Source organism: Rhipicephalus sanguineus, chromosome 4 (genome assembly GCF_013339695.2).
Source record: "Rhipicephalus sanguineus isolate Rsan-2018 chromosome 4, BIME_Rsan_1.4, whole genome shotgun sequence".
Classification (NCBI taxonomy): domain Eukaryota; kingdom Metazoa; phylum Arthropoda; class Arachnida; order Ixodida; family Ixodidae; genus Rhipicephalus; species Rhipicephalus sanguineus.
The window spans coordinates 162,186,242-162,258,330 of NC_051179.1; the positions used below are offsets into that span (position 1 = coordinate 162,186,242).

The 72,089-nt window shown below is 47.0% G+C and overlaps 1 protein-coding gene across 1 annotated transcript; it reads right to left on the reverse strand.

Moving 5' to 3' along the window:
• Nucleotides 1–17,891: 17,891 nt before the first annotated feature.
• On the reverse strand, nucleotides 17,892–57,117 carry LOC119390867 (pancreatic alpha-amylase). The gene is made up of 7 exons (XM_037658576.2): nucleotides 56,923–57,117; nucleotides 52,798–52,955; nucleotides 44,779–44,968; nucleotides 37,532–37,853; nucleotides 23,961–24,336; nucleotides 20,260–20,578; nucleotides 17,892–17,953 (listed from the first exon to the last, which is right to left on the reverse strand). Exons 1-7 carry the CDS (start codon nucleotides 57,115–57,117, stop codon nucleotides 17,933–17,935), a joined length of 1,581 nt encoding a protein of 526 aa, XP_037514504.2. The 3' UTR covers nucleotides 17,892–17,932.
• Nucleotides 57,118–72,089: the final 14,972 nt, after the last annotated feature.

The window sequence follows — 72,089 nt, forward strand, 5'->3', positions numbered from 1 at the left end:
ATTACCAACACCAGAAGCGGTAAGCTGATATATAGTGCTTATACTTGTCCGTTATCTTGGAGAAAGCACGCACGTTTCACGAACCCGTGTGCATGTGTGAAAGGGGTTCCTAACAGTTCTTGAACAAGGTCATCATCACCGTGATCAGTGAGCATTGGACGCTGGTCATGACTTGTTATCGGATCCGGTCGCGATCGCGGTGGCGAGGGGCCCATGTCTGGTGAAGTATGAGTAATCGTATGAGAAATCGTGGATGCCTCGGATATTTCGTCGACAAATTGCCTTTATACAGAGCCAGTGACATGTCGGAATCTGAAGTCACCCAACGCGTTGGTGTGGTTTAGGCCGTTGAGGCTGGTAGGCCTGGATAGTGCTACGTAGACCAACATCAGTGGATGGCGCTTGTCGTATTCGTAGGCTACCTGGGCGTATGTGACCTACGTAGCCTAGTCTACAAAGCGGCTGTCAATCAATCTGGCATCATCCTCGGTCAGCATGAGGCCATCGCCCAGCCTCGTAAGAAATGAGGAGGACTCTGCGTCGTTCTGGCGGACTAAGTGCACTTTACACTGCCATGATGTGAATATCATACGTAACTTTCGTTAATGTATTCCTCCGGGGTCGAGCAATGCTTCAATATACCTTGCTGAATCCTAGGAATACAAATGTAATGCTTATTAGACTGCTCTAAAAGCGGAGACAACGCTGGAATCACGGACGTTCATCTGATATAAGGCCTGTATTGTAGGACTACCATATGTAGTGTTTATTGCTTTCTTGTAAAATTGGATACCCAGCACCAGAACCACAACTGACGTTGCACCAACAAAAACAGCCTACATAGGCTGTTTTTCCAAACCACTTTGTAGAGCTGGCGTGGCTTTGTGGTAGAATACCTGATTGCCACGCAGAATGCTTGGGTTCGATTCCTGCTTGGATCCTGATTTTTCTTCTTTCCATTCGTCCGGTCAACGCTGCCGATGTCGGTTTTTCTTAACGCTCTCGCATTTAAATTACTAATGTCTGTTCTCGCCGTTCCTGGGCAGATATAAACTGTCAATCAATCACCTGTGGCGCATACCCGTACACCGCGGCCGGTGGTAAACGGGTATATGCCACACGTGTCTGGAGGAAAGTGTTTGACGACGCACGCGACAGGATTTCCACGTTATTCATGTCACGACCCCACAGTCATAATCGTCAAGTCCTCTTACCCTCCCATGCTAATTTTGGTCTCCACCAAGTTAGGGAGGCAATCTTGAGAGCACCCAAACGTAGGCGGCTAGATAGATAGATAGATAGATAGATAGATAGATAGATAAAAACGCTCAAAGTGCCAGAGGTTCGCTAAGAAATGCTTCGCATTTAAAAATAGAGTACCAATGCGAGACGAAAGCTACGAGCACAAAAGGCGCATAATGAGGGTCAATAGAATGGAATGTGTAGTGAACAATACAGCCAAGTTAGAAAAGGTGATGACATCTCGCTCTCCGCACTAAAGCTACGGCCAGCTCAGTACATAGCACCTTCTGCTGTGAGCACCACACGTGTGATTATTCAAGGTGAACTCTACGTCATCGAGTTTTTCGGGCTAGCGTCATTCTCTCACGACGTTATTCTCGGCTGGAACTTGCTTTCGCGTCATCGTGCCCTCATAGACTGCTTCCGTGCAGAAGTCGCCCTTACGCCGCGGCAGACTGCTCATTCGGTGGATCCCCTTCCCGATGCTTACGAACTTGTCGTTGCTGCGGACACAGATATAGCCCCGAAAACGTCCACCCTGGTAGCCCTGACCTGCAAGGCCGCTCCAGACAGAACTGTTCTCTTCGTCCCGTCCGAGGTATTTCTCCGTTGCCGCGGCTTGCGATTGCCGTTTGCCGTCCTCACCGTTGAATCTGGTGCTACAATTATGCTGGCTGCGAAATCATTGACACCCTCAGTTACATTACTTCGCGGGGAATGTTTGGGCAACGTACAAGACATTGACCTACTGCGCTCTCTGGAGTTTGCTGCAAACCAACCCGACCTCTAGCTGAATGCCATGACACCACCTATTGCCACTCCTTCCGCTCCAGACTTTTTCCACCCCTCTGTTACCGCTGATCTATCGCCGACACATCGACGTGAACTCTTAGCCGTTCTTTGAGAGTTCCGCTCTTCCTTTGATTGTGCCCAACCATCTTAGGGTCGTACAACTGAGCACCATGCACCACACTGACACCGGTTGCAATGCTTCCTTACGCCAACGACCATATCGAGTTTCCGCGGATGAGTCGACGATATCCTCAGGCGCGGTGTTATCCAGCCATCCAAAAGCCCCTGGTCGTTCCCTGTTGTGCTTGTGCGCAAAACGGATGGATCAATCGGATTCTGTGTCGACTACCGCCGCCTGAATAAAATAACTCGGAAGGATGTATACCAGTTTCCACGAATCGACGGTGCCCTCGACTTCTTGCAAGGAGCAGAATATTTCTCGACTTTCGATTTAAGCTCGGGTTAAGGGCAAGTTCCAATGGCCGAACCTGACCGATCGAAGAGTGTATTCGTCATTCCTGACGGGCTGTACGAGTTTAACGTCATGCCGTTGGGACTCGTAACGCCCCAGCTACCTTCGAACGGCTGATGGAGAACATCCTACGCGGCTACAAGTGGAATACCTGCCTTTGCTAGCTTGACGACATCGTCGTTTTTCTCGCGATTTCCGGCTCACCTTACTCGCCCTCGTGCAATTCTCACGTGTCGCACCTCTGCTAGCCTTCAACTTAACATTAAGAAGTGCCATTTTGCTGCGCGCCAGATCTCTGTACTGGGCCACGTCGTCTGCAAGGAAAGCGTTCTTCCGGACCCCGTGAAACTCCGCGCCGTGGCCGAATATCCGAAGCCCAATTCCATGAAGATGCTTCGAAGTTTTTTGGGCTGCAGTCTAATGACAGCCTCTGTCACAAACGAGCGCGTTATAAAGCGCGCGCGCGGCCGCTTTCAAACAGCAGCAAGGTAGAATGGCGCGAGCCGCTCGCCCAAGAAGCGCGTACGACGAAAAAACAAGTATCAAAAAACGCCGACGCTCCGCATCTTCCTCACCCACTCGAGCCAGACGCCGACAACCCGTTCAAACGCTCGGCAAAGCCTGTAAACATCTGGAAGAGAATCATGACGCATCACCGAGCGACGCCGCCGCGATTCGAACCTACGAGAAAGCTCTCGCCCTTTCCCTAGCGTTGGCTGTACTACACGCCGGAGAACGCTCTCGACGCTTCTAGAACCCTGGGGAGAGGAGATAAAAGCGTGCGACGACGATCAGTCAGGAGTGAAGCAAGTCAGTGAGTGAGTGAGGCAGTCGGCCCGGAGATGGTGAAGTTATGCTGAGTGTGGCTCCTTCAGCCAGAGAAGACGTGTTTATGATGGTGTGTGGCCAGTCGATCGTCGATCTGGAAGAGTCGGATGGCGACGCCGTGTGAGCCGTGAGAAGTTACGACGACGGTTGAGCAACGACAGACACCGCTGGAGTTGACGTATTTCCTGAAGAGAAGCATTCAAGTACCGTCCAAGAATTGTGGACTGGATACGCCATTGTATATTCAGGACTTTAACTGTCGTTGAGTAGTTGTAATGCATGCGATTGCATTTGTAGCGTGTGATCTGTTTGTTTAGTTCCCGTTGTGTTAACACCGTCTGAGTTATATTGAGAAGCCGTAACTGGTACCATCCGAGTGTGCATGTGTTTGCGATATTTCTATTGCCTTAAATGAGAATATATTTTGTTTTCGTTTGAGTTATCGAAGCTCGGCTCTGACTCGGTCTTTGGACCACAACCGGCGTTCGCTGGCGCACCAAAAGGACCAATTCTCAATTGTCCGCGCTTTCGTGGTGCGTTTTCGGAGGGCCGAGACGCCAGCCCATGGAATCCGCCCGGCGATTGGCAACCCGATTAACGGGACAAGTGACAGCCTCCAACGTCCCGTCTGCTTGGTCACAAGAGTGTGACGAGTCTTTTATGACGCTACGGCGCTTAATAATACCAACGCCAGCGGTGCAGTGCTGGCTCAACGAAAACCAGGATATGAAGACTACATCGTTGCTTACGCGAGTCGAACCCTCAAGAAAGCCGAGTGTAATTATTCCGTCACGGAGAAAGAGTGCTTCGCTATTATCTGGGCTTTGACCAAGTTTCGCCCGTACCTTTATGACCGCCCTCTCGAAGTAGTGACGGACCACCATGCTCTGTGTTGGGTGTCGTCGCTGAAAGATCCGTCGGGACGCCTCGGTCGTTGGGCGCTTCGCCTACAGAAATACGACATTCGTATTTGAAGAAAATCAGCGCAGAGTAGAACGAAGACAAAGAAGAGATGAAACGCACACAGCGCTGTGTGTGTTTCATCTCTTCTTTCTCTTCGTTTTTCTGTGCGCTGATTTTCTTCAAATATGAATACGCAACAACTCGCCCAACTAGCTATCTTGTTGCGACATTCGTGTTGAATACCGATCCGGCCGCAAACACACGGACGCTGATGCACTATCCCGCTCGCCGCTACCGGCTGACACAGCTTCGTCGTCAGCTTCTTCAGCTGTCTTCACGCCAATTGACTTCGCAGGCATGCCGTCGGAGCAACGCAAGGATGCGTAGATTTCCCATCTCCTCGACTTTCTGACTGACCCATTAGCTCATCCAGCCTCAAGAACTATCCGTCGTAAAGCCAACGCATTTGACTATTCGAGACCACCTCCTCTACCGGCGGAATTACGCGTCTGACGGTCTGAGCTTCCTCCTAGTGATACCACGCCACATGCGCAGGGAAATCTGTACTGCTTTCCACAACGACCCGCAAAGTGCTCACGCCGGCGCTCTCAAGACCTACAACCACCTGCGTCAGTGATAATACTGGCGCGGCAGGTATACATTTGTGTGCAAGTACGTACATGCTTGTACTGCTTGTCAGCGCCGTAAAGCTCAACCTGACTGCCCAGCCGGTACACTTCAGCCTCTGCCTTGTCCGGCGCTTCCATTTGATCGCCTCGGTATCGACTTATACGGACCGCTTCCCTCGACTTCTTCTAGAAATAGGTGGATAATTGTCGGTGTAGACCACCTCACACGTTACGCGGAAACTGCAGCTCTGCCCACAGCAACCGCAAGAGAAATTGCGTTTTTCATCTTACGCAACTTTGTCCTTCGCCATGGTGTTCCCTGAAATTTTGAGCGACAGAGGGCGTGTTTTCCTGTCTGACGCTGTTCAAGCCTTCCTCACTCAGTGCAACATCATTCATCGCATGACGACCGCATATCACCCGCAAACGAATGGCCTCACTGAATGATTTAATCGCACTCTCGGCGATATGCTGACAATGTAGACCGCATCAGACCAGACCATTTGGGACACCATCCTTGCGTTTGTCACGTACGCGTACAACACCGCTACGCATGCGACCACAGGTTTTTCGCCTTTCTTTCTCTTTTACGGGCGCGATCCACCAAGCGCGCTTGATACTATGCTTCCCTACACGCCTGACTCATCTGAATACGCTGCAATTTCTGATGTTGCCAGGTGCCCCGAAGATTGCTGACAATTCGGCCGGTCGCTGACAACCGAGGACCAAGGCCATCAGAAGCAAAGGCAGGATACCGACCGACCTCTCCCTACTTTCACGACAGCTGCCCTGGTTTGGCTTTGGATCCCACCGAGCACTCCTGGCCTTTCGTCGAAAAAACTGGCCCGATATCGCGGGTCCTACCGCATTCTCACTCGTTCGTCCCAAGTGAATTATAAGGTTGAGCCTTTGACAGTGTCCCAAGACTTACGTCGTCGTGGTAGGGAAATCGTCCACGTGAGTCGCCTCAAGCTCTATTATGACCCCGCCATAGTGACTACGCCTTAGGTTGCCAGGATGGCTACGCTATTCACCGGGGCCAAATGTAGTGAACAATACAGACGACGAAGCAGCCAAGACAGCAAGCCACAGCGTTAGTGGTAGCCACCCGAACCGAGCTTGCACTGGCTCGGATTTTGGCCCCTCTACGTTCCTCGTCGTTCATTCACGTTTGTGCGTGAATAAACCACGTGACAAATGCAACAAAGCAACATATGTAAGGAAATCGAATCGCGAACACATACGTGTGCGTGAAGACGTCTTTCCGCTGCTCTTGCAAAACTTTCTCCTTACATTTTTTTACCGAATCTCTAATTAAACCTGTGTGTGCGTTATTGGTGGCGATTTCCATAAGTGGATATATCTTCACAATGCATGACAGTGCAATAGATCCTCTTTTTTTACCTACAGTCCAGTGCTAAGCATTTTGCGATTATGCCGGAGACAATCAGTTTAACTGCATTTGAAGCATGGTAACAGAAGTATCACGAATGCCATTTTGTGAGTGAATGCTTTAGAAGATTATCAGTCTTTTTCTTATCTATCGCAGGCACAAAACTTGTTTCAGTCCAATGTTGTGAGCCAGAGCTATGAACTGGAGATGCAACGTGGTGCGCTACATTTTTTAGACGCTCTCGTATATCAGCCTGCCAAACGCATGCGAATAAAAAAAATAAGGAAAACACAAAGATATAACATAATGGAACGATAACATACACTCTTTATTAAGCCTTAATTCTTTATCCTATACTATGTGAATACGGCTAACTAAAAGCGACGCAGCGCAGATGGCTCTCTTACCTTGATGTTGGTCTTTGCTCGGGTGTGTGGTGAACCAGGAATCTGTAGCAAATAAACATTGCTAATCAGAAGGTTTCATGACCTGCGGAATTGATAAATATCGCAGTCAGTCACGGTCACCTTGTCGCCGGGGCTTGTCATGTTGCGGAAGATCTTAGGGCTTGTTGCCCTTCATTCACCTAAGTCGCTCATGCCAGTCCAGGGCTGTGGCGATGGCAGTGTCTGCAGCAATGCAATCAGGGTTAAGCAGCAAGGTGTATTGCTTGTGATGCGTGCAAGTGCTAATATCTCACCGTGGTTTTTACCTTGTTCGCGTGGCTTATGGGCTTCAGCCTGTACGACGGGCTCGTTAAATATTCTTGTGATATCTCGCTCATCGTGCCTTTTCCACTCTTTTGGCCAGTCTTCAGGAACGATAATAAAAAGTGGCTTCTGTGTTGATGATGATGATGATGATGTGCCTCTACACATGGCTCATACCCACACTGGGGGATTGGCTAAGAATTGTAGATATGAAGATTTAAAACTACTAAGTTAACACAAAAGACAAGCAAACATAAAAAAGAACTAGTGCAATAATTATTTCTACATTCAGCGTCTCCCGTCTTCTTCTTCTTTTCGAATGTGTGCCGCTTACAAGCGCGTGTCTTGAGACAGTGGAGCGCTGAATGACTGGTATTCTCGTGGATTTCGACTGGTCATAAAAAATATACCCTGCACGCTGCGGAATTCCGGAAATGGTCCGCGTTTAATATATTGTCCGCAGTTGTGCTTACTGACCCCGCACGGATAAAACCGTGCGGGGTCAGTTATTTTCACCGCAAAGATAGTTCTTTTCATCACGCCCAGGATCGTTAATTACTCAATCAAAACAGGACTCAAAAGGTTTAACTTTATTTAGTATTTGCTTATATTTTTCCTGCTATATCACGGGCCGTTGCGCTTGTTGGACACTCGGTAGTTTTGCCTGCCAAAGAGATGTAAGACGACCAGGTAAATACGTTGATGCTATAACGCCAGTTTGTGAAGCAGAATGATTCAAGTGGTCCTGAATCACTCCCCGCGCATAGCGATACAAACATATATAAAAGACAGCTTTTCACTAGTGGTAACAAACCAGAAGGAAGTGTGGAGGTTTGTTTGTTTGTAGCCTACCAATTTTGGCACATAACCACTCTTGGGGATTGGCCAAGAAGAATTATTGTAGCCTATGGATGATAATTACATTAATGTTTACCTCCGTATCACTAAAGTACAAAAAAAATTACGAAGATAAGGAACAAGTGTGGAGGTGGGTCGCCTTCTTCGTTTCTCTTCATTTTTCTTTTCTTTCTTCCTCTCTTGTTTCTTTTTGTCTCATCTCTCTATTTCTTCTATGTATTATTGCGATAGCAATTATATGGACAGTCGCGACTGGTTTTGTCCGTCCCCGTCGCCGCCGCCGTCACGCACCGTATATGTATAAGTGTATATATATGTATATATATATATATATATATATATATATATATATATATATATATATATATATATATATATATATATATATATATATAAAAGCCCCAAGAGAAAATCAATTCAGAAAAAATTGGCCGCGTATCTGCGTGCTTCGCTGCAAATGTCGTGTAAAGACGATAGAAGAGGCGCTGTGTTAGATATGGACGCCATCTGGCAATACGTCGGGAAACATGAGTGCTGTGTTGCGTGCTGGTAGTCCCGGCACAGCAGCAGGCGAAGACCGGCGGTGACCAACGCGACCGGCAGGGACGCCAGCCAGCCCGAAAACGCGGTTTGGCGCGAAGCGCTGAAGCAGAGAAACGTCCGCACTCAACGAGTGCTCTCCACACACTCCTTTATTTACACGTCGCCTGGGTAAAACAGGAACGCCAGAGCGGCGCCCACAACCGGCAGCCTGAAGGCCGCCCACAACGCTGCTTTTTCATTTTTTAAATATCTTTTTTCACCTTCTTGGCCTTCTCAAAACTAAAGTTTTTCAACACCAACCCATGGCATTCGTACAGTGCAATACAGAACCGAAACCGAAACACAACAATGAGCTCGTGCGAAGGGCACGGAGGAAGGGAAATTTCAGCGCAGTCGCATTTTCAGCTTTGTTGAAACAGCGCTCACTAGACGACGACGAAGTAAAAGAAGGCACAGGATAGGCAGCGCCTGTCCTGTGCCTTCTTTTACTTCGTCGTCGTCTAGTGAGCGCTGTTTCAACAAAGATGAACGCATACCAACTCGCTCAAGCTTCCATTCTTATGCATTTTCAGCGCAGCTTAAGAAACTAGGGTCCTTAAAATTACGTATGTATGCATTTTCTACTAAAGGAACACGCCACCTAATACTTACCTAGTGATATTGCACCTCAGATATGCATGATATTTACTTTTTGATCGACAACGTTCACAAGTATGAACAGCTGTACCAGTTCAAGACGGCTGGCCCTTGGGCAAGTGGTTCAACTTTGGCCAAGTGGCTGAATCGAGGGACGTGCCGACAAACAGAAAGACAGACAGAAGGACAGACCAAAATTTCTGCGTTTAAGTTCCCCAAGAAAGACTATCGTCTTTAAAATGCTTCCGAAGCGCGGAATCGAACCAGGGAGCTCTCGCTCGGCAGCGCGTGGCGCTAGCCACTACGCCACAAAACGCAGATCCTCCACGTAGCTAACGGCAAGCGTTATATACACACCCTTTACCGCTGGCCGGACTCAGAGACGGCAGGCGCTTATAAGCGTTTCTTCATTACCAGCGAGATGGCGCGAGGAGTGCGCTGGGCAGTGGGCTTTAAAGGTCGCCGCTCCGCTCCTGCGAACGCCGTTCCTCTTTGGCCTACAGGGTGTGGTCGCCTTCGTGCGCTTATCTCAAGGAAAGAAGGGGGGCGGGCGCGGGATAGAGCGGGCGGTTGTATGTTTTGTGCTTTCCCGCGATGTCCGCGCCGAAGTGCAGAGCGTATGAAGGTCACTTCGCTCGCTGCAGCGGCCGCGTTGGCGAATGGAGCGTGCTGTTCAAACAAAAATAAGTAGCAACTACGACGTTTAGTTCGCGCTTGTCCTGTGTATACCTGTTCGTCCGTTTCGTGCGTCCTGCTTTATGTTTCAGCAGTGCGCTTCAAGTATCGACCTGTGAAGCATCATAGTTCGCGCTCGTCCTGTGTGCGTTCTTTTCGTGCGTCCTTTGGGCTCGAGCGACGCGCTGGCAATTTCGAGCTGCTTTCCGTTCTTCGCGTTACATTCCACTTTGTTGCTATCGCATTCATTGCTTCGCCGTTGCGGCGAAACTGTGACTTTTTTGCGTATGTCTTTGCTTATATTTCTATCTTTCTCACTTTATGTATTACTTTTTCTTTCTCACTCTTTCTATCTTTTTTCCTCTTGCTTTATATCTCTTTCTCTCTCTCTCTCTATTTCGCACTTCCTCTTTCTCTCTGTCCCTTCATTTCGTTCTCTTTCTTTAATACTCTTTCTTTATTCCCTTTTTCTCTCTATTTCTCTCCCCTTCATTTCTAAGCCATCCTATGGTCTCTCCCCTAATCCTTTCCCTCCTCCTCACCCTCACTTCCTTTTCGCACCCCCTTGCTATACTATAGAGCACAAGTCTATGCTATGCTCTGCTCGCGTACCTGGATAGCCGAGAGGTTACGACGTTCGCCTTCGCATCACCGGTACGCGGGTTCGAATCTCGCCTCGCCAAGAATTTCGCTCTTTTTTCTTTCTTTCTACCTCTTTTCACTAATTCTGTGCTCGTTCTCTCGCCGATCTGATTTATTCTATCAGAGGCCGGACAAATCCGCTTACGTTTTCTAGGACCAAAGCAGAAGATCAAGAAGAGGACGAAGAGAACGCGCGCCGGTTCATCATGATGATAGTTTTCCGTTCGCTCTGTACCGTCCGCCCCCTGTGGTGAGCTAATAGGAATAAAATGATTGTGACTTTGCTAAGTGGCACTCGCATTATTTACTCGCCTATTTAGGTTCCAACGGCAAGACGAGATGACCGCGGCCTACTTCGAGGCAAAAGGAGTTCGGGTCCCGACAGTGGCCGAGGGACTATGGGCGGCGCTTGTGGTTCGACAGACGGTCTCGCCGGCACAGGTTCAAGGACAGCGCGAGGCCGAGGTTTTCGGCGAAAGCAATGATGAAGATGCCAGAGGTCAGACCAAGGAGGCCTTGGTCGTGGAGGCCGCAGAGAACGAGAACGCCTCGGACCTTTTGGCCGTCCCTACTGCAGAATGCGGGCTGGCGCTAGGTGACGACGAAGAAACACATCCGCCCCCATCCCCTTCGGTGGCGTTTGTTTCCCTGGGATGCGTCAGTGGAAAGCCAAGTGACCGGAACGACTGTGATCAAGATTCTGCGCCGCGGGAACGCAAGAGGCTGCAGCTCGGTACCCGTGGAAACGAATGAGGAGGGCGCTGCTGTGCCGAAGGCCGCCAAGCTTGCACCTAATGCCCCGTCGTCCATTTCCGGCGGAGCGCGACCCGTTGACACGGCTGCCCGAGAGCGGGAGATTGAAGCACGTCCGGCTCGGCAGCATGAGGAAGAAGAGTGCCTACGAATCCGAAACCGGGAGCCCTTTCAGGACAGTCGCAAGGGCGACCGGGTGCGGCGCTGCAGTTTCGTCTCGGGTTCACGAAGACAACGGCGTTCCTCGGAGCCTGGCAGTGATCCCTACTATGGAGGACGGCAACCGCTCTCGCAGTTGTGTAGCTACGACAGCCGTCACCGTTCGAAAAGTAGCCGGCATGGCTCCCAGGCGGGCCTTGATACAGCTGTACGTGACGACCCGGGAGGCTCTTCAATACAATCAGCAGCTGACCGCATCCGACGACGTAGCATCGGCACTGCAGTTGACGAACACGGCCGCCGAGTCCTACCCGAAGCGAACGACCCTTGAACACCTGCCACGAACGCTTTCATCACGGGGGGGGGGGGGGGCAATGTGTGGGAATCTCGCCCATCGCGAGGCTGGCGTGACACGTGCTGCGCACCAGTGCTGCGCGTGGCCCTCTCACTGGCTATAAAAGCGGCAGCCGTGGCGCGGGCGCGGCCCGAACAGTCGGTGACGGAATGCTGTGTGCGCCGGAGGGGTGTGCCCCAACAAGGCCAAGGTGAGTGCGTGTGTCCACGTTATTGTACCGTGTAGCTTTCGCAAGTTTTGTTAGTGTTATTAAACGTTTATTTTTTAGTTCAACCAGCCAGCATCATTTCCTTGACAGCACGACGGCGCGAACCCTTCAGCTGTTACCACTGCCGTTCCTTCGTTAACGTAACGAGTTACCGTTACAGTTCCACCGGTTCTTAACGGAACGGTGGCGTTCTCCCGTTCCTCACAAAAACAACTAGTTCCTGGAACGTTGTTCCTTAATACGCCGTTCCGTACAACACTGGTGAGAAGTAGGTGTAGTGCCGATTATCGGCGCGCGATACCTAGCTCACAACCACACTGCTGTGCTAGCACACGTCGTTGCAGAATTGCAGCGCCGGCACGAACGCTGGTGATAACTTGCTTAAATTACGAGTATAGTGGGCTGGCAGATTAGAGGGCTACATGTTTACTAAACCGGAATGCGAAGCCACCGATGCACTACAGACGTTCGCTTTCCGCTCGCATATACAAGTGACAGCAATGCTCGCCGCGCACAAGCGGCCGTGGAAACGCAGGTGTGATGTTTAGGAGCGCTGGGAGTGTTTCAATGCGTGTGAACATAATCGCGTGCATTTACAATCTCGGATTCTTCGCGCATGTCAGTGGCTTTTTTTGCGACAAGCTGACAAAGCATATTTCATCGTCACTTCATCGATTACCCAGATCGCTACGCAAACTCTTGCCCGGGCTGTGGGAGTTCCCCAACGGCATTCCATGTCACGGTGGAGTGCGCTGTAAACTTATTAAGGCGAAAGCCTTTATTGTCCTATACTCGCGGTGTCCGTCCGACCGCCGCCGTCCGTCCGTGCCCTGGAACGGTGCCAGCTGTGGCCTGTCCCCCTCGCTGAGCTCTCAGCAATCACATCATGGCACAGCGGCATCCGTCGGCGGAGTCGAATGGCCACAAGCTCTCGCCGAAGACTTTTGAACTTACGAAGTGTCCTTCAATTTTCCCTCCTCTCCCACTCATCCTGTGTGCCTTCTGCACCAAAGAGCTGTGGGGCAATGCCCTCTGCGATGGGCATTCCGAGGTCCGCCAGGCCTTAATTCAACGGGCCCGTGTCGCCTGGACTCCGGACTAGGGTGTCTTCCCGCAGGCTTCTTTTATATAGTTTATAATTTTTCAAAAATAAAACGTTTTCTCTCTCTCGATTGAGTGACAGTCCAAGATGCAAGACTGGGCGGAGTTATCTTTACAGCTCCTACAATTCGGAGAGGTCGACGAGTAAAACAAGCGCTGAAAGAAGCTCTGACATGGTGAAGGAGTACACAGGCTCTGAACTCTCTCGTGCTATGCAGGAACACAGGCGCTTTACTCTTTTCGGCCAGGAGGCGTAAACAGGCCCTTTCACTCATCCTCGTCTGTAGACAGAGTAGAGTGAGATCTTCAGGAGTAACGAAGCTCTTCATCTCTTGCTGCAGGAGTTCCAGTTTTTAGAAGTATTGCCGTGGAATCCACCTCCATCTCCCTCTTTCCACTGATGCAATTTTCTTATTTTAATCGGCGTGACCAAAATATGCGCATTTTAAATCCGTTATTGACGGCTCAGTATGTTGCCTGTGGTCTGGAAAGTCATCTCTCTCGATCTCTCTCGATGAGGAACTGGCAGTAAAGTGAACGTTTTTTCCCGAGCCGCCATGCGAATCGTACTGCGGCGCACGCCTGCCATGCGGCTACCGCTTTAGACAACGCGCGCTTAAAAGGCGTCTTCACCCAAGGAAAAATGTTCATTGTCGATCGCGCTGCGCAAGGTTTTCGGTATGTCAACCCTAACGGTAAGCATAAATGCCCGTTTAGCACGCGTCTGGCGCGCAGTGCTGCCGCTGCCACTCACGTGCATTGAATCGATGCTCGCGCGTCTTGACTGCAAAATCGGCATGACGCGATAGCAAACCAGCGCGCATAGAAACTGAGTCATGCGGACATCACGCGGTGAGCCGCAGTTATACGAGGCTGTACTCACGTTTCTGTTATAAAACGTCGCTGAAGCGTCCACTATCGTCGACAATCGCCAAAACAGGCCAGACAAATTGCTCTCAGCCTGCAAAACTTCCAAACTCATTCCGACCTCCTTGCCCCTTTGTTACAAATTACGCTTACCAGCATGCTCAGCGCGGTGCCTACGTGCCCGAATATTGAGCAATAATAAGTCTGGACGGCAGCTGCCGCGCGGGTTCCTCGCTGCTCACCGACTACAGAAATGCGGATTTGGCTTGTGGCGAGTACGTTAAATCTCAACTGCAATGCGAAATTGTTTCTCTAAATTTATAAACGCCAACTTACGTTTCTTTTTTAAACAGCCGGAGTTGCTTTCCTATATTCTTTATGGTCCTTTTAAGGATAGACGCTGCTTGTTTGAGCATGAGAGCACACCAATTTATGGTGCTCGCAACATCACATTCCTTCTTCGCCACCTTGCAATTTGTTCACTGGAGTTTCCAACTGTTACAGCGGACCTTAACCCCACAGAAAACGTCTGGGGTCTCGTGAAACGCCAACTGACGCTGATGAATCTAGGGAGTGCTACAAAACAGACCCTCTGGACTGCAGTGCGGGAGGAGGCGAAAGGCTTCGTGCACACCCAGAACACTCTACAAATCCATGCCACGTGGTGCGGAGCAATTGATTGCCGCCGATGATAATCTGATCAGCCATCGAAACCACTGGCCAAACTTGCTCCCAAGTCCTGATTTTTCTTTATTTTCGCAAAAAAATCGCATTTATTATCCCTTCTCTCTCCTTGTTCCTTTTTCCAGATGATCGATATTCGTTTATTTAACGCATATCAATACCAGAAATTACTTCGGTCGAATTTCAAATGTTGGAGAAAGTCGCTATGATAGGAGCAACTGGAATGCACCGGTTTCTTGCACAAAGCTACAAGTAAATCCGTATGAATTAGCCTGAAAAAAAGGTTTTCAATTTAACTAAAACTTCGCCGTGATCTGGGGTCAAGAGCAAATTTTTTGCCATCTTGCACGCTTTTATATATTTTTTTAAATTCATGGGGATTTTCTGGCAGGTATGTGCAAAAAACCGGTGAATCCTAACTTTGATCTTTCATAGCGCATATGAATGGACGCATGATACCTCCACCGAGGTCCACAAGAAATTGCAGCATGCACGAGTTCCATGAAGGAAAGCTGCAGGCTAATCTTATCACATATGTCGGCTACAGGAGAGCAGACGGAGTGGAGTGGAGTGTCTTCCGCGCAGTGGAGTGTCTGGGAACAAAGCGTAGAGCGCGGCACGCACCGACCACTGCCGGTACAAGTTGCGTATTTTCGTCACGGTATCATCGCTCGGTGTTTCCGCGTCGATTGCACAAGGGGCGTCTTGCACTTTCTTAAGCGTTCCGGTGCGTCCGCACATGAAGGGAGCGAACGAGCAGGCTGACAGGTAAAAGACGATGCGCGTTCTCAGCTCGTGCTCTCCAGCATTGCAAGCAACCGCTTGTTAAGGCTGTCGTTAGGGAAGTGGACAAACGGAAGCATAGCATAAAAAAACAGTTGATGTTGATGCGGCCCAACGTTTCTGAATACCCTACTGAAACGTTCCGTAAGCCATTCCAATAATTCCATATGCTTCCATACGGAATCCATATGTTTTCCGCATATTTTCCGTATGTTTTCCATATATTTCCGTAAAATTCTTACGGATACATAAGGAATTATTGGAATGGCATACGGAACGTTTCAGTAGGGTAAGATGCCGCAGAACGCTGCCTGCGTTACAACTTCGACGAATAACGCAATAAGAGACATTGAACGACGCGTCCTCACCTAGATAATTGGATTGGAGAAGGCTGCTATCTAATCTAACTAATCGTGCAGAACAAGCATCTCTAATAGATTGCCCTGAGGCCTAAGAGGTACCATGCTAAATTTACCACGGTGCATTTATTCATATGTATACCGTTTAGAGCAGTGGATCTGAAATTAGGGTCAGCGGACCCCAGGGGGTTTCGGGAAGCCATTTTGGTGAGTCCGTGAAACCCATCCTGGAAAAAAGCGAAGTTTTTGGAGGGGGGAATTATGACCCATAACAGCGGGCCCTTCGAATTTTTGCTATGTTTCACCACTAAGCACAATGGCGTTGCGGCGGAGCTGACTTATGTTTCCCCTTGTCCATGAGATGGCTGTGAACCATGTGTTGCAGTTTTCCACGACATATGCACGCCAACGTACATTTTCTAGCATATTTGAAGAGCAAACATAGCTAGAAAGAGGTTGAACGTGGCGGCAGACCCACAACTAAGTTTATTGAGAAGCTGTTGAGATCGAATAGGTGCTGCCCTTTAGTTTGACCATTCTTTGTCAGGGAGAAATAAAAGGCACCTATTTCACGCTGCAAGTTGTTTTAATTTATGACACCATTTTCTCCAACCTAAAGAGTTCCTTATCACTTCCACCGGTGCACAATGGGTCCCGCAACATCCATAACTTAGAACCACTGGTGTAGAGAATATTCGCATATATCTGTAATGAATATTTCATCATGTCGCTGCCTGTTGTTCACTGGGCGGTGGGGCTAGTCAAGCTGCCGTTATGTATCTTCTATCCTGCTACCCTCGTCAATCACCTCCACTAATGTACTTATGTGGTAAAAGAAATTCAAATTCAAAAGCCCACCGCCCCTCTGCTGTCTGCACTCAGCACTGTCGTCCAGGAAGGGTCGTCCCTCTGTGTCCTGGAACACCGTGGCTATTACAAACTATGGAGCACGGCCACAAATCAGCCTATATACGTCGTATGTAGGGAAACTGGAATGAGGTGCACTTGTCACAAAGAATTGCCGATACAGCGTAGAAGCACTGAATTATGATTGACGTGGGGCACATCAATGAGTACCGTGCGCAAAGAGCTATCCTTGGAGTGCCGGAAACAGAGACTGGTCGCCCTCTCTGCGTCACCAGCTACTCTCCCGTATGCTGGAGGGTACTTATCTGGCCAATATGAAAACGAGACTTTGCAGTTGCCGAGCTAAGCGTTGCGTTTGTCCTCATTGTTCACTTAATGTTATTTGCCACAGCCATTCTCGGGAAGAATGTGAAACGGTGAAGACTGCGAGACTGTGAAGTCCACAAAAATTCTCTATGTTTCAGATGAGGCATCTCCTACGGCAGTCACTGAACGCAGACCGCTCGCCACTCCTTACCAAACATCTGGAAATGCCTTCGGTTGAATAAACGCAGAGGTTTAGACACTTTCGGAACAATCACAACTTGCTGCACTTCTACAGTATTTCCGCACATTTGTCGACTTCATAAATGCATTCTAATGTCATCCATCAACAGTCGAACGTCATATGGACTCTGACTCTCACTCAAAGCTGCCCCAATTGTTCTATCATGTCCTCAATGCTGCGACAATCGTTTTATTGGCTGCGTAACACCTCGTCCCTGCAGAACCGGTCGACGACGTGTTCCGTCCACGTGTGATTAAGTGTGCACAGAACTCATCATATTCTATAGCCACGCACTGCGCATGCTGAAGTTAAAAGCCTCTGCTTGGCCACACTCACTAGCCTCCTGTAAAACCAGATACGCTCATTAGGGAAACAAAAGAAACTTTAGATTATTCTAAGAAGGCAACGTTTTGCGTTGTCTGTCAGGTTCCAATGGGAAAGTGAAACACTTCTGTTGTCGAAATAGCCGCTTTTGTATCTGAACTCCTTGTGTTCTTGTGCTCTTTTCAATGCTGAGATGATATGCAGTCGCGCTCAATATGACTTGCAACATGGTAGTGCGTGGCCTCACTAGCTCAAAAGTTGCGCATAGTTTCAACTTGCCATCATTTCCACAACTAAATGACATTCTTACTTGTCACATTCCTGAGGTGTGGAAACAGTATTTAGTGGTGGAAATAAGGGCTAGTGGAAGCTATGGTTGGCCTTTGCGCTCGTGAGGCCACGCGCTCCCATGTTGCAAGTCATATTGAGCGCGACTGTACATTTCAATCCACATGCAATATTACCTCGATTCTTTCGCGTGTTCAACATTACTTATTTTCATCACGATGTGGATCCCTAATTAGTAAAACAAAAAGGGTACTCAAAAGTTGCGACAATTTTATTTATCATTTGTGTACGTATATGATGGACCGCTGCTCTTGTTAGGCCCTCGGTAGCTTTGCCTGTAAAAGAGATGCAAGAAAGGTAAATCCGTTGATGCTATAACGCCATTTTTTGAAGCAGAATGATTAAAAGGGTCCAGAGCCAACCATCGTGCACGGCGAACAAACACATACAGCAGAAAGCAGATACAGCAGGTGCTGTGAGCAGCTCGGCCAAATCTTGCAGTCGTGCTCGGCAGGAAGAGTTTAAAAGCAGCGTGCGAAGTTGTCACTTTCTAAAGCGCCCTCTCGTCATACACAGGCCGCTCTTCACTCACTTCGGAACTGCCGGTGCCAGGCCTGTTTCGTCATACAGCAGACTCTTGTGGGTGCACGATAAACGCATACCAACATGAATGGTGCACATGGATAAAGAGTGGCGTTTGGATCGGTGGCGATCCAAACGCCACGTCACGTGCCGGCGCCGCGTCCTATAACGTGGTTATATTCCGCAGTAGTACGAGTAGCCCGTAATCTCACCGGCAGAGAACGATCACGTCTCATGACGCGCACGGACATATCTTCTCTCCCCCGTGTCGTCCCTCCCTGCGTAGATTTCAGCACGCTCGTCGGAAGGAAAGGAGAGAAAAAGCACTAAGAGCATGCGACAAATTCTTGCGACTCCACTTGCACTTGTCAAATTCAAGAAATTTCTTGCGGCAATAGATTCTCAGGGCAATAAACAGGGATACTCAGGATATTCGATTATTACTTCAAATAGTTTTACAGGAACCCTTTAGCACACATCTGTTTCTAGCATGAAGCAATAAAAAAAACGCATAGTAGTTTCTCGGTGAGAGAACTTCGCGGTTGAAGGGTAATCTGTTGTACAGTTATTTCGTTCTACATTTAAGCAGGTTACTCTTTACTGCTTGTCTGTACGCATATATTGAATGCGAAGCATTTCTTAGCGAACCAAAAGCACTTCGAGCGTTTCTATCTATCTATCTATCTATCTATCTATCTATCTATCTATCTATCTATCTATCTATCTATCTATCTATCTATCTATCCACCTACACCTGGGCGCTCTCGTGGTGGTCTTTTTAAATTGGTATATATCAAAATTGGCATAGCAGGACAAAAGTATGTGACGAACACCATTCAGAGGTCATGAAAAGAAAACTTGAACCTTCTGTCGCGTACTTCATAAAACTACTTCCACCAGTAACGCGTGGTACTTACCTCCTTGGGACGTCCTTAATATGTAGGTATGCGCCATAGGTGATTCACAGCCTATACCTGGGACTGCGCGAATATATTTTGGAAACCTTAACTCGACAGCTTTAAAGAGCTCGTCTCACAAAAAATGCTGTGCCTACGTCGGCGGACTTAGTCAATGAGCGAAGAATCCCCGCGGAAGAATAGAAAATTCAGTATTAGAGCGGGAATCGAACCCGAGCCTTCTGCATGGCAGTCAAGTGTTCTACCACAAAGCTATGCCAGTGCTTCAAACTGCTTTCGAGAAGGACCCCAGAGAAGAGGCTTGTCTGGGCCACTCCATTTGGTTGCAGTGCTGGCTGTCCGCTTTTATAACAAAGCGATAAGCATTGCATATGTACCCATGTGACCCAGCAAGGTAAGCGTTGCTCGAATATGCGGAGAAACGCTACTAACGCTAATTCCAATAAGCAATTCATCGCAACGCAGCGTGCACTTAAGTGAAGTCTTTGCTGTAACGTGAGTGACATTGTTATGTCAGACGATGAGCCACCCTCTGCGCGCCAGTGTAGTCGACGTGTCTGGCATGCCCACGGTATCCGCAAAACTACTCAAAGACGTCGACCCACCTCGTAACGCTTAGCTCAAAGCAAAAAATACCGCATAAGCTGCTACTCGCTGACTGCTTCGCATGAAATCGATTCCCAATGCGTGGGATCTGCCGATTTTTTTCAGATAATATTTGTCTTGTTTTCTTTTTTAATCAGAAATTTCGTTAGCTGTTTGGTTTCGGCTCTTTATTGTGCACTTAAGTTTTGTTTTTACTTCGCAATTCCTTTTCTCTAAATACCACTATTCTTAGATTCGATAGCATTATATAACCATATAATTCTTGGTAAATACCCGAACGAGGGTGCGAACGACGTTAATAATGGTAACAACATGGAGAAAAATCTGAAAAAAATTGTAGCGCAGGAAACACACACACAAAAGACAGGAGACGACATGCAATGCTCGGAAGTCGTATGCTCTTTTTTGTATATATGTTGCCAGCGCTACAAATAGTTTCTGATGTACAACGAACAGGTCCAAATCGCCACAATTCAGGCGAAAAAATTTCTCGGTGCTTCTGCATGCATACACTCGTGCATGCATAATAGACTTACACGAACGTGTAGTGCGATCACAGGATCCTCCCACGAGTTGTCCACGGTAATATTGACCTTGCCATCTGGTCTCACAACAAACGACCTTCCAGTGCAGCGGTTTGATGTCATAACACCAGATATGACGTCGCAGTATCTTCCCGGTGGCAAAGAAGTCTGAAGAACTGCTTCCAACCGGCGGTCCTCGTTGTTCATGGCGACGAACGTCGCGTTTCCACGACCGAATGCGATTGCATGATACCCGTTGTCCCACCACTTCGTGACAGGAGACAACCCCGCCACATTGTGCAGCTCGACGAGGTTGTAGATCTGTCGCCACCTAGACGAAAAACGAAATTGCAAGTAACTGCAGTACGTATACGCACTCATAATTGAAAATTTTGTTGAAGCGCACTAAAAAACAGACGGACAGAAGAGACTGACAAGGACAGCGCTTGCTCTCACAACTGAAGTTTTATTAATCAGAAAAAGGTATTTAAAGCGGTTACATGGCTCATCGCGCATGTGCAACAGAACAGGGTGCAACAGGATACGCACTACATATCTATCGTAATCCATCGTGTGGAGTATGTACACTGGTGCAGCTGGCGCTCTAAAATCGACTGCTACTGCTTACTCAGAGTAAGCAATAACACGATAGTGTCCAAAATTCGCATGCCTACTTGTTTTTCTGTTCATTGGCGTGGCCTGCGCTGAGGCATTGCGCCAGAATGTATGGGGGCTTTCGCGACTGTTTCAGAATGATCTCAGGTGGCACGCACGGCACGAGTAACTGAGCTTATTCTCGACCATACGCGAGTATTATAATCGTGTGCCACCTAAGAAAAAATGTAGGCTGCGCCCACAAAACTTCCACAGGCCTATTATTCAATTGGGCAAGACAGTTTAACTAGCTCGTTTCCGTACGAAGCTTAAGTATGTGTTCTTTTTTAAAGTACATACATACTACGAATATACTGAACTGAAGTTTCGTTCTTTCTGCCTAAAATTTCAGCCTGATACCAGTGGTACGAACATGTTTCTGGATGACAACGTCATCTACCTAAATCACCCTATCAGTGCTTCGCCTCACGAGATTAAGCAAGCGCATTTGCATGGTACATCTATGCAAACTTTCAGTTGGATATACAGCCATAGCTGTGGGCCGAATTTGTATTTATTTATTAGGTTGCAGCCGAATATAGCGAATGTTCGAATGAACGTTGCCGCATGTAAAAATGCTGACGCCTGCAACCTGGTGTTTAGATTATCGGCGACCTACGATCGTGTTCGCCGCCTTCTTTGTATTATGGGTGTCGCTCACTTGTACAGTGATTGTTGCTAGGTTTTCTGGGCACATGTTCCCCCGATAAAGAGTATAGTCTTCACCAGCTATATTCCCGTTTTATTTCCCGTCACAACCATGTGCCAATAGCAAACATTTTTTGTACCGCACTATATTACGTTTCATACATCAGGTTCAAGGCAGTGGAAGCTATGCGATAAGTTTGGTCAGCGCAACATATAAGTCCGCGCTTCTGTTCGGTCACCTAATGAAACGTATACTCCGGTATATAAAATGCATTACCTCTCATTTATGTTCGTCATCCACTCATGTCATGCCATACCAATTTTGGCATATATCCAGTTAACAAAACTGCCGGAAGCGCAGCAAGGCAGCGTCATATAAATCACGAAGTACATGGCATGCATGTAATTGTTTTGACCTTACCACCTGTCATTTATATTGGTCCATACCGTCACGTCAAACATTACCAAATTTGGTACATGCCAAGCTAGAGAAACGGCCGCAAGCGCACCATGGGTGTGGCAGGTAAGTCATGCCGTACATGACATGCATGTCATGATTTTCATCTTACCACCTATTTTTATGTTTGTCATACAGAAATGTCCCGTCATGGCAATTTTGGTATATATCCATTTACTTAAACGGCCACGAATGCTCCGAGACCATGTCGTGTAAATCATGCTGCACATAACATGCGTGTTATGATTTGCGCGTTAGGACCTGTTATTCATGTTCGTCATACACTCTTGTCATGTCATACCAAATTTGGTATATATCAAGTACACGAAACGGCCGCAAGAGCACCAAGACTATGACATATAAATCATGTCGTTCATGACATTGGTGTCACGATTTTCATGTTATGACCGGGCATTTACGTTCGTCACACAGTCACGTTATGGCATACCGATTTCGGCATACATTCCATGAACGAAACGGCCAGGAGAGCACAAGGTCGTAGGCGGATAGATAGATAGATAGATAGATAGATAGATAGATAGATAGATAGATAGATAGATAGATAGATAGATAGATAGATAGATAGATAGATAGATAGATAGATAGATAGATAGATAGATAGATACGCTCAAAGTCGCAGAAGTTCGCTAATAAATGCTTCGCATCCAAACGTCTCCCAAGCCCCATAGTGTTGCGCCTGAAGTATGAAACGGAGTACAGGTAAAATAATCTTTGTTGCTTCGACTGCAAGACTACATTAAATTTCATGCTATTCATAACTGCAAGCACATCGCTTTGATCCTTAGTAGTAGTACTATTTGACAAATTTGCTTGTTTCGTTTGCCTGTGCAGACCCAGAGCATGGGACGGGAACCTCGTCCAGGGCACCAGTTTCTGCAATCCAGCTGACCGGGACGAAGAGTCTTCGCCGCTCGTCCAGGACTGTCCTATAAAGTACGCCTCAACCCCGCTTATTTGTCGATCTGTCCTACCGTTCTACCCGGTGACCTGAGAATACACGCTACTTCGATATCAGTTGGTGCAAGTGCTGGTGTGCTAAAATACATATCGATTAGAATGCGGCTCATACGCAAAGCCTTGGGAATTTAGCTTTATATCTGATCTCTACGACTCGACACATTACTTGTGCACTCAAATTTTCGCGACACTCAAAGATGCTGCATCGTCTAGTAATCTTTCCTGCACAAAGGATGTGCTGAGAGCTATAGAAATGTTCACGCATGGACATACGAACGCATTTGCCGGTTTGCCTTGTGGCTTCTTATGTCCCTCAATGTGCCACCTTTGTGTGTCCTGGCGCAACTTAAGCCCGAAATCGAGCCAGCACGAGGCATCAATGAATGTAACAGGTCAAGACGCCGGTTGCTTTCTCTCCTGCTTCGTAAATGGTATGCGTGCCATCATTTTTGTCGTCTTAGCGTGCGTTTGTCTATATATAGACAGGATGTTCATGTAACAAGAACGAAATATTTTTTGAAAAAAGGTCGCTAACCGCAACGGTAATAAACGAACCGCTTGTGGTTCGCATCATGCAGCGCTCATTAGGAATTTTTTATATTACCTTCAACTATTTATTTCATTTTATCAATATGCAATTTTTTATTTGATGGAGCCTGCGTTAGACCTGCGCTGGGCCTCTGCCGTGGAGCATGTAGTATATCATAGGTATATATGTAGTATATCGTAGGTATTTATGCGAGCATTACCTGGGAAATCCAGGATTCGAAGGAAACCCGTCTGATCGAGAATATTCATGGTGGGAACTAGCAAACTCCGACCAATCGGTAAAGCAAAAAAAATTGACGTTTTGGCCCCACTACGGGGGCCTTGTTCACAGAGAATGAAAATATTTTGGGGGAGTTGGTTAATGGGTTTGATGTGACGTTATCATCGAGTTTTTATCGGGGGCAGAGTGATATCGGGGCAGCATTACCTGTGCTCACATATCCGTCCATCTCCACAGGTGTTGTCTCTGTGTCGAACAACACGTCGGATGTTCCACGAGGCATCGGACGGCGGTCCGATCCAGGCATTCTGGTCAACACCGTCGCGGAAGTTACGGGACCAGCGGTAGCTGCTCATAACGCGAGGCAGTCCATACGGCCACGCTAGGAGGAAAGCGACGGCCATCTTATACAGCCGAGGTTCGAAGAACGTGAGCACGTCCGCGCCGCCGGCTCCGTGGCCCCGCTGGTTGTCGTGGTTGTCCACAAAAGTCAGCGCGTCTCCACCCGGAAGGAAGCCCCAGTCCTCGCCGAAGTTTCGAAGGTACTTGAGCAGCTGATTTGGTCGTTTCCTCAGCACGGCTCCTTGACATAAGCGAAAACGTAAAAGTACAGTCAAGATTATGCCAGTCGTGTGTGATATCGTTCATTTAGCAAACTAGGTAGCAGCACCACCGCCACTCTCTAAAAGTTTCATTAAACATACCTATCTATCCATGGTCTGAGCTTTTACTAATCACTTGGAAATGATAGCGCATGGTTGATTTTATCGTCACAGTCAAAGATAAAACCTAGCCGTTCATTTAATACAGGCAGATGAGCGACCAGAATAATTTTTAAAGGCCAGTCGTCAGTGACAATAAAAGAATAAGTGAGCCCACCTCGTCTGAAAATTGCCTGTTTTTTTCAGTTCCATGCGGAGTCTACAAGAAAACTGTTTTTCTTTCCGTCAACGTAAGGCGATCGCCGCTATAAAGAAATAAACTGCATAAAATCGAATAAATTTTCTTGTCTGTATTGCGGGCTTAAACCCAAGCCCGGACGTTCCTAAGGCTAGTGTCTTAACCATTGGGTTATATGCCTTTTTTTTCTCGAACATTCGTGCTATTTATTAGAATTCACATGAGAGTGCAGATTCAAGAAAAGCACGAATAGTATGACACAGATTTAGAATCACATAGCGACAATGAGCGCACAAGCATTAGTAAAAAAATAATTGGACAGCAAATCTGAAATGCAGCATTCCAGGGAGAATTCTTTATACACACCCATGCGTGCAGAATGGGAACATATGTGAATCATACGAATATGTCGTACCTGCGGCACACACGCATACACACAAATGTAATAGCAGAACGCTTGCTATGAAGGCTTTCTTGAATTATTTCTTAATGGCTGAATAAATGTCCTCCGTAGGCAACGTGTAATGTCGACATCGAGCGTTGCACACGTCCTATGTTCGGAATTTGCGAAAATTTAATGACAACCACGCTTTCAATAATTTCGTGCTCGGCCTGTCAATGGAAAGTTCCAGGCGCCGACGAACGCTATACAAAGATGACAGACGCCATGCCTATGTAGCTCTAAGAGAAATGCCGCGACTTCACAGAATCCCTACACTAAACTGTGTCTAAACGTCACTTAGAGAGCTCCCGAATGGCGCACGCATTTCTGTTATGAGATCAGAGCGCAGCACTGTTCATGAACGTGTCGAAAAGTCACATCAAGAACTTCACCTGTCTTTGTTCATAACCATGATCACGTGGTGTGCTTCAGGTGTAAGTGCGGTGACTTCCACTTGAGTGGCTCTCTCTGCAAGCGTTTCTGGTGCTGACGGCGCTGATATGGCACATTAATACGCGTAAGCACAACAATACGCTTTATCGTTTTTGCGTATTTCAATAACCGGCGTTAAGCGCTAAGCACACTTACAACGCTATCGATTCGGAAATTGATAACGTTGTGAACGTTCCGTTTCAGTGTATATGTGCGCGTTTTTACAATAAACCAGCAGTTGGCAGTTAGCGCTAGTCCTGTTTGCATTCTTGTCTTTGTCTACTCCGTGCTGATTTTAACTATGGATACGTACCAACGCATTCACTCGCTTTTAAGATTGGGAAAAGGCGTGCCTGGATGTATCACAAATTTCGCGAATGTTGAGTCATTTCCTATATTGCATGTGCGACGTCAACAGCGACGGCCTTCTAGGACGCATGGAAAGATCAGCGATTGCTCTGTATAACGTTGCAGGCGTGTGCAAACATCCGACGCTCTTGACGCGCTAATCCGACAACGACGATAGACGATTGCACTCAGCTTTATCGCCCTTCTTAGAGAGCAGCACTTTTTCTACACGCGCATGATCTGCCGTTAAAGGGATTGACTCATAGTTTTGGCGTTCAATTTTTATTGACGGACGAAAGACTCGGGCAGTATAGTAGAGCCTAAGAAGTCAACACGGCCCCTTATGGCTCGGCCTAACACGAGCCGAAGGCGAGAGCCACCTTATTCTTTTTCTTGGACAATCGCATTGAACCCCCATCCCCCCTCCTCGTCCTCGAAAGCTTTCTGCACCAAATATGGTTTCGCGGTGCCTCAGGGATCGGAGGCACTGAAAGCTTTCTCATGTGGTTTTGCAGTGCCTCCGTGATCGGCCCGCTTTCGGCCAAGCGGCGATGTCATGCGATGACTTGATCAGGTGACGCCACGTTCCGTAATGTCACGATGATACGAAGACATAAAAGCACGTAGTCATACCACAGTTACATTGTACAGTACCCACGGATCAGGGGCGTAGCCACGTTAGGGCACACCCGGGTCCGTGCCCCCCCCCCTCCCCCAAAATTTTTTTTTGCCATAGCATACAGAGCAGAAAATGACACTCGACCACATCTGCCTGCTCGTCCCCACTACAGATCAAGGAGGTGCCCCCCCCCGAAAAAAATTTCTGCCTACGCCCCTGCCACGGATGGAACCGCGACATTTTAGGGTTAAGCAATGTACGTATTTTCGTTTCCACCGTATTCAGTTCATATCGTATCGGCGTAATTTTTACTCGTACAATTACATCAGAGCCAATGTTTCCTTTAGCGGCCAGATTCGTTGCGATAAAATGCGGTTATATCTAGAGATTGCGAATACCAATCGTTTTGACAGCGAGTGTCAATCCGTGAGTACTGTACGTGTCATCAGTGCCAATTTATTTCTTCCAGAACCATTGTCCACCGGTTCTCTAAAACGCTTGGCGAAGCTGATCCTCCTTAGCTTTCCCTTTATTGCGAGACGTAACACCCGATGCTTTAACCTAACCGCTTCATTTTAAATAATGAAGATTCCAAAATATAATGCAGTCGAACAAAAGTAGCATGCATCTTTTATTAGCCTGCCCTTGTGTATTTTTGCTATAATCGAAGTATACACGAACTTAAAGGGGCCCTCAAACACTTTTGAAAGCAACCATCGAATGGCTTCATTAAACTAGTTTATTTTCTCATGAATCGACTGCCGCAATTTTTTTAAGAAACCGTCGAGTACGAGCGGAGTTACAGGGATTTGTTGCACGCTGTAATGGCTTTCTCTCTTCTCTCGTCCTGTTCAGCGCGCTGGAAGCTAATCAGGGAGGGATGGCACGGGGGGGGGGGGGGGAGAAGATGTGTCATGTGCAAATCATGGCCTTGAGCACTTTTTTTTTATTCGAACGCGCGACTTCTTGTGTGAACGCGAGCCCTCGCTCGGGCAAGTGGCGACCTCCCGCGGCAATCGTTGTAGCTATGCAGCTCGCGATGCTCAAATCAGCCAATGGCCGTTAATTTGAGTATATGGCGCGGTCATTTGGGTATATAGCATCATTTGTAAAAAAAAAAGAGGGAACGATTTCTAGCTCCCTTTGAGAAATATTTGTAAATTCAAAGCCGCGTGCTGTGCTGTAACTAGGGCTCCGTGTTTTCGGTGTTTATATTTCTTGATAATCGGCGGATGTTTGTCACAGCTTATATTTTTGGCGGAAATTCGGCGTTTATAGGAGTTTATTTCTCGTAAATGCCGAATTTTTGGAAATTCGGAGTTTCGCATTAGTCTGAAAACCCCAGAGTTTTAGATCAAATGAAAACACATGAAGCACATTTTATTTTTTCTAGAAGGTGAAATACTTGAACACAAAACACCTGTACTTGTGCGTACAACAACCTTAGCTTAAAGCTTATTGTAAAACACGCAAGTATACTTTGCGAGGTTGCTGTCAGCGATCGAAGCGCGCTTCTTTCGATTGATGACTCCAAGCTTTGAAAATGTCCTTTTAACGTTAGCGCTAGAAACAGGCAACGCCAAAAGACGCAGCGCGCAGCGAGAAAGCACTGGTCACTGGACTGTGTGACGTCTCCAAAACGACAGGGGTTTAACAACGTCACATATTTCATAGCACTGATAGTTCGCAAAAACGCTCAGGAACTGGCTCTTGTCGTCAGTTTCAATAGGCGCATAGGTTGGGAACGCGCAGGGCAGGTCGTGCTTCACATTTGGATTCAGAATTTGAACACAGTACCATAACTATTCTTTGCTGTATTGGAGTTGATCGCACAGGCTCCTCTCAGATGTCTGTCTCCACTCTTCGGCGACAGCAGCGTAGTATCGTGGATGTCTGCGACAGTCGTTAAGACGTCATTCTCATCAAGGAGGTCGAACAGACTTGTGACATCTGATGCGAATACCTCGAATAGATCACGCCACTGACTGATGAGTGCGGGCAAACGAACCCCGAGTATGGGATAAACTTGGTGTGCCAGGGTACTCTCTGCCTCAAGTTCCTTAATGACTGAGAGCACGGCACACGAATTGGTCTTCAGAAACCTCATTTTAACGAGCAAGTAGTGTACAGCTTCAGGCGATGAAATAAGACTCTTGAGCTTCTCAAACTTTGTTCCCTTGGTTTTGTCGCTTCCCAAGAAATACAAAATGGCGCGCCATTAGTCCAAAATATTTTCTAGAGCTTATAAACAGAGAACCACCTCGAAGGACACATGGTTTTCAGTGACTTCAAGGACATTCCCATGGCCAAGCACACAAAACCAAACTTACGTCGCAGCCCCCACGCCTACTTCAACAAGGCAGGCAAGTGCACAACAAAATCTTGAACTACTACGTTAAATGAGCTCGTCCTGATTCCATCCTCCAGAGCAATGTTGAGTAGGTGGCACGAATCTTTGAAGTGAAGCGCCTAGAATTTGGGGTTGGAGAGTTGCAAGTCCTTGTGAAGCTTCTGCATGTAGGAAGCTGAGTCGGAGCACAGTACAGCTACGTCGCCTAATACAGCTACGCGCGGTAAACTTTCAATCGGTCAAACCACAAGATATATCAATGAGCGCTTAGAACTTGCCCTTTCGTTAAAGAACGGAACCAGTACAATAAAAAGTTGGGCGAGTTGGTGTTGGTCCAGGTCATATTGGCCCTTGAAATCGGAGTTTATCGGATAAATCCGAATTGTCAAAATTTCTACCTGCGAGTGTTTATCGGATTTTTTTTGGATAAAACCGAAAACACGGAGCACTAGCTATAACGTCCGATTCGCGTGTTCTCAGGAGCCTCGACTACCGATCTGTGGAGTTTTCTGACGCTGCTGAAGAAGTGTTACAGGGCCCCTTGAAGCATACTCTCATAGAGAGTAGGTTAGGTGTACAAAAATGTTAGCCAAGCGACAAGGATCGCATGTTATTCGCGGTTAGTCAATCAGAGCTGCAAAAGAGCCCATAAATGAAATAGATCAACATACGAACATCCATAAAAGAACTTGTAGTTTACGCCACTGAATCGGTCAGGACAATAAGTATCTAGGTAATTTTTTTTTCCAAATCGCAGCAGTCAGTGACGATGGTGAAACTACGTATACATGCACTCACCTCAGTCCTGCAGTACACGAGCATTCCCCTTTTAAAACAATGCCAAAGCGCGATTCAAAACAGGATTTCAATACTAATGAAATAACATTTCTATTTTATTCCAGTTTTCGCAAGACAAACAAATGTGGCAGCTGTTTATACTGTGCTGCTCGGAGCAACTGGACTACGCGGCTGTCACATTAATAAACGGTGGACAGGGTACATACATAAATTTTATAGATTTGGCCAAGCTGCAGTAAAACACGTCGCATCATAGAGAAAAGATACACTAGACAGCCGCAGCCTTTGGAAAAATTGAAAACAAAAATCACCGATGATTAGGATGCTGCCTAATGTGAATTCACAGCACAGCTGTTTAGGTGTTTTGATTTTGCAATAAGTTGAAGCAAATGCTTCTGCTTCTGCGGCGCACAAATCTGGACTCTGGCGACGGTGGCCCTGAGCCTCCGCTCGGGCAGCTCGTTTATCAGCAGCGGCAGGCGACGCACTTCCATCATCTGCGTCGCTATTTTTTTTCAGAAAGAACTAGTTGATACTACTCTGTATATAGGCACACGGTTTACATTGAGAAGGAAACGCCGTGAGTAGCGTGCATGGCGCGGACAATTTCGTGCAACCCATTTCACATCAACCGCCGCAGACGGTGCGTGGCGCGACTGCCTCGCTAACCGGGAGTCCGCGGAAGGCAGCGCGTGGGCGCGTTCCACAACAGCGGACGCAGGACGGCGCGCACTGCTGTGGCGCCGCGGGTCGTCGCCGCGAAACCTGTCGTCGCGCAGCTCGCCTTCTCTCCTCCTCGCACTCTCCTCGGTACCGGTCTTTCATCCTCCGCTGCGCGCGCTCTGCGTTCGCTCTCTTTCGTCCTGGTTCGCTCTATCGGTTACGCCGACGCCGCTCAACGCAGGAACGGCCGCCTAAGAGCTGTACTCAAAAAGAACTACTCAGGAAGCACACGTAACGAACAATTATGGGAAATGTTGATGTATTCATTAGTTCAACCAAAGAATTCCTGGGCACCTAAGTGATTCACATGTTAACGTTAAATGCTTGCATAATTTTAGCGCACATGCGCAAGTATACTCCGCTGTGCTACTCGATTCGTTGAGAATTAGGCCCTCTACTTGATATTGCCACGCCCACTTCTTGTCTTGTTTTGATGTATTCGGGTTTGACCGGCAGGGACGGTTATCAACGCTCGACGCTGTCCGCGAAGTAGTGTTCTAGAAGCGTCGCGATTGTAGTAGATCGGTTTGTTAAGATTGCGCCCCGCACGCGAATGTTCCAGTTTTGTCTAGAGATAACGCCGCCACCAGCGATATTGCAGGAAAGTTCGATAGCGCCTGTATAAAAAGCCGACGCGCTTGATCGCTTGTCAGTTGATCGACGGACGACGCCCTGTTCGCCACTATCTTTGTACAGCGTGTATTGCTGTAGTACTAGTTCTCATTTTCCGGCCACATGTTCGGCCAAATAAACAGTTTCAACTTGCAAACGCCGACTGCTGTCTTCGTCGACGTCACGACCACGTGACATCTGGTGGAGGTGCTGCTCCTTCCATGATCCGGACGCCCCCGCGAAGCGCTGACCCAAGCCGCGAGGAGGACGACGGCAAAGGAAACCCGGATCGTAGAACAAGCCGCAGGCAGAAGGGAGTGCAGCCAGAGTACGGGCTCCTTCCCGAAAACACCAGGCAGCCCCAGGTCCCAACACCGACCGCAGCGACGATGACCGACCCCGTGCAGCCTGCGCCGATACTTCTCCGGCAGCCAAAGGAGCCGCCAACTTTCCGCGGGTCGTCATTCGAAGACCCGGAAACCTGGCTCGAGACCTTCGAAAGGGTCTCAGCGTTCAACAACTGGGACTCCGAGGACAAGCTGCGCCACGTCTACTTTTACCTGGAAGATGCAGCAAGGACCTGGTTCGAGAATCGGGAGTCCACTCTTCGAACCTGGGACGCCTTTCGCAGCGTTTCCTGGAGACGTTCACAAGCGTCGTCCGAAAGGAAAGGGCCGCAGCCTTGCTGGAGACACGGGTCCAACTTCCAAATGAAAGCGTGGCCATCTTTGCAGAGGAAATGACCCGGCTATTTCGCCACGCTGACCCTGCCATGCCCGAGGACAAGAAAGTCCGCTTCCTCATGCGAGGAGTAAAGGAACAGCTCTTCGCTGGACTTATGAGGAATCCGCCGAATACCGTCGAAGAATTTGTCTCCGAAGCAACAACAATCGAGAAAACGCTTGAGATGCGAACACGGCAATACAACCGCAGCTTCTTGACCACAAGCTACGCCGACGTTCAAGCTCTAGGATCGGCCGACCTGCGTGAGACGATTCGAGCAATCGTGCAAGAGGAGCTGCGAAAAATTCTACCTTCGTCGCAACCTCAAGTGGATTCCATCGCCGACGTCGTGCGCCAGGAGATCCAGCATTCACTCGGTGCTCCTCAGCTAGCAGAGCCGCAGCCGCAAGCTATGATCTATGCTGCTGCAGCCCGCCGTCATGCTCCTCCTCCACGCCCACGCCAAGACGACACACCGCCGCAGTACCGTCGCCAGACGCTGCCAGCGACGCCCTACCGTCCACCTGTCGGCCAGACGCCGCCGCCGCCACCGACGCCCTACCGCCCACCTGTCGGCCAGCGCTACACCCCGAGGAAGACCGATGTCTGGCGTGCCCCTGACAACCGCCCGCTCGGCTGCCACTGCGGGGAGGCCGGCCACACGTACCGCCGCTGCCAGTACCGTCAGATGGGGCTACGCGGATTCCCCGTCAACGCCCCGCGCCCGCAGCCAGGCGAACGGCCTCGCGACATCGACGACTACCTCACAGGCTCACAGTGGCAAGAACGACGACCTTCCCGCTCACCGTCGCCCGGCCGCTACATGTCACCGCACCGCCGGCAGTACACTGGCCCGAACCGGGGCCGGTCGCCTAGCCCGTATCCGGAAAACTAAGGGCAGCAACCGATGGGGGTGCGGTTGCTGAACGACGAAATGCTGAAGATCCTCCGCCGTCGACGACGACACCGCGACGAAGTTCCGAGCCCCCGCCGCACGCCGAACGACGTCGACGTCCCGAAGACGAAACTTTGCGACCGGAAGCAGACCTGACGACACAACGCGGAAGCAGCGGTGCAAACCGACGTAGCCGTGACCCGACGTCGCGACGTAACCGCAACGCAAGACGGCGGACTAGCGACCTCGACGTTCTGATCGACGGCCACAACGTCACCGCTCTCGTCGATACTGGAGCCGACTATTCCGTCATCAGTGGGCCGTTCGCAGCAAAGTTGAAGAAAGTTAGGACTGCTTGGGAAGGCCCCGAGATCCGTACCGCTGGAGGCCATCTAATAACGCCGATTGGTGTCTGCACGACGAGAGTCACTATCAACAACCGGACTTATCCTGCGAGATTTGTAATCCTACAAAACTGCTCCAGGGATGTGATACTTGGAATGAACTTCCTAAGTGACCACGGCGCCGTCATCGACTTAAGAACCAAGTCGATAACCCTATCGTCGGAGAAAGCGACACCACCAGATACGAACCCATGTCAACATGCCCTGAACGTGCTCGAGGATCAAGTCAGCATTCCTCCTAGATCTAGCATCATAATTCCCGTCGGCACCGAAACGGCTGAATGCATCGAAGGTGTCATCGAGAGCGATCAGGGTTTGCTGCTAGACCGTGGCATTTGCGTCGCAAGAGGCATTGCTCGGTTGCATGAAGGAAAAGGAAGCGTGATGCTAACGAACTTCAGCCAGGAATACAGACACCTGAGCAGGGGCACGACGATTGCATGCATCGAAGAAATCTTGGCCGTAAGCGATGTGTTTGCCTTTTCAGATTCTGACGAAGCTACGACGACGATCCCTGAGCCACCCTTCGACGTAAACCCAAGTCTTCCCGCTCGCCAACAGCAACAGCTTCGACGCCTTCTGCAGGGATACAGGGACTTTCTCGTCGTCGTCGCGGGTCCGACAAACGCCCCTTGCTAAGCACCGCATCATAACAGAAGAAAATGCTCGACCACTCCGTCAGAGTCCCTACCGGGTTTCGACGCGGGAACGGGAGGTCGTTAAGAAACAAGTCGATGAAATGCTACGCGACGACATCATCCAGCCCTCCAACAGCCCGTGGGCGTCTCCCGTGGTGTTAGTGAAGAAGAAGGATGGCACCCTACGTTTCTGCGTCGTCGCCTGAACAAAATCACAAAGAAGGACGTATACCCTCTCCCACGGATAGACGACACCCTGGATCGACTCCACAACGCGAATTACTTTTCGTCGATGGACCTCAAGACCGGCTACTGGCAAATTGAAGTCGACGAGTGAGACCGAGAAAAGAGCGCCTTTATAACGCCGGACGGCCTGTTCGAGTTCAAGGACATGCCCTTCGGTCTTTGCTCGGCACCTGCGACTTTCCAACGAGTCATGGATACTGTATTAGCTGGCTTGAAGTGGCAGACTTGCCTTGTTTACTTGGACGACGTCGTTGTGTATTCCTCGAACTTCGACGAACACCTCCAGCGACTTCAATCCGTACTTCAAGCAATCAAGAACTCCGGGCTCACCCTGAAGCCAGAAAAGTGCCGCTTCGCGTACGAGGAGCTCTTGTTTCTGGGTCACGTGATCAGCAAGACTGGAGTGCTCCCAGACCCGCAGAAAACAGCTGCCATCGCCGCTTTCCCGCCACCCACCGACAAGAAGGCCGTGCGCCGATTTCTCGGCTTGTGCGCCTATTACAGACGCTTTGTCAAAGACTTTTCACGGATCGCCGAGCCACTAACGCAGCTCACGAAGACCGACGTCGAATTCAGGTGGCAAACAGCGCAAGTCGAAGCATTTCATGAACTGAAAGTACGCCTGCAGGCACCTCCGATACTTGCCCATTTCGACGAATACGCCGATACGGAGATTCACACCGATGCAAGCAGCATAGGACTCGGCGCCGTCCTTGTGCAACGGGCGGGCGGACTGGAAAGGGTTATCAGTTATGCTAGCCGGTCGCTGTCTAAAGCAGAGGTCAACTATTCCACAACAGAAAAGGAGTGCCTCGCCATCATCTGGGCTACGTCAAAGTTTCGCCCCTATCTCTACGGCAGGCCCTTCAAAGTTGTGAGCGACCATCACGCCTTATGTTGGCTAGCTAACTTGAAGGACCCTTCAGGTCGCCTCGCACGGTGGAGCCTGAGACTTCAAGAATTTGACATTACTGTCGTGTACAAGTCCGGAAGGAAACACTCCGACGCCGACTGCTTGTCTCGTGCCCCCGTCGACCCACCAACGCCCGACGACCAGGATGATGACAGCTTCTTGGGAGCCATAAGTACCGAAGACTTCGCCGAACGACAGCGAGCCGACCCTGAACTGAAAGGTCTAGTGGAATACCTGGAGGGCAGGACCATCGTTGTCCCAAAAGTATTCAGGCGAGGATTGGCATCATTTTCCTTGAAAAACAACGTCCTCGTCAAGAAGAACTTCTCTCCGGCCCGAGCCAGCTACCTTATCGTTGTACCTTCGGGACTGCGACCAGAAATTTTGCATGCCCTGCACGACGACCCGACGGCTGGACACCTCGGACTTTCCCGAACGCTCGCACGAGTACACGAAAAGTACTACTGGCCGCGCCTTGCCGCCGACGTCACTCGCTACGTAAGGACGTGCCGAGACTGTCAGCGACGGAAGACACCGCCCACAAGACCAGCAGGCTTCCTTCAGCCGATCGAGCCTCCTCGGCGACCATTCCAGCAGATCGGGATGGACCTCCTGGGGCCGTTCCCAACGTCGACTTGCGGAAATAATTGGATCGTCGTGGCTACCGACTACCTCACCCGCTACGCCGAAACAAAAGCCCTGCCCAAAGGCAGTGCCGCTGAGGGAGCCAAGTTCTTCGTTGAGAGCATCGTCCTTCGACACGGCGCCCCAGAGGTTCTCATCACCGACAGAGGTACGGCGTTCACGGCTGACCTAACTCAGGCGATCTTGGAATACAGCCACACAAGCCATCGCCGCACCACCGCGTACCACCCACAGACCAACGGCCTCACCGAGCGTCTAAATAAGACCATCGCCGACATGCTGGCCATGTACGTCGACGTCGAACACAAGACGTGGGACGCCATCCTTCCGTACGTGACCTTCGCGTACAACACGGCCGTACAGGAAACGACGCAGATGACGCCATACAAGTTGGTCTACGGACGGAGCCCGGCAACGACGCTCGACGCCATGCTACCAAACGTGACCGACGAGGAAAACATCGACGTGACCACCTACCTACAGCGCGCCGAAGAAGCACGACAGCTCGCCCGCCTACGGATAAAGAACCAGCAGACGACTGACAGCCGCCGCTACAACCTTCGACGACGCCACATGGAATACCAACCCGGTGACCGTGTATGGGTATGGACGCCAATACGCCGACGAGGACTTAGTGAGAAGCTTCTTCGACGATACTTCGGACCGTACAGGGTACTTCGACGCCTCGGCGCACTCGACTATGAGGTTGCCCCTGACGGCATTACGAACTCTCAGCGGCGCCGTGCGCGACCTGAAGTCGTCCATGTCGTGCGCCTTAAGCCGTTTTTTGCGCGTTAGCGAGCCTGGACACTCTATTTTTTTCCTTCGTTATTGTAATTTATTTGTGTATGCACTTGTTTTGTTTTGTTTTTGTTTTTTTTCCTCTCTTCTATGTTCTTTCATAAGCATCGGGACGATGCTTTTTCAGAGGGGGGCAATGCCACGCCCACTTCTTGTCTTGTTTTGATGTATTCGGGTTTGACCGGCAGGGACGGTTATCAACGCTTGACGCTGTCCGCGAAGTAGTGTTCTAGAAGCGTCGCGATTGTAGTAGATCGGTTTCTTAAGAGTGCGCCCCGCACGCGAATGTTCCAGTTTTGTCTAGAGATAACGCCGCCACCAGCGATATTGCTGGAAAGTTCGATAGCGCCTGTATAAAAGCCGACGCGCTTGATCGCTTGTCAGTTGATCGACGGACGACGCCCTGTTCGCCGCTATCTTTGTACAGCGTGTATTGCTGTAGTACTAGTTCTCATTTTCCGGCCACAAGTTCGGCCAAATAAACAGTTTCAACTTGCAAACGCCGACTGCTGTCTTCGTCGACGTCACGACCACGTGACAATATTTCAACGCGCACGCAGCTCTTTTTACCAGCGAAGCTGTTAAGGCTAGCCGCTTTTTGTGCGGCCAACGGCTATGTGCCCGGCGGCCTATCCGAAAACTATCATCATCCTAAACGGGTATGTACCACAGAGATTGGGTAAATCCCACTACTCACCACTCGCCCACTGAACACGAAGAAAACTATCGTCACAAAATGGGTGTGCGGAAAGAAGCCAAGCCAAAAAGTGAATTCGACAAGCTACTGGCCCACTCTACCGACAGCCTAGCTACAATTGAGTTCTGCATAGCTACAACTATTATAAGCAGCCCGTAGATCTATGATAGGTGCGAGCGCTGGGTTTCAGCGCGAGGTTCTGTATCTGGAGCTTGGACATCAGTGTCGTGTCTGGGACGGTGTGTGGTTTCACTCGAGCTTCTATGCGCTGAGAGTCGACATAGAAACAACCAAGCATCACATAGCCAAAGTCCAGCAACGATCTATAAGCAACCTAGAAACGACCTGCATCACCTAGCTAAGGCCTAGAAACAAGATTGACGCAACCAGATTAGTCTTCAGATTTCGTCCAGTTGTGCTGCTTCAAGCCTTGCGCGGATTAGTTGCGAGCTTCGCCATTTTTTTACTCATTTGTAGGATTCAACATTCGATATAGCGCATTTGTAGGATACGACACCGGAATAAGGCTTTCTTTATTTTTGAATGTTTTGAAAGTAGAGAGTAGACAAGGAAAGTTGGAGTATGCACGTACCTAGCTTAGCGCCGTAAAGGAACTCTGTCACTCTGCCCATTTGGTTGTAGTCCCAGCGGGTGATCGGCTCGCCTTGGCCCATGTCGATCACCTCCTGGTAGATGAATGGCCTGGTTCCCGCAGCGAAGAAATCTGTGCTGAGGTCATTAAGCTTTTCGTAGATGACTTTCAGGTCGGCCGGCCACATGTGTTTGGCGGCATCGATGCGAAATCCGGCTACGCCGAAACTGATGAGTCGATTCAGGAACTCAGAAATCTTGGCTTGAACGTGCTCTCTACCATGGTTCAGGTCACGAAGTCCGACCAATTCGCAGTTGCGCACCTGTAAGAATGGTCATAACCAGCGGGAGCACAATAAGTGCACTATTTACTGTGCTGCCATACTTACATATTTAAGTACTGCCGGCACTTACTTTTTCCTTCTAAATAATTACAGGCAGTTGGGGTTTTCTAATACAAGTGTGCAAATGTACGGACAAACGAAGCGGAACAACCCTATACCATTTTGCTATCTTTTCATTTGTCAAACAAGTAAATAACGATAAAGGTCAAGGTTACCATAGCGGGGCGTGTGTAGATGAGAACTAACAGGTGGTGCTGGTCGCCATTGCCGATTTTGAGTAAATTTACTTCAGATGCATGTTTTGGACCAAGAACAATGATCTTGGAAGTTACTTTCGGGAAAAAAACCTGTGGTTAAAATCCGAATATACAATATTCGCCTGCTGAGAACGCATTTGCTCTAATTTCTCCATTTATGAATTTTGAGCGCACTTAGGGGAAAAAAGGTACGTTTATTGTTGACGATATCTTTCTCTACAAATAAGCAATGTAATTCTGCTTTGTAAGAACATTATTTCATTTTGCTCCGGAAGAAATGTCGGCCGAAAATCACAAAATGGTAAAAGGCCTAAAATACCTCTAATTGAGGAATTTATTCCTGTAGACAAAATTAACTGAGGGTAATAAAACTCGGTGAATGTTGACTTTGATGGTTGACCTTGGTTTTGAGATATTTTCTGAGACTTCGCAATGCACCATCATACATTTAAATTATTCGTGAAATATATATGGTGTACGAAAACATCAAAGACGGTAAACATCTTTTCAAAAGAAGTGAATTTTTCATTTTAAAGCCTCTCTCGTGAAAGTCAAGGAGGTAGTCAACCATTCCTCATAAAATATTGCATTATTGAAGTTCGTAAGAAGTTTTGATGCGTCTCATGTGACGAACTCAGCCTTGCGGCAGCGGCAGCGCTGTTGTACTACAAGTCCGATGCAGCTTGCTAAAATATTTCTGCCCAACAGTTAAAAAGAAGCTAGTAATTTCATATTCCTTTATTGTCAGCCTTCTCTCAATCTTTTCCACTTTTACTTCATGTTTTCACTTCAAATATCATGCATCATGCACTCCTCGTCCTGACGTGAACTGCTGCCGAGGCTGCGCGACTTTGAAAAGCGCATAAGTTTTGCCCGCTTTTAAATTCATGACACGTATTCATTATTGTAAACTAATTTTAGGCCCTATACAGCACGGTTTCATATTTTCGTCACCTTGAGTAGTTCTTTATAACCGCGTTGACCAGCAATCCTGTGCTTGTCGCTCTTTGGCCAGAGTTGCCCTTGCGCAAGAAAAAACCTACCATCATCATGACCGCCGTCTAATAAGGAACAAATTGGCAGCTAGATTGCATGGTACGGCAAGGTTCGTCTTACAATCCACCTAAAAAAACTTGAATAGCCGATCCAGTGCACCACGCATGTGTTTCTTCCTCTGTTTTGAAGCGTGTAGTGGCAAGGTACTGCGAAAAACACGCGCCTTTGTTGAATATCTGCAGATACACAAGAATATTTTTTTATCCCCGGAACTTTAATACAAGATATTACTTGAACACTGTTCTGTTAAGGCTACGGCTGCTAGAAACCAATGTTTCGTCACGAAAAGCAAAATAGCACCTCGACTTGTTCGACGAGTCTCAACATCTATTGGAGCGTTCTATTAATGTCACAGCCTAGGTTCGTGTGCCAACTGCTACCCAGAAAGAGGGGCTTATGACTCTAAAGCCATCATACCTTAGGAAGGAATCTAGAAATGCTGACTGCAATTTAACCGGAAGAGTTTTCGTTGCATGATTTCAAGCTCGTTGATGATTGAGTGCTTCCACATCTTTACAGTAACACATTCCTGGTTTCATTCACCCTCTGAATGTCGTTTCCACGCGCAAGCGGAGCTCGCCCCCGATAGAAGTGGCAACCCCACACGTCATTAGAGAGCAGTATACCCAAGCGCTCCCGCTGCCTCGAGCGACCACCGCAAGGGAGCGTCTACTCATGCTTGTTCCTTATATAGCAAGGCGAAGCTTGCCACGCCATGTATCCTGGCTGCGAAATTGTTAATATTTTAACAGTTTCTTTGTGACTAAGTCAGACACAACTATGTTGAAAAACCTGCATCCGATCTGTAGCACAAGAGCAGTGGCACGGCCGCTAGGCTGAGTTGGTCATATGTTACGCATTATAACTTTTTAAAAATTAAATAATGCAACATTTTCTCTTACGTAGGATGATAGGCAACGTCTTTAACTTTGATGAGAGAGATATTAAAGAAAAATAAAAGTGAATATTTTAAAGATATTTTTAAAACTTGAGCATTACTCTTAAATCACACATGTTTTCTCACAACTTTAAAAGTACAAAGTCGCGCAACGTTGTAACCATCGCAAATTACGCATATTGGCCTCGAGGAGTTACGGAGTCGCCCTCTATCGGACGCGCCTCGATTGCGTGCTAGGAAGGATGCCGCCGGCGCGCGCCCCATAGATTTTGCTGTTGGCGCTCTACAAAATCACCTCGCGGAAGCCCTCCGGGACATTTCTGTAGGTACTCTCGAAAAGAAATATGTTCTTTCCTGTCAAAAGAATAATTTTCGACGAACTCAAAGCTCAAGATAGTCTACAGTCGATGTCTCTCTGCAGAAAACCGAGCACCCGCTTCACGCGGTCACCGCGTTGGAGACCCCCGAACCGGCTTCTTGCGTGAAAAATAGCCACTCGCTGAGTGCACAATATATATATATATATATATATATATATATATATATATATATATATATATATATATATATATAGTGATTGTTAAAGGAAGAATAAGACACTTATTTCTGCACAATATGTGAAATATCTCATTAGAGTAGACTGCCCGTATAACCAAACGGAGCATACCAGAAAGAGCCTCAAGCCAGCGATCGCACGAGTTCGCGACGACTGACGGTGCCTCTGCATGTATGAGCGTCTGCATGTATGCTCATACTGATGGTTTCGCTTTTGCGACGAGCGCGTTTTGGCACCGCGCTGTGAACTTTAGGCCGCAAAATATGAGAATTTGTGAGTACACAAACAACTACTGTTGTACGGACGCTATCAGAGTAGTTCAAAAACAATTTCGTTACAACTACGGCTTCGGTGCGCATGGCAACATTGTGTAGTGTCGTCCCGACGATTCAGTTTTTTTTTTGTCTTCTGTATAAATTCGTGTACTTTTCAATGTCATTTTACAAGCTGTCTCGCACTGCGTATTGATCGGCCATATCTCAGCGGGCAAATGCCGCTGCTTCTGCTTCTTTATCCAGTGCATTCGTTTCGTTTGGTGTTCACACAAAACGTGAGCAATCGCGACGCCTTTTTTTAATGCTCCTTATTTATCGTTCCATTTGCATTCCAGTGAACTTGCCGCTCTCTGTCATCAACAAATTCATAGACTAAAGCTCCACCACTTCGAGATTGCTGGTGGAAGGAGAAGTATAGTCTACGAGACAGAACATGTAGTAGCACGCAACGCCAAAGAAAAGGAAGAAAATACAGTAACGTTTGCCGGACTTGTTCTGCAAACGTCGGCTGTGAACTAGGACCCACGTGAACTTGAAATAGCGGTGAATAAAATATAAGTTACTGCAGCAGCCGCAAAACAAGATAGTAACTATTTGACGAGTAACCCAGCAATTTTGGCAGCAGTGTCGTGTTTAACGCCAACAGGGTGACATCTTTCCCACGAAAATAAATGAGGCTCCAAGAAAATACATGCGGTTGGAGAGGCCCAACGTCACATTGAGATTGACACAAATAAATGTGGGACATAGTGTTTGCGTCAGGGCAACGCAAGCTTGACTGAAAAAAATGTTATTGCCAACATAAATGCAGCACACAGCCGCAGCATTTGACTCTCTCGCTATGTACGTCCACAAGCAAACGTCGCGTAGCTTATGAAGGCGAAAGCCAGATGCCTCTTCAAACGGGAAGATTGACCGTCGCGGCGCCAAGACAAGTGACGCAAAAAGTAATCGTCACGTGATGAGGTCAACATATGACGTCATCATGACGTCGCAGACCTCATATATATGCAACTTCATTATGACATCACCATGACGCCACATAACGTGATGTCACATGATGACGTATTCACACGACATGGTCCCTTTGCATTGCCTCCGTGATCGGTGATGGCGTTATCATATGACGTCATCATGACGTCACAGATCGCCAAAATGTGTAGCGTCATTGACGTTACATAACGTGAGGTCACATGATGACGTATTCAACGTCATGGTCGCGTTGCATTGCCTCCGTGATCGGTCATGGAGGCCGTGCAAAACCGCGTTCGGTGCAGAACGCTATTGGAGGGGGCGCGGGAGAATCAATACATCGACTGACAAGAAGATCGCTTTCGCCTTCTAGTCATCTTTGGCGAATGCATAAGGGACCTTGTGAGTTTTTTTAATTCAACATTGATCTAAACAGTGACTTCGCATCTGCAGCTGATTTCGTGGACGCTGAGCACGGGGCCTACGATCAAGAGGCCTCATGGGAGGGTTCTGAGATGGTATCGCACGTGATAAAAGGTAGCGCATTTTCCATCCTGTGGCAAATAGGCATAATTTGCCGGCGGGAAGCGCGCGTGAGCCATCGTCTCAGTGCGCGCTGTCTGCTACTCGCCGAACATCGCAGGCCCGACGCAGTAACGAAAGTCTTCGTCGCGGAAGTGCTTGTTGCACACAAGACTCATAGCCGATGGCTACTTGCCGGTTCTTAGCTTTACAACCCATGCTTCACGCAGTTTCTTGTCCCGCGGTTACCGGTGCAGGCTGACACTGGGCTCCGTTGCGTAAGCCCGGCACTGCGGCACCGCGCGGTAGAGCCCCATGTTCATCGCCTTCGGAGGCAGCCACTCTATTAAAATAGTTTCCATTGAGCAGAAAATGCGAGAAAACTTCCGTATTTGAACAGACCGCAGCGCATGTGGTACTTGAAACTCGTTTTCAAAGCACGCGGCAGCGCTCCACAAGCAGCCGACGCGGCCGCTGAGACCACGTGATCCTGCCAAGCACGTCACGCCGACGGTGGCGCCGGCGTTTCCAGTGGTGGGCCTCGAGGCCAATAGCAGTTAATATGCACCAAGTTTTATTATTCTCAGTTTAACTTCTGTACAGCGATAAATTCCTGAATTACGTGTATTTTGGGCCGTTCGCTATGTCTGTGATTACTTTTTCCAATTTATTTCCACAGCTAAGTGAAACAAAATACTAATAACGTAGCATTTCATATGTTCTCTATTGAAAAATTATATTGTGAACAAGAAGTGCAAGATTTTCGCTAAATGCGCTGAGACTTCAGAGATTGCAAAATTAGCGGTACAGTGTTCCCAGCTGCCGACATCTGTATGTTTTCATAGCTGTACATTTCGAGTTGACAAAACTAACTCGCGAAGAATGGTTCTGTTTCAAAAACCTCTACCGAAAGTATATAGAATGGAAATCGGGAATGGCGTTTAGAACCACCTGTTCGTTCTTACATGGATATGCCCCACGTATGCTTCGCTTACAGTGCGCCCTTCAGAGATCACACATATTTTGACTGTTACGGTTGCTTGTTTATGACGCGCATAATACGTTTATCATAGAGAACAGGCCTACATTATAAAAATATTGCTGCGAATTTCGTGCGAAAGCGAATCATTGGAATATAGCCATCACATCTTTGCAGGAAGTCCTTGCCAAATTTCTAGGGGTGTGCAAACATTCGACCGTCTCGAATAACCAATCGAAGAGGGTTCAATTCGAGTCGATACTAGAGTAGAACTGCACAAATTCGAAATACCGAATATTTTTCGAACACTTTTCAAATAATCTGCACTGGCGGAAACAGCCCAAAGGAACAACACATCGGAACATCTAGTGAGCGCTTTCTTGTTTTATTACTGGATTGCCAAGATACATGCAGCCCACCGTTTTACGGGACTATCGATGCCGTCCTAATCGCAGATGAAGATGCTTCTAAAGCTAGCGTCGCCAAGCGAAACTGTCCTCAATCTACTACGCTCATCATGAGATGCGTAATATTCATTCATCAAACAGTGTTTGGATATTATGCTTTAGTTTTATTTAAAACGTGATGATAAAGTCTCGCCTTGAATTCTGAAGCAACCGCTCTATTTCAACGTAGATGTCACTGCTTCTACAAGCTTGCCTCAGTGTACATGTGTGGAATTTTTTTGCCGGATAAAGTCAATCGTAATGTTCCTTTTTTATTTATTAATTTATTTATTAATTTATATATTTATACATACTGTTATCTTTCAGTTCAACTATCATGGCATTGTGGGAAGAATGTTCGAGAATATGCGCATGCATTCAAATAAACAATCAAAGTAAAATAATTAAGTTCAATGTGAATATGCAGGCCTAAGGTTCAAAACGCTTATTTCAATAAATTCGTAGAGTAACATAATACATAATAACGTAATACACGTAATACATGTTACAGAATAACACAATAATTACATAACGCAAATAATACAATGTAACAACTAGTGATGGTTTAGGTGAGGCTGTTTTCACACAGTGTGTTATGTAAAACGACATCATTTGCAAGGCTATTCCAGTCTTTATTAGTTCTTGGGAAACATGAGTACTTTGTTTATGTATGTGACTATTTGTTCCAAACAAAATAATGTTGAATTATAGAACTGTTTCGAAAATGGTTGCTTTACTATTCGAAAACTCAATTTGCATCCGCATTCAATTCGTTTACATCACTTCAATTCTTATTCGATTACGTTCTAAAATTTAGTATTCGCGCCCCCCTACCAATTTCCAATGTTCCCATCCGTGTGAAATTTTAGAAGCATGCAGCAGTTGCCAATAACCGCCCTATATTATTTTATTAGAGACTGCTTAAACACCATATTTTTCTCACCTGTTGTGCGTCTCCGTAATTCTCGATGCCACCGGACTTGCTCCCACACTGATTTTTCTTGTGGAAGTCATCGGGACCATACGGTACGGCAGGATAGCTGTATTCATTGTAATTGAAGGTACTGCCTAATGTGCCGTTCTTTATTTGCAGAGGACCAGTCATGTGATTAATAACGACGTCCACGTACACTCTGTGGGGAAAAACACCAGAAACGTGATCCTTCGCTCGCTATTTTTATAAAATATTCAGAATTTGCACATTCCTAATCATTCGCGCATGCGCAAGCGTACCTGTGTGTCTGTTGGTTTTGCTCTAGTTGCTTTGTAGGTAAGTATTATTATATTAAACAAATCTCTCTATATTCCTAACTGGCAATAGTCTGCGAGGCCCGGTGGTTGGATACGAATCACAGCAAAGAATCGAAAAATCAATACCCGACTGGCTTCAACATCATTACGGTATGGAAACGTCCTAGGCGCTGCAAATGTAAAAAAAAAAAAAACAACAGAACTCGTGAAAAATATGGCGAAGCTTGTACGAATCCGCGCAAGGCTTGCAATGGCAAAACTCGACTATTCTGAAGTTTAATCTCGTTGCTTTTAGGCTGTTTTTACTCCTTTGCTAGGTGATGCAGGCTGTTTCTAGGTTGCTTCTAGGTCGCTGCTAGACTTTAGCTAGGTGATGCTAGGTTGTTTCTACGTTGATTCTCAGCGCAGGGAGGTTCGAGTTAAACCACACACAGTCACAGACACGACACGAATATCCAAGCTCAAGAGAGAGAAACTCGCGCTGAAATGATGCGTTCGCGCCTATCATAGGTCTACGGGCACGTCGACGTTGCCGTAGGCCTTCCATATCTTCGCGGTCTTCTTCTCCTCGCGTCGCAGGCATTTGCTGTTGTTGTTCTTTTCCTCTGGACATGGCTCATACCCAATGTAGTGGATTGGCCGAGTAATAGGCGAATTTATCGAATTTATTCTGTAGTTAATCATTCGTAGAAGCTATAGTTCTTGGGCTAATTGTTGCCTTCATTTTTAGTGGAATTGTGGTGAGTGGTGGGATTCACCGTTTTTCTGTGGCAGATTTGTTGGGGTAACAGTTGCCTACTTCATTTTTAGTTAACCACTGGTGAGTAGTGGTACCCAATTTCTGCGGCACGTACCCGTTCATGATGATGATAATTTTTCGGTTCGTCGGACAATGAACAATTTGCTAAACAGCGTCGCTGTTAAAAAAGAATTAGCGTAGCTTGCACTGCAGACGCAATACTTAACAGACAGCGCAGATGATGGGAAGTTTCGCATACTTTTTCTCGCTTTCTTCCTGTATTTTTTTCTTCTTCTTCGTTCGCTTTTTTAATGTTTATATCTATTTATTTAGTTCTCTCCCTCTCTCTGCATTTCTGTCGCTTCCTTCCGCTTTCTATCTTTCTTCCTCTTTCATCTCTTTCTTTTCCTCTCCCTATTTCTCGCTTGCTTCCTCCTTTCTATCTCTTTCTCTCTCTATCTCACACTCTATTTCTTTTTTCTCTTTCTTTGATTGTCTCTCATTTTCTCTTTGCTTTTCTTTGTGCATTTATTTCTCTCTACTTCTCTATCATTCGTCGTGGGCTATGCTTTACTCTTTCTCCTTGTTCTGTCCCTCCTCCTCACCATCACATCTCTCCTCCTCACGCTCACTTCCCTTTCCCACTACATTGCTACACGATATTATACAAGGCTGTGCTAAGCTCTGCTAGCGTGCCTGGATAGCCGAGTCGTTAGGACGATCGCATTCGGATCGAGTGTACGTGGGTTCGAGTCCCGCCTCGCGATATTTTTTGGCCAAGAATTCCTCTCTTTCCTTTTCTTTATATGTCTTTCTTTCTCCCTCTCTCTTTCTCTCTGTGCTCGTTGTATCCCCCATCGGGGTTATTACAGCCCACGCGTGTTCTGGGAGCGAAGCAGAGAGGGTGAAGATGAACAAGATGTGGAAAGCGCGTGCCCGTTGATGATGATGATCATTTCTGTTTCCGACAGACAATTTACGGCGAGCTTCAAGAGATTCGCTGTTTAGAAAACATTCTGCACACATTATTCATAATGATCTTCAGTGCGAAAGAACAACCGAGTTCTCCTGGGAAACAATTGGCATTATTGGAGAAATGTAGTGATTCCCTAGAGAGTGTATATTTCATTGTGTTTCGCGGATGACATCAGGACACCCAATCGCACTGTAATCAGCACCGAGTGCTCCGCCGTGTGCCGAGGGCTGCAAACACCGCTGGACGAGCTGGGTTGCGGCGCCTTTCTTGTACAGCTGAACCGACTCGCGTGCGGCCCTGTCAGAGGCGTATCAGCCAACCCAACGCTACAGACACATTACACCTATAAAGAGGACGACCTGATTTCCTCTACCGCCACACGGGCCCTATGGGCAGCGCTGCGTTGGTCCGTCAGCAAGTCACTGTGCAGCATTCGCTGCCGCCACTGTTCACCTTGAGAACCACCACGAGCAACGCCGAGCAGCGCCAGAGAATCTGGTCTAAATCGAGCCAACCCCCACACTTAATTCAATATACTGAAACCCCACAGTCCGAATTAATTTTATTAATGATGACCCGGTTACGGTGCGTCCGTGTCTGCAGAAGCCCTAATGTAACCGCATGTGGCCTGTTCAATCTAGAATGTGGCAACGTAAGTAACATCTTGTAGTGCATACACTTGTCGTGGGCTGACCTGCCCAGGACAAGTGTATGCAGCTACATGTGTGTAGGTGTACGTATAGCGTCACTGAAGTTGTTACTGATGCTTCCGGGGAGTGCAGAAAGTAGCCTGTGAAATCAAATCCTTGAGAGCAGAATGAGAGACGTTGAAGATAAAATAGCGAGAATTCAAAATACTAATAGTTGGCTTGCACTGAAGGTTGACGTATCTAAAATAGAAGCAGAAGATCAAACTTCATTATTAATGGCAGGTGTCGGCAACCTTCACAGGCGGAGGGACCTGTTGCACGATGCTGACACGGCGGGTGCTGGAGGGTAAACGCCTTCAAATTACATTTGATTTTTCAGTCCAATGTACTTTGACATATGACATTTTACGTTGACTACATTTGACTTTGCAGGCAAACAGAAGAAATTCGGCGAATGGACAATGATGTAAGAAGCTGGAATAGAAATCATGTTTTTTTTTTTAAGGACGCGTGCCAGAAGGTTGCAATTAACGATCATGGGTTACAAGGAAAAACCTCATTCGCGGTGAAAACTGCCATGTCGCCCTTCCGATAGGAAGTGACATAGGTAAAGGAGGGGTGGGGTGTCTGATGTCGTGCCGGGGGTCGCATAATACTGCCTGGAGAGCCGCAGGTTGCCGACCCTTGATTATGACATTCCGAAAGAAGAAATCGAGAAAAGCAGATGACCTTGAAATAACGGGATCCGGAAACTTATGAAAGGTATTAAAGGTGCCCTTGATGTCACTATCTCGGCACTACATGCGCAGTGAAACACAAAACAAAAACTTGGAGAACGCTTGAGCTTCGCCAAGAGGAGAACCCGATAGCGTTATCGGGCCCCTTTTGCATCGCCTTCGCATCGCCTGGCGTCGCTTCTCGGTGGACACCTTGCCGCAAGCAAAGGAATGACTGTGCCCTTAACATTGACCGTTTCAAACTATCCTAGAATGCCTACTGTAAGTACAGCTGCGAAAGGTCCACTACGCCATAATTATTCCTTTTGCGAATTGGCGAAGTGCCCATTACGTGTCCGTAAGGCAACGCGCACACCTTCGCCGATGCACAGTTGGTTGATGTGGTTGCTAATAATGAAGGTAAATTATGCCTGTGAGCTTTGTAATTTGTGGGCCTCTAAACCAACCACTCGTTGCGCATTTAAGATTTTTGACGCTTGGTTCAATTCTACGCTTCTGCCATGCAGTACGTGTTCTAAGGAGACGCACTACGTAACATTTGCATGGTCTTTTTTTCTGAGACAGTATAAATCACTGCGCGGCTCTGTTGAAAAACATCTTCCTGCTACATAGAAATCCTGGGTTTTATTCCCAGTCCAGCCGAATATTTTTATTAGTAATTTATTTCCCTCTGTTTCGAATTTTTGCTCACGGACAATGCCGATTTTGCGCTCACAACCAACGACACCGACGCCGATAGCGGAATTTCTGTGAAACGAGCTCTTTAACGCTATCACGTTGAAACACTACTTATCTTCAAGTTGCAAAGTTTCGAGCGCAAGGCAAACATAATAAAGAACGGCTCTAAGATAAGGATTCCAACGTATAATTCGGCGAACATGTTTCGCTCCGTGTGGACAACATCCGAATAAATCTTTAGGACAGCAGCTGAGATAAGGGCGAAAAGTTACACCTGTGCACTACAAGATTAAGTGCCATGTTTAAGTCTGAGACAAAAACAAAGGAGTCACTGTAGCCGTGGGCAGGAAACGAGCGTCCGAAGAGAAACGAAAATATGAGATACTGAACATCAAACGCCCTTCACTTGTTGATAGCAAATATTATTCAGAACTGTTGTGAATAAAAAGAGAGAACCTGAAGCATTCATTCTCGAACATCCAGCCGATATTCTAACAATAACCGCAACCTGGTTTTCCCTGGATATTTTAAGTAGCGATATCGTCCCTCCGGTGATACTGCCATGCTCAAGTACCAGTGCTCTCGCTGTGGTGGCGCAGAAATTTTGATGAAAGAAAATATTTACATCACACGTACGCCGGAAAGTTTTGATGTTGAAGCCGCTCGGTGTAAAATCATCACCAATAAATTCTTCCTCTATATACCTCCGTATTCTAGAACGTTCCTTCGCTCGGCGCTGCTCCTTTACTCGAGAATGTCGATAGCAGACCCAAATTTCGGCAGGAATGTTCTCTGCATATAAGCGATAACCGGCATCATTTCGTGAGAACCGCTTAATCATTTTCAATCGAGCGGTGGAGCTGTGCTCAGCTCAGTGAAGTGAAGGGTGAAATTCGAGTCGAGGCTTGTTTGAGAATACGGGAGTTATAGGCGCCATGCACCGGCCCCGAATGCTTCCCATGATATCTTACACGTCCTAGCAAAATATCTGGAAAATCATCTTACACACACTACAAAGACAATGCGTACGGAGGATTTCACCTTTGCGAGTGGAACGTTGGACACCTTTGACAACACTCCTTATATAAACCATGTAGATGCACTCTTTGATCTAAGTTTTATCTTTGGCATTATACAGCTCATACTGGAGCTAACACGATTCGCTCTAAAAAGCAGGAATTGCATGATTTCACGTTTCTGAGCGATAGTATCGCAGGCGACCATGTTCCATGGAAACTTGTCGGCAGCACAACGGTCCACAGAGAGACTAAATTTTCCTTGCTGTTGGGCGCACCTCGCATGTGCAAAAAGGGAGCACACAAATTTCCGACTTCAACTTTCAGCGCTCTTGATTATACGGATCACTCGTACTACATCGTTAGCTCGTTCTCGAATGATGATATAGTTTCATTAAGTAGATTACACCAACCTTTGCAACAATCATTCACCACTGCTTATCAAAGTATATTTCCACAAAGACGAAACCAGTACGCAACACAAACACTTGAAAACAGAACAATCAACGCCCCCTATACCTGCCTTGACTTCATTATCTGCTGGTTTTCGTTAAGGTTGTGTCAAACAGAAAAACGAGCGCTTAGAATTTACTTCTTTCCTGTCTCTAAAAATAGTTGCATAATCAGCATATTAACCACGTGTCTTCCTCTGTGCGCCTACTTCACGTATTACACGTAAACGGACAGCTGCGGAAAGTTGTTTCGCAGCAGAGTACGAGGTAACGTAACTCGGTTCTGTATTTCGTGAACACGATTTCTCAGGAAATTGTGTGCCTTACTGCGTGCCTTAGTATGAAAATTGTGTACCTCTTCTAGCGAAACAATTCCGGTAGTTTGACTTCAAATACCTGTAGAGTGTGCTAAAAATGCCTAACTTTTGAACTTAATAAATATTTAGTGGATAGGAAGCTTCTAACGTGACTTTCTAACATCTAAAGTTTTTTCCGGGTGGGGTAGCAAACCACAATCGGGTGGCATTCACAATGCCAATTATTAGCATCTGTGTCGCCTTCTGCGGCGCTATAGGTTCACTGACATTTCTCCTTGTGTAGTTGCCACAGTGGGATCAAGCAGTTTTATAGAAGAGCAACGTCATCGACCCAGAACATTTCACCATAGCGTCTGAACTTTTCAACGTCTCAAACCTCACGCGCGGCTGCAATAAGAGCAACAGAGCTGTAGCAGTTGACTACTAACGCTCGCCACAGAGCGCTTCCGTCGCGTGTATTCGCATCTGCCTATGAGTGCCGAAAGTTTCACCATTACAAATCAACACGAAAACAATCGACTGAGCCGATCAAAGCTATGCACTATGAAGCTAGTTTCATTATTCACACAGCGTAGCGCAACACGACAGGGACTGAGAAGAAGAAGAAGACGCATACGTAGCGGTGTCTATGTGTCTTGTTCTTCTCAGTCCCTGTCGTGTTGCGATGCGCCGTTAGAATTATGAATCCTAACTAACCAGCCCTGCAACGTGTCCAAGGAAAACTACGGAGGTTATTTATTGCTGTGATATATGGTGCCGCAGCAATGACTGGCTTCATCGGCGCGTGCGATACTGACAATGTGTATCGGCCACAACAAACAAAATGAACGTTTGACAACGTGTACCAGAAGCGGAAAGTAATGAACAATGGCAAGCACTCACGTGAAAATAAAATTGAGCATATCAGAGACACAGAAGGAGCTGTTTAAACATGTCATTCATGTCTCAAGCGCGAAGAGCCTTTATGTATATCTTCATAAAATTTATGCGCAAGCCCAAGCAAAGCTACATTATGATGTACCGGCAGCGACGGCCCACTGGACACCGCAGTACCATGTAGCGTATAAAACCGCATGCTCCTTTTTTGACACTACTACAGGCTGTATCACTATAGTGGACGTGACGCACTCACTGTGGTATTGCACGGGCCAAGAGCAAGCGCGGACCTCAATGAGTACCTGCTTAATTTTCCGCATCTATCTTTCTTAGAAATGGATGAACAGATTACTATATGCTTTATGTACAGGCTGACTTCTATTCAGCTGCTACAACATGGGGACTAAAATTACGCGCTCTTATATCAAATAAAAAATAATGTTAATCACTGGGTAACAGATATTCGCGCAAACTCTCGTGTGCTCCTAACTATGATAACAATAAATAGATTTCTCCTGAATGAACGTTTTTTCTAATACCTGAGGCAGGTGAGCAGAAGTTTAGTATATCGGGTGTTGTTTGCTGGAACGTCTGTGTGCAGCTTGAGCATATATGTATATATTTAATCGAGCTGAAATTTTTCCGGAAACTGTCTTTAACACATCAGGTTCATGCGTTGTGGTAGCTTTCCTTCAGACTACAGCCTTATGGTTTAATGCGGGTTTTCTGAAAATAGCTGTCATTATGTCTAGAAAAGCAGCGTTAAATAAAAAAAATGGCCTCGTATCTGCATGCTTCGCTGCAAATGTCGTCGAAAGACGATAGTCTTCTGCCGGCCGTACTATATGAGCCCTCTTCTACGTTGAATCGCCGCATCTGGCTCACAGCGTCGCATTTGCAGCGCAGCTCAAAAAAAAAAAAGACACTAGCATTTTCAGCGCAGCCTAAGATACACTAGGGTCTTTAGAATTACGTATCTATGTTTTTTTTAGTCAAGGAACACACCACCTAATACTTACGTATTGATGTTGCGCCTCATATATGCGTAATATTTGCTTTTTGATCGACACTGTTCACAAGTATGAACCGCGCTACCAGTTCAAGATGGCTGGGCGCTCCGCAAGTGGTTCAACTTTGGCCGGGTGGCTGAATCGGGTGACAAACAAACAGAAAGACCGACATGCAGAGCAAAATTTTTGCGTTTATGTTCCCGAAGAAAGACTATCGTCTTTAACAACAAAAACACAGCAATGTTTAGGTGCGTACCCACCTGACGCCGGCCGTGTTGCAGCGGCGAACCATGTCACGGAATTGTGTCTCGTTGCCGCTCCGATTTCCGATTTTGTAACTGACAGGCTGGTACCGCTCGTACCACGGTCGCTTCACCGTATCTCCGAAGACAATGCCGTGCTCATTAACTGGTGACGTCTGTTTGAAATAGACACATGGGTAACAATATCAGTAAGATCGGCAGTAAAAAAGAAGAAACACTAATTATTTCGAACTTCATTATTAACTGTTTGTTTTAACATGACTTCCTGTGGAGATGTTGAGGTTTATATTACCTGGGCTACTTTATTTGTTTCTAGAACATCAACCCATAAAAAATAAAATCTTTTGGAGCTGTTATCCGGAATTCTTTAAAAATTTGGGTCCCCCGTTCATTCACTGCGCCTCACTTTTATTTAGCAATACAGTGACGGAGACCGTTGCATTATTGGAAATGCCTGAATACCTGTTTCCAAGTCGGCTTCTTTCATGGGTACTAGAACTGGAGCTGAGCATTTTTGGCTATCGGGTCTATAGCAATAGAAACTACATGGCGCTGCCGGACTTCACAGTCGTAACACGCGGGTTGAGGCAAGGGATATTGTGACTACTTCAATGCCGATGCACACGATCCGAGGATGCACATAAACGACGAAACCAGGGAAGTCAGAACATTTGAGCAAGAGTACAAATAGTTAGTGGCGGAAAAAAATTCCTCGCAGTGCTACATGTCAGAAAATGTGTGCAATTACGCAAGGTTTTCGTAAAACATCGTTAACAGGTTTGACCAATTACCGGCATCCGGGAGTCTAGTCTTTTACAAATTTACATCCCAGCCGTGGAGCACAAGTCCTGTACATTAAACCAGTCTTCGGGGTACCTACACTAAACTAGTCGTTCATGAAGAGTGAGTACGCGCGACTAGACAGGGACGTAGAAAGAAAACAGACATGGACAGCGCTCTGTCCTTGTCTGTTTTCTTTCTACGTCCCTGTCTAGGCGCGCTTACTCACTCTTCGTGGATGCAAACCAACTAGTCCGTCAACGTGTTTTAGCCGTTCAGTTTAGCATTTCTGACCCCCGCCCACTTGTGCGTATGCCGTGGTAATGGTCAGGCGACATACCGCTTACTATAACGCCACCGTCCTCGTTTATTTGTTGGAATGAAATTTTTGAGGATCGGTATGTGCATATTGCATTGAACATTCATATTATCTGCAATTCCTCTTTCGAAGCGTCCTCGATATGCCATTAGGAAGTTTTAGTACTGCATACGTAGCGTCAGTAATGGCGTTGCGTTCGTAACAATGCCGCGTTTCGCATCGTGCGCATGAGTGGAAGATCTGGGCAAGCGCTTAATGCGAAACGTGTAGCTCCCACGTGCCCAACGCCATTACGTGCGTAAGCATTACTGAAACTCGCAATTGTCACAAAATGTCCGAGCAGCTTTGATGAAGTTTCGAATTGAATGAGCAAAACTATCTTGCTCTGCCGGTAAATGTTTCTTTTATAGAGGCCATTCCCATCTAGCTGAGAACTATTTTGTGGGTTGTGTTATTTGTATAACTATCCTGATACTGAGCCTTTTTTTCAACCAACGTTACGGAAAACCTGCAGCAGCAATGATATAAGGAGAAGCAGGCGAACAACAATCAAGGCTGTGTATGAGAAGCACTGAGCTCTGCTCGACAATAATAAGTGTGAAAAGCCTTAGCGAGCGTCGGGTTATATGTATGTATGCGCCGACGAAGGCCTGTCAAGCGGCGCTGGAACGCAGGGTTGGTGAAATCGATTGTTGTTTTTGTGTGATTCTGTGCCTCTTTTTCACGTTAATGGTGGATACTGTTATCCTCTGCGTCAGTGATTTTAAGGCTGCTTTTTACAATACAATTTTTTCAATTAAAATGATATGATAGTCGGCCACCTCTTGTATTCGCACACGAACTCTACGTCGAGGCGGGAATACTCTGCCGCATCTAAAGTTACATCGAAATGAGTAACTGAAATTTGTTAATTAGCTTGCCTAATTATTGAGACGAGGACAGTTGTTTATATGGAAAACTATAGGACGTGATAATGTATCGCATACCCACTTTCTAGACATCCCCAAAACCACACGTAATTTGAGATATTAATCAACGAAATTCAAGCTACCTATCGAGGCGATATCAAAACTGATCGCTGCGGGCACGGAAGAAATGCTGCGGCTGTGTTACATCAGACCGAAACTTCAAGTGACAAACTTTGACAAAAGGCGCGTCGCTGCAAAATATGGTCAGCAAGAACGAAAAGTCGTCTGCAGTGCAGAAGGGGACCGCTTATTCATTTCATGTGATCTTTCGTGCTTATCTGATTATTTCGCGCTGTATCCAAGAAAACCGCAATGTCCTTTACTTTTCTTTTTCTTCCTGTACACCCTAAAACTAGTCGCTGTGGCAATTCTTCTCGTGGACATACGAACGAGTTATCTCCGCTTATTTAGAGAAACGGGCATCCCGCACACACTAAAGACAAAGTATAAGAGGCCCACTTCTGTGTTTGAGACGACTCCCCGTTTTGCTGGCAAGGTTCTGCTGCGAGGAGATTTTAGTTTAGCTCGTTAGTTTGCGGTATCTTAAATAATTATTGAACGCCACTGCCGGATATCGTGGACGGAGAGGTTGTGGCTTCGACTCCCGTTGACGGAACTTTTTTCCTGTGCCATCAGATCGTGTGCATTTCCTGACGTCATTTCCGTGAGGGAAATGATGCCATTTCTGTGGCAAGCAGGTGTTCTACCACGGGCCAATGCTTGACACTGCTTTGTGAAAAATTGCTACAAGAATTCCACGTACTAGGAGGAGTCTCCTTAACGCACGCAATACTGCGCGGCAGAATCGCAGAATCGCGCCAGGCGTCAAAACATGGGAATTGCGGAATGGGTGGATGTGTGAAATCTGCCCATGGATTACAAAGCGTGCAGCTGCGCAAGTGCGCGTGACACCTTACGGACGCGTAGTGCTACTTCAAAAATTTGCATAAGGAAAGGATTACGGCGCTGTGGGCATTCGGCAACTGTACTTGCAGTAGGGAGTCCAGGACAGTTTGGAACGGCCACTGTTACGCACACAAATGTTCCTTTCCTTCTGGCACAGTTAAAGGCGATGCGCACGGGGCCTAATTATGCTAATGCGTTGCACTCTTGAAGGCGCAGCTCAAGCTTCCTCCAAGTTTGTTTCTCTTTCCAAAGTGGCGCTTTCTTTAAAACGCGAGAAAAATAAGGACTGCGTGGACGTATCGATCATACATGAAACAAATCAGTCGATGGTTTCCGAAGGTGCTAGACACTTCTGCATCATATTTTAGGCCTTCAGCCAATTATTCAAACGTTGGGTAATTAAACAGAAATGATCATTTCGCTAGGCAGAAAATAAAAATAACAGCCTGAGTATAACTACAGGCTACTACGAATAGTGGCGGTCGGTTCAATTCGCTTCCGATGCTCCTTTTATTTTTTAAGTGTTAGCCTAGATTACGTGGGTCAACCTTTATATCAGCTTCAGGTGCGAGTTAAGGAGGGTTTCACGAGCATATTGAGAGTGTCATTAAATGCCTAGTTTTTTCTGAAGTCAGTCTTTATTTACTTATTTTATAAAAACAATCTAATCTCGGGCTCGAAACGCACGAGCAATTAGTATTTGGTTGTATACATTTAGAGCAATCGAAAATAAAGCTTGGCGCTTTGCTCCTGGAATACTGTGCGTCGATCGACGCGGCGTACTTTGAAGCACGGGCCTCTAGCATTTCGCAGCCATAAATGTGGCCAGTGTTCTATCCCGCAACATTTGGGTAAGAAGTCGATATATATATATATATATATATATATATATATATATATATATATATATATATATATATATATATATATATATATATATATATATATATATATGGCTTATGGTCAGAACCATAAGCTATTTAAAGGAAGAGGCGGCACAGAACACAGAGGAAGTCGCTAGCGCATGGTGTTAATAAGTTTGTGTGTGTGTGTGTGTGTGTGTGTGTGTGTGTGTGTGTGTGTGTGTGTGTGTGTGTGTGTGTGTGTTACAAGGTAAATATAAATATCATGCAAATTTATATGACTCGCCTGAACGCCGCCGTAGCCACGCGGTCCAAGGAATGTCTCGCATTCTTCGGCAATGTCGTCGAATCTCCACTCGAACAAGTGCACGATCACGCTTCGACCGGGAATCATATTTGGCTCCTTGTTGGTTCCATAGACAATGTGGCAGAAGATCAACACTGTAGCAGTTAGCCTCAGCAACATCTCAGACGTCCACATTATTGCGTTCGGGCGCCGCCGTACATCTGGCCTTGTACACATGGGAGAAGAAAACAGGTGATGGCTCGTTTAGCGTCGGCCTTCTATCCTCAGAGAAAACGTGCGATGTCTCCTTTATTTTTCTATTGGGCCCGTAAGTTATGCCTGCGGCCGTGTCTTGAAGAGCGCTCCTATCTGAGCGCGCTATATTGGCGAATGCTGACAGCGAAAGGTACGAGTTATTCTGCGTACAAATTCTGTCGCACCCACTGCACTTCGTCTCGTGAAGAGTTTCTGAAGTGTGTGGGGATGGCTTTTGCGTTTATCTCGGAGGGGCACGTATCTACACGTGAGTGCGCATCTTTTTTTTGTGTTTAGATAAAAAGCATTATCGATGTCGCGAAGTGGTTTGGCAATAATGCGCTCTCTCGCGCCACAAGATAAAAGTGGAAGAGCGTGAAAATTGATTGTCAGGAGTAGCAACGGTGCGCTACATGAAAAGGCTATTGAACACCACTTATTCGTTTCGAATAAACTTCCATCCCTGTACGTTAGTGCGCACTCTTCGAAGAAATCCTTCTTCTGCATGCACTACGCGAACTAGTATAGGCACTGTATCTACTAACTATAACCACACTGCTGCAAAACACACACACACGCAATGAAGTGGCGTGACACGTCGGGGGATTTATGGCCAGTCTTCTTCGACCGCCAAAATACCATGTGCATTCTAAGTGCCCGTATAATACGAAAATACTGTTAAAACTCGATCTAATGAAGAAACTTTATATTCCCGGCAGGTACTCGTAGGGTTCATTGTTGTAACCAACCCAAATAAGAAGTAACGTGGCCGCCAAACCCGGTTTAACGTAGTGTTTTCCTAAACAAATTAGTGAAAAGCGGGCACATCCTTTTAATTTAGGCATGGGCCGGTTTTTCTTCGAGCGTCCGCTCAAACGATGTCCTGGCTTCACGGTCTTGGCTTTACTTTGATAAGGCTGCACGCCGTGTCCATCCATGGGACTACGTACTCAGCAGTCGCTACACCAAACGGCGCTAGCGGTGGCGTGGTTGCTTTCGTTATTTCATTGTTTATGCGACAGATAGCACTGATCGTGCCCTGACAACTTTCTCGCTCGGTCTGCTCGCACCTTCGGCGCATTTGTTTACCCCCTCTTTGCATATCGGTAGCCTGTCTACGTGGCCTGCACTGTATCGATAGCCTGCCATAGCCTACGTGACCTGTTCGGCACGCCCCTCGGGCTGCCCTCGCGGGTTTTTCACATGCACAGGCGTGAATTGGCGGCTAGAACAATGCCATGGTAGTTTTTTGGTTTCGTTACGTTCTAATTTTAGCTATCCAGGCACCGAACATTTTTTGCTCGATTTTACGAACTTCCCATTTGAAGTAAATAATTGAAGGGGTGTCATCACTTCGTTAAATTGAGTTTCAACTGTATTATCAGGCGTCTCCTTAAACTGAGGACGTCACTACCGATAAGATTCTTTCTTCTTTCTTTCTTAAAATAACTGAATAAGGGTTAAGAGTTGTGAATTACGGTTGTTTAACGCGCTTTAGTTATAGCATGTGATATCTGAAGTATACGTAGATCCAAAACTGATTTTCAGAAATAAGCCACACCCCGAGGTTGTACTTCGCAACTGTTTGTGATTACAGAGTTTTAGTAGAGCGTGAAATTTCTGTGTTACGGCTAACGTTTGTGTAAGTTAAACAAGGATATATATCGTAAGCAGGACATTTCGTAAGGCAAATGCGGGTGCTGAGCCGCGCTTGCAAAGAGGTGAATAAGACAACGTTGAGTGTCACGCAGTTTATTACCGAAACAAGGTGACGCGAGGCGAAAATCATGTAGCACCATTTCCTGTGGATGAGGGAGTTGTGGAAGGCGGCAGCGCAAGATTATTGGTGCGAAGCGGGCGGTCACGCCTTCGATGGTTGCGCCATGTTTTCTAGGCTAACCAGACTTATTGGGTTGCCACCGCAAAAACAGCGGCCACTTCATGTGCCACGCGTTCAGAGTGCTTTCTGCGCATGCGTAGTTTGACCACAGTATAGTATAGCGCGCATGGCTGTACATGCCACTTCGCCTATACGGAAGTCGTCTATTGCCGATGCTGCGAATGTCTCGGTCACTGTGAGTGGACGCCGATATGGAGAGCTTGCCACTTTCACAGGGATGCTTAGTTCGCCAATCGGCGGAGGCGTTTTCCCACACCTTTGTGGACAATCGCAGACAGCGACCGTCGTTTTCGCAACGCTCCCCTGCACCTTCACAAGTATGGCTTGGTGGGCTAGTTGGTATTGCATCTTAAAGGCTACTGCGCACAAAGACGGGGACAACAGAAGAAAAACACAGGACGGAGCGCCTTCGTCCTGTGTTTTTCTTCTGTTGTCCCCGTCTTTGTGCGCTGTAGCCTTTAACCCTGCAACTTCATCATGCACGTTTTTCGTGGTTGCCTTTGCCTTCCTCCAACACACAAAAGAAAGGAACACATTGCCTTGCTCACAAGAGCGATGACAGCGACTAATGCACTTTTTGGTGCGTGTGATTTCAACGCAGATAAAATATATGTCTTTGTGGAGAGTAGTGTACCTGCGATTTCGTTGTACTTACGCGCACCTTAGATAGTGCTCGCAGCAAATGGGCTGTTACATCTTATTCTGCCGTCACAAAATAGTTCGAAATGCGCAAACACGTATTTTTAGAGCGATAGTTTTACTTATTTCAGTACTAACCCAGAAGATGTCTCATTCCGTGACTGACATTTCAGCTCAGCCAAGTCCAACGCCGGTGAAAGAGCATCAACGAAAAATTGGCCGCGTATCTGCGTGCTTCGCTGCAAATGTCGTGTAAAGACGATAGAAGAGGCGTTGTGTGAGATATGGACGCCATCTGGCAATACGTCGGGAAACATGAGTGCTGTGTTGCGTGCTGGTAGTCCCGGCGCAGCAGCAGGCGAAGACCGGCGGTGACCAACGCGACCGGCGGGGACGCCAGCCAGCCCGAAAACGCAGTTTGGCGCGAAGCGCTGAAGCAGAGAAACGTCCGCACTCAACGAGTACTCTCCACACACTCTTTTATTTACACGTCGCCTGGGTAAAACAGGAACGCCAGAGCGGCGCCCACAACCTTTTCATTTTTTAAATATTTTTTTCACCTTCTTGGCCTTCTCAAAACTAAAGTTTTTCAACACCAACCCATGGCATTCGTACAGTGCAATACAGAACCGAAACCGAAACACAACAATGAACTCGTGCGAAGGGCACGGAGGAAGGCAAATTTCAGCGCAGTCGCATTTTCAGCTTTGTTGAAACAGCGCTCACTAGACGACGACGAAGTAAAAGAAGGCACAGGACAGGCAGCGCCTGTCCTGTGCCTTTTTTTGCTTCGTCGTCGTCTAGTGAGCGCTGTTTCAACAAAGATGAACGCCTACCAGCTCGCTCAAGCTTTCATTCTTATGCATTTTCAGCGCAGCTTAAGAAACTAGGGTCCTTAAAATTACGTATGTATGCATTTTCTATTAAAGGAACACGCCACCTAATACTTACCTAGTGATGTTGCACCTCAGATATGCATGATATTTACTTTTTGATCGACAACGTTCACAAGTATGAACAGCTGTACCAGTTCAAGACGGTTGGCCCTTCGGCAAGTGGTTCAACTTTGGCCGAGTGGCTGAATCGAGGGACGTGCCGACAAACAGAAAGACAGACAGACAGATAGACAGAAAGACAGACCAAAATTTCTGCGTTTAAGTTCCCCAAGAAAGACTATCGTGTTTAAAACAGAGCGGCGCGCTCACGAAAACGAACAGTGGCTCAAGGGCAGTCTTTTCTGCCGCCACCCTGGCTGCATGCAAGTTCATGGAGGTACAGGAAAAAGCCTCGGCAGCAAAAGGAAAGAGGAATGCTGCAATAATGAAGCACAGAGAGTTGTGGGGATACAATAGGTACGAGGTGCTTCGAGGTTTGTTGAAAGGTGTAATGGTTCCGGGGCTTACTTTTGGGAACTCAGTGGTGTGCATGAGGGCAGAGGTGCAATGGGGAATGAATATAAATCAAATGACTGTGGGACGCCTCGGGTTGGCTGCTCACGGGAAGACGACAAATGAGGCTGTAAAAGGCGATGTGGGATGGGCAGGTATTGAGTCGAGGGAAGCTCAGAGCAAAATAAGGTTCGAAGAAAGGCTAAGAAATATGAAGGAGAGTAGATGGGCAGAGAAGGTGTTTCGTTATTTGTATAGGAAGAGTGTGGACACACAGTGGAGCAAAAGAACTAGGAGGCTCACTAGTAAATATACGGCTGGTAGTGTAAGCAATATGTCAACAAAGAGCGTTAAGCGAAATGTCAGAGAGGCGAAGAGGATTTACTGGATGGCAGCTATGGAGAAAAAACCGGCTTTGAGTAATTACCGAAAGGGCAAAAATGAAATAAGGAGGGAGGCATCTTACGACAATTCAAGGGGAAACGCTGTACTGTTTGAAGCGAGATCGGGTTGCCTTAGAACGCGTAGTTATAAAGCGAGATTCAGTAAAGAATAATAATAATGCACGTGCTGCGGGGAAGATCAGGAAACGGCGGAGCATGTTCTGATTTAATGTGGAGACATCCACCCAGGTGTACGTTTGGGCACGAGCCTACATGACGCCTTGGGTTTTAGAGACAATGGAAAGCTGAACACACGCGCGATTGAAATAAGTAAGAGACGGTTAGAGTATTGGTGGCAGAAAACTAGAGAGAAAGGACAAAAATAAATAGTGGAAATAAATAAGAACGGTCTGCCGTAAATTGCAAAGAAGTGGGCTGACAATTTACGTTTTTTTTTCCTGTAGTAAGATAGATTTAATTGAAGTAGAGACAGTAGGCCAACATTAAGAAAAAGAAGAGAAAAGGGACACACTTTTTTTAATGGAGCCTGGTGGCGCACTTGTCACCGCCCCTTTATAAAAACGACGCTCATAGCATCCATCCATCCATTCATTCCGCGTACGCGCCTAGATCGCTAACAGCGCCGAACAGCGTGTGGCAACGGTGGCTCCCTTGTCGCTGCGTGTGTCTAAACGTTTATTTTTTACTTATTTACATAGTTCCTGCAACGCCGTAGTGGCATTACTGCAGGGGGGTATACATAGGGAGTCAATATTGTTGGTAACATTTCTGCGATAAGAAACCAAACATAGTGAAAAATTGAATTATAACAACATATAACAATTAAAATCAAAAATATTTTAGTACAACATGGCACATGACAAACAGGTACAAAAAGAGAAATACCTATGTCACAATTTCACAAAGATGAGAAAAAAGCACTGTTGTCACTCAAGTTCACTATACCTTCGGGAAGTTCATTCCAGTCTCTAATTGTTTTTAAAAAGAAGGAGTTGGCAAAAGTAGTGGTTTTGAATGCGTATTCTCGTATTTTATGTCAGTGTTGGCATCTTGTGGAACGATATGTTGGTGCTAGTAGGTATTCCGACTTATTAATTCCTGTTAGGTTATAATATATGCTATGCAGAAGTTTTAATCGAAGTTTCCGTCTTCTAGATTTTAGAGTTTCCCAGCCTAATGTGGCCTTTATTTCTGACATACTAGCGAATGGGTCGTAGTTGTTGCTGACGAAACGGGCTGCCTGGTTTTGGACTTTTTCTATTGTTTTTGCAAGATACTTTTGGGCCGGGTCCCAGATAACACAAGCATATTCAAGTATAGACCTTACACGAAGGAAGTAAAGAGTTTATTTCACCTCTTTTGTTGCACAATGAAAGTTTCTACGAATAAAAAACAACATTCTACTAGCCTTTAAGATCATTTGGTCTATGTGTCTGTTCCAATGGAATGATTCTGTCAAGTAAATTCCTAAATATTTACACTCAGGCACTTTTTTGACTGCCTCGCCATTAATACTGTATGTGCACTGGATTTCTGAAATGTTCTTTGCAAAGCTGATGTGGTTGCACTTCGATATATTTAAGCACATATGCCACGTGGAGCACCAGTGTGTTACTGTGTTTAAGTCATCTTGCAATAATTCAGTGTCCGCGATTGAAGTAATGTTACGGTAGATGAGGCAATCGTCTGCGAATAATTTTATGCAAAACTTCTCGTCGTCCTCCAATAAACCAAGACATCCATAAAGCTAAAACTCTGCAAGCGAAAAGTCTCGTCCTTTCGAAAAGAAGGCAAAACTGAGCTACCGCTCAACAAGCTCGGTTTAACCGCTTTCTACCAGAATAACCTTTTAGGGAACAGGATCTGCTGTTACATAAGCATATTTCTTACAGTTTCGTGTGCAGTGTGGCAATAACGTCACTGCTGCATGAGTTGCGACGAGAACTCACCAGGGAAAGAGCGTAAATAAATCATATTTGCTATTCCTAAAACGTGTTAGAACTTTACAAATAATTTACAAATGTTAGAGCTTTACTAATGTTCTGGGCTGCACAGGATTTATTTATTTCAGACGTTCTGCTTTACATGCAAGCAGGTTGATTCTAAGGATTGGTTAATTTGCGCTTTGTTGTTGATTTCTAGGAAAAAGCAACAAATGGCACATATCTCCCTTTCTCCCTTTCTTTCTTTCTCCCTTTAAATGTGACGCTCACGTTGTCCACGCCAAGTTCAGTCTGAATGTCGGGGGACGTTGCGTCCAGGAAAACGCACTATTTCTCCTTTTTGCGATGAGCAAGTGTGTCTGCGCTGCGGGGCACGTCCTTCATGCATCTGTGTAACAGTACATAAGAACGAGGTCAACGTGCACCATCGAAGGACGACTGAAAACGCCGAATGACGAGTTGTCAATAAAGTCGTTTAAGTATGTAGAAGGATTGAATGGGAAAACAGCAGCGCTGACTACAACACACAAAATAAACAAAGAGCAAGCCGTTACTGCCATTTAGGGGCACTGTTCACAAGATTATGACAAGGCCCAGCAGTGTGATTCCGGGCGTCTTGCGTTTCTTTTTTCTTTTTGTCGTTTTGGTGTGCGTCCTTGTTACTTTCGGCTGTGATAAATCACATCGAAACAAGTTCTCGTTACACTCTTGGCTTCATTTGCTGTAGCAGGAGTTTACAGCTCGTTGTAGCGTCGTATAGCTTGAGTAGGATCAGCCAATTTGAATGCCGCTATTGAATCACTCAATAAATGAAGGATACAATGCACTACCACGGCCGCTCGATGAAAAACACACGGTGCGGCCTGTCGCGTCGCGGCGCAGGCAATGGGCGAGAGCGGGGAAGCGGAGTTGACCGTTGTCGCCGCATTTCGCTGGGAGGGCGCCAGTAGTAGGGGAGGGCTCCACGCGACGCGCGGACAGGAAGAAGCGCGCGTTCAGCGGGTAGGTCCAGGTAGTGGTTGTTTTTCTCCACATGAATCGCTCGCACTGAGTTTCACTCAAGACAGTTTGCGCATGTGTGATATTTTATACGTTAGGCAAAATGCCACGTAACTGTTGTGTGCCGTTGTGTTCCACGAATGCATCGAAGGACCCGCAAATGCGCTACCACGAGTTTCCCAGTAACACAGAGCCAGAGCAGCATGGCTGCGAAACATTTCCCGTGAAGGACCCGGCGGGAAGGGAACAGTATGGCAGCCTAATGACAGGTCCCCGGTGTGCGCCTTGCATTTTACGGAACAGAACTACAAGAAGACCGAGAAGTTGAGGATACTTTTGCCAACGGCTGTGCCGACAGTGTTCCCCGGTTATACAAGCTACATGAGCACGAGGAGCACGCCTGCTCTGAGGAAGAAGCGGCCACGCTTCGAAATAGAAGCCGATAATGCGCAGTCGCGTGCCGAGTGCTCGGGCAATGCTGCTTCAAAATAGCCATTTTGTCATTAGCCAAAACGGCTCGTCAAGTGACAGCACTGAAGCCACGACGCCCTACAACTTTGAACTAGGGAATGAAACGTGTGTGGAAATGGCATCACTTTCAGATGCATTATGTCAAACTACATTCGACCTTGTTAAACTGACAGAAGAAGCTAAAAAAATGCACTGCTTCCAAGCGACGATCGCTCGTATGAAAGGAGCACTGCAGGCCCTTCAAGAAAAAGTGAATGAGGCTTTGGAGCGCGCGCAGTTTTATGAAAATAACACGGACATTGCCTGTTTTATGAAGGTGCTCAGTGGTGCTGCACAAGGTGACAAGACAGCCGAGTTCGTTAGAAACCAAGTCCGCAGTTTCACGACGAAAAAGCCCCACTACAGTGACGTCATTTTAAGGGAATGTGTAATTTGGAGGGCATGCTTCAACAAAAGTTATGAGCATGCAAGGTCCAGAAATATCTTTCAGCTCCCTTGTCGCTCAACGCTCCAGAAATATGTAGGCCATTTAACAGGTGGAATCGGCGTCACTTCGTTGATAAAGGAGCGGCTGTGCATCGAATTCAAGGGTCTCACTGTAGAGCAAGACGCGTTCTGCTCCGTGATCGTTGACGAGATTGCCATACAGCAGAGGGTCATATACGACCGACAAGTCGACAAACTTTTTGTTTTCATTGACCGTGGTGAAAAAGAGAACCCAACAGCGGTACCCCAAGTGGCAAACCGATTACTATGTTTTGTAGTAAGAGGCTTGTCAACATTATATATTACTCCTGACGGATATTTTTTCACGAGATGTCTGAAAGGTGACCAGCTGTTCTCTATGACCATGGAAGTGCTGAAAGTGGACTTGCGGGGCGGACGACCACGCCATGGAAGTCTGCAAAGTTTTCATCAGAAAGCTCTTACGAACGCTTCTTGCCAACTGGGCAGGAAATGTTAATATGTCTGTTGAGCGTCTCGCACGCTTGGCGCAAAAACCTGTGGCCAGGGATTCCAATAACACAGTGATCCTTTATTCACGCACGTGCAATAAAGCAAATATGACTCCCCTGATGTTCACGATGCTTTTGTTTCTAAGATGTGAGCAACAGTCATTCCGGAAATAAAACCGCACCTGTCAATGAGCGACTCTCCTGTTGATAAAATAACTGTAGCGCAAACATACATTATCGAGGGTGAACAGCGCAACGGCAACAAAGTAGAGAAAACATGACGCTAAAAATCGCAACTCGCACGAGCAACTACTTCAGATAAGACTAACACTTGCTATATTTAGGTTGAAGCATCGCCGGCGCACATTCGGTAGGACGATTACCAATATAGTTAACGCTATAGCAAGTTTATTATAACCCTTTAAAAACTAACAAGCGCATAGCAGCTGCGCTGTCAAGCCGCGATCCGCCGCAATAATTTCGGCGCTCTCGCTTCCGGTCTCCCCAGAGGCTCCCACACTGGTGGCGCCGCGGCGGCAGCCAGGAGCACTAGGCGCGCCACGCAGTATCCGCTCCATGTGGCAGGCCGCACCGTGTGTTTTTCATCGAGCGGCCGTGGCACTACTGAAAGGATCATCTCACCATGGCTCAAACTCTCATTACACTCGCACGAGTGTCAGTGTCGTTCCTTCGGACCATATTTATTGGCAAACTCCGCAACTTTTGTTTCGAGATCATAACGCTTCGCAGTGTACAAGTAGTGCAAATCACAGGTAATTTTCCGTTACTAGATGTGTTTTATTTAGGTTTCAGTCCCACCTACATCGCTTTGAGTTTTCGCGTCAAACAGAGCGGCAATGACATGTTTTTTACAGCGAAAGCTGTTATGAGATCATTTCAACGGCCGTTTTTGGTGGCGTAGTTGTCCGCCGCCGCCGCCGCCGCCGCCGCCGGTGTCCGTAACCACTATCGCTCGAAATAAGAAAAAAAACGAAATGAGAAAAAATTTCCAGGATGGAACGGGGTTCGAACCTGGGTCCTCTGCGTGGGAGCCCAGTGTTGTACCTCAGAGCCATGCCGGTGCTTGGAACTGCCTTGCAAAACGACGCTATACAGGCCTCATGTCCAGAAGGAACCACATTAACATATGTAATTTAGTGTGGTAGAAGAGTGAAATAATAACCACGCACCACACAACGCGAATTCTGTAACCAGGCGTCACACAATGCGAATTGCGCAACGAGTGGGCTGTTGGATGCTTCCAACCCACTACAAGGGGCTCTGCAATAATTCTTCATCGTCATCAGGCACAACATCAACAAAGTGCGCATGATGCCTTACATGTTTTTAGCGGGTACCACGGCTCTCCGTTGAATCACGAAAAATAACATAGTGGCTGCTGCCCTACTTCACAGAAATTATGATTTATAGCATAGTGGGTTCCTCGCAAGTGCACTTGCATTGGTTGCCAAGGAAGCCCATGAGCCCATCATCCATTTCCTCAGGGTCTCAACAAAGTTCTTCCCCCCTATCTCTGTCTCTCTTTCTCACATCAATGTATGTTATATTGCATGGTGGGAGAGTTAAATAGCGACCGGGCGTCACACAATGCGAATTACGTAACTGGTGAGCCGTTTAAAGCTTCCAGCCCATTACAAAGAGCTGAGCCACAATTCTTCATCGTTATCAGTCGTCACGTAAGCATTTCCATTTCACAGAAATTATGATGATTTATAGCGTAGTGGGTTCCTCGCAGGTGCACTTGCATTGGTTGCCAAGGAAGCCCATAATCCCATCATCCATTTCCTCAGGGTCTCAATAAAGTTCTTCCCCCTTCTCTCTGTCTCTCTTTCTCACGTCAATGTATGTTATATTGCATGGTGGGAGAGTTAAATAGCAACCGGGCGTCACACAATGCGAATTACGTAACTGGTGAGCCGTTTAAACCTTCCAAGCCATTACAAAGGGCTGAGCCACAATTCTTCATCGCCATCAGTCGTCACGTAAACAAAGTGCACATAATGCCTTACATATGTGTAGCTGGAACCTCGCTTCTGCGCACAATGACGAATAATCGCGTTGTAGGTGCTTCCCAATTTCACAAATATAGTGATTTATGGCGTAGTGGGGACCTTGCTAGTGTACTTGTATTAGTAGCCCCAAGAGAGTTTAGAACGGGCTCTAGAAATGCCGCTCTTCCAGCTTTCGCTGTGACTGTGCTGCGCTTTCCGCGCAGGCCTGGCATTTTTTTTTTAGGGGCGAAGCTCCTTAAGGCGGCACCCGTTCGTCCCTCGTAGTCGTAGTCGTAGTAGTAGTGCGTAACAAGTCTTACGCTTTGACCTCCAAGGTGGTGCCGGTGGGAGATTTTTCCTGTGCGTTGTTGAACAATAAAAAATTCGCAGCGTGCGCGTTAACTAAAAGCCGAATTCTTCTGTCTCTCATTCCCCATTAGCAGCCATTGGCATGTTCCAGTAGGAAACGTTAGTAGAAGTAGAAGTGTAAGTGTTAGCTAAAAGCCGACTTCTTCTGTCTCTCATTCCCATTAGCAGCCATTGTTTACCTCCAAGGTAGTGCCTGGTGAGATTTCTCCTGTGCGTGATTAAACAATAAAAATTTTGTTCAAAAAGCCGTTGATTGATGAAATAAACCAACGAAAGACGCCAGATGTTTTGTAAAAGCAAAACGAAAGAACGCCAGATGTTTTTAAAGCAAAGCGAAAAGACGCCAGCTGCTTAACGAAAGAAGCCAGATGTTTTCTAAAGCAATGGTTTTCTAAACAATGAAAATTCACAGCGTACATGTAAAATTAAAGTGAGCTGCAAGTCGTCATAACTCATCGAACCTTTAGTATAAACGCGCCCGATCTCACCTTCGGTGATGATGTACTGGGCAGAATTCACGGAAGATTCACGGTTTACCGATGAACCTCCGCAGCTTCGCCCACTCATCATCACTCACTCCGTGGATATGCTGTGATTTTTTTTTTTTTTTTGCAGCTCACATAAGTTCACAGAAATATCTCGACTTCAATGTTGTTTACTGATACACTCCAAACATAAAAAGAAAAATCGCCATGTTTATCAAAAGAAGTTGGCTATGTATTTTACGCATTTTCATCTCTTCATGTTGTGTTTACTTAGAGGCATACAAAAGTGACACATGGGTTCCTATTCTCAGCTGATCGCCTTTGAAGACGCAATAGAAGCCGCATATATCGAACTCGAAAAAAAAAGAATGCATTTACTTTCATACATCGCATAATTCGATATGAAACTTTTAAAACCCGCCACGGTGGTCTAGTGGTTGTGGTGCTCGACTGCTGACCCGAAGGCCGCGGTATCGAATTCCGGCCGCGACGGCCACATTTCGGTGGAGGCGAAATGCCCGTGTGCTTAGGTTTTAGGTGCACGTTACACAACACTCTACTTAGTTTCATACATCATGTGCAACGCTGTGGAAGCTATGAAAGAAGTTCGGTCGAGAAAATGTGGAAGTGCGCGCGCCTCACGCTTGGCTTTCTTCGTTGTAAACGCTCGTGCTAGCCGAGCAAGAGCGTGCGCGTGAAGCGTCGCGGGGGGCTGTAAATCAAATACCAAAAAACAAAAACAAAGAGGCGCTAAACGATCCAGAACAGCGTATTGACAACCGTGCAACTAGGTTTGTTTGTTTCTAACGCTCAAAGTACCTTTATTTATTACAGCATAAAGAAACAAACCAGTCACGTTACGGTTGGTGAAATTGTTGAACTATTTCTTGGTGCGAACGCATCCACTGCAAGTAGTCTCCCTAGCATTCACAGGGTTGCACCTTATAGATGAAACAGTGTATAGATGGTCAATATTTCCGCAGCGCTCCACTGCATCATCCCTAATAGTAATATCATGGTTTTGGGGCGTAAAACCCCAGCGCTTATTATATTATGAAACTTTTAACTAACTTCCCGTATTTTCCATGCGAATTTCGGGGCGCATGTTCACTGCACAGCACAGCGTCACAATATTGCAAAGAAGGTGGATTCACGGCATTATGTGGTCAAGTAACGTACGTTGGGGACCCAGTTGGTACGACTTTTATGGTGTTTTGACTTCTTTCTTGCGACCGTCTTTGCACGCCCAGTCTTTCAACATGAACGACGACGAAAGGGGCAGCACGGGAATACTACAGCGCGGCCGCTCTGGAGGTGCCCACGGCCGCCGCCGGCGCGCCGCGCGCGTTTCCCCACTAGTGTGTTCGGGCTTTTACACATCGCCATTAATGTCAGTGTCCTTAACTGCAGAATCGAGTTCACCCATCCCCATTTGAATGCGATGCACGTGCTTGGAGATAAAGCTGTTTAAAAACGAACCTGCTCGTTGCATTTTAAGATGTTAATTTGTATGGCGTAGTTGTCCCCGTAGGGCCAAGCAATGATAGCGATAGCAATGCACTGGACCCGCATACATAGTTTATACGTAGGTACGTCCATATGTTTATCGGCCCTACTTGTTGCACGAAGCTTTCACGAACTAAGAAACGATCATGGCGTCATGCTCGCATAGTCAAACGTGAGCACATCACGCTTGAATAACACACACGCAGGCTAACAAAAATTTTGTACAGCGGACAGCAGGAAAATAAGTGAGAATGTGCATCCCACTGCTTCTGCTACTCTCATATATCGCTATCTTCGACATGAGATGCGAAGGGAGAACAGACGAAGTGACCGTTTATCACGGCTCAAATAGCTCTTGCTGCTACCAACACCGTTTACGACCCCTTTACGACCACCACGGCGACTCAGAGAGTAGGCGTAGGCTTTCCCTTACACCCTACCTTCAATTTTTTTATGCGTTCGCCTTGCCTCTCCGCTGCAGCGCACATCTCCGCCTGAACCACCTCCCCCTTTCTGTGCATTTAATTTAACCGCACCTCCATTTTGTGTGGCTCAGAGGCTGTTTTAATAAAACTCTTTGGGCTAGTTGGTTCATGCTGTGCAAAGGTATTAACGCAACGCAAGTCGAAGAGCACAAGATGTTATGGAAAGAGCGTCCTCTTTCCAGAACCTCTGCTTTTCTTCGCTTTGCGTTGCGTCATTAGATATCGCTCAGAGGCTATCCTCGACATTTTATCCCACAGTGTACCGCGCAATAGCGTCTTATGGTATTTTGACTGCATACGGAACACCGCAGCTTCATGAGGTCTCCCTGTCATTATTAACGCAGCAAGAACGAAATTTTAGGGCGACAGTCACATGAAAGCTCGGATCGATGCTGGCCCTGACGTTAGCACCTCACTCATGTTACATTTTATTTAGGAATAACCAACAGGCTAGCCAGCATTCAACAGCTTCACCGTGCCGCCACCAAAATGTCCGGATGTTCCATGCACTGGAGCATCTGCAATTCAAAACAAAAAGCTGCCGTATGTTTGCAACAATAGCCGACAAACAGTGACATTCACATTGTGATAAAATTCCATTTCATTTCGGTACTACATGCTTCTTTTATAACTCAAAAGAGCGGGAGCGTAAAGCTAAACATCACGTCTTATCATTTTTTTAATGGATGGAAATGGTTCCAAACGATCACACAAGCCCTGCAATGTGGGGACAATCAAAGCCAACATTAGTACACTGTGTGCATTAGACGTGACAGCGCTGTTGCTCTCATATAATCCTATTTTATGCGCTGTTTGTTCATGAAGAACAATAAGTGGTTTCGCTATTTGATTCGCCGTTGTGAGCTGTTGTTTATGTTTGCACACATTATATCAGAGCAGTTGCTAAAGTTGCAAGGAAACTCTATAGAACTAAGGCAGGGTAAGCATCCCTTCTGCAGAATTGGTTGAAGCCTGTAAGGGACTGCCCTGTCGTAGGTCGCGATTTGTTTTTAAATAGGCAAAACAATAGTCCTTGGTCATTCTTAGGTGGGTATGACTGCATATTGTGCCAAAGGGATGCACTATTGCAGAAGTCTGAATCATAGAAAGAAGCTCAACGCAAACGGGAAAAGCAAGCAACTTGGTAATGGCTGAGAGTTAAAATTCAGAAGCTATAACATGGCAGGGACAAGGAAGGGCACAGCACCAGTGCTTACTCACAACTGAAGGTTTATCGCATCGTAAGAAAATATATACCCAGCCCGCTCAACGCGTACCCACCGCGCATGGGCACCGTCATTTAATGCAACAACAGGAAGGAAACACACGAATTCAGCGGCAGGCGTTTAGCAACG

What these genes read in the sequence shown, in the direction of transcription:
- LOC119390867 (XM_037658576.2), bottom strand. Translation starts at nt 57,117, where the DNA reads ATGTGGACGTCTGAGATGTTGCTGAGGCTAACTGCTACAGTGTTGATC. An exon ending in ATTACGGAGACGCACAACAG is followed by an intron (nt 37,854 to 44,778) that starts GTGAGAAAAATA and finishes CCATTCTTACAG; the next exon opens with GTGCGCAACTGCGAATTGGT. An exon ending in TGATCGCACTACACGTTCGT is followed by an intron (nt 17,954 to 20,259) that starts GTAAGTCTATTA and finishes TCTCTTTTACAG; the next exon opens with GCAAAGCTACCGAGGGCCTA.